The following is a 72,089-nucleotide window of genomic DNA, read 5'->3' on the forward strand; positions in this document are numbered from 1 at the left end:
TGACTGCAAGATCACCCCCCATCCTATCCAGAAGGGGTGGGTTTGGGTTGATTTCACCCTACAGTATTTTTAGTCAACCAATGAGAAACGTGTACCAAGTTTCATGAAAATCACTCCAGCCGTTTGGAAGTGATGCTGGAACATACATACATACATACACTCACTGACTTTTATATATACAGATAACACCTGCACTTATTTTTCTTGTTTTTGTTAGTGTTCTTGCAGTAAACTGTATATAATGTATATTTGCAAATAGATTTGGTATGTCTGGAGTAAACGAGAAGTTCTGTTTTTGAACAGTTACGTTTTGTCTGTGTCTCAACTCTAGTACCCACCAGTCACTCGATTACAACTCTGGATGTCCAGAGCCTGAAACTGTGTAAAGGTTACATGGGGCATCACAGGGCCATGATACCAATCAACACTCAGCAATATGCGCTTTTGCAGCATGCCATTTGCATGCATTATAAGAAAAATAATGAGGAAATGAAAAATATGCAATATATCTAAGCCACAGAGAAACAGAATGAAGTACAATTTTTTAAAGTTTGCCAAGTTGCTTTTAGTCAGATGATGGTATGAAGAGAATGTCTGATTATGCTATATTTGAATTAGTAAAAGTAATTGATAACTTATCCTATTTCTTTTTGTTGCACCATTATTCAGATCCATTTAATGGTGAGGGAGGACTGAGTTTGGCGATAATACGGCATTGTAATTTGTAGCAACTTTAAATAAACTTTGAATGAACCACCTTTTAATTGTCTTGAAATCATTACCGATTACAGTTCGGTGCTAACCTGCAGCAATCCCTGTGAGACGTGCCCTTCCCGAGATGCTTACTGCTGTCCCTGCTCTGTTGCAATTCAAAAGCACATTCTAGACTTACTTGGACTCACTTGAATTCCAGCATGGACTGGAGAGAACTCATGTTTGGACCTGCTGATTGTGGTGAGATGACAGCATTCCCATTGTTACTCTAATACGGCAAGGTACTGTTGGGGACTGCAAATTATGAGTGAGCAGATTTGTTCTTTCAAGATGAGACATACGAGCTTAACAGAATGAAGATGGAAACTTCTTTGTATCAGGAATGGTGAAGAAAAAATGACAAATTTCTCCTTCTTATTTAAAATCACTTTCATGTTTTTCTTTTATTTTTTGTATGCAATGTTGTATTCTACACTAATTAAGAGACATTTAGGGTGCTGAATTTTTTACCTGTTACAACCAGCCTTGGAACCCTCCAGAGGTTTATCTTCCACAGAAATGCTGTTAGCTGCAGTTTTTGTTGTCTGCTTCTCTGTTGTCAACTTGCCATTTAGTATCTCATTAGTTATGCTGAAAAGAGTTTACATTGGCATGATTTCTATTATTTAACATTGACGGGTGTTTGCATCAAATGTTGATGGGTGGAGTGCTTTGTTAGAACTGTACTCACAACATATTGTGGTGCAGTGGTTAGCACTGTTATCGTACAGACACAGAGATATGAGTTCAAATCCCACAGCCAGTTGTTGTCCATGTAGGGTTTGCTTGTTCTCCCAATGTCTGCATTAATTTTCCCCAGGATATTTCTGATTGCCTTCCACACCCCAAATAAGTGCTGGTTTGGTTAATTGGTGATTGTAAATTGGCCATGTGTGAGTGTTGGTATGTCTGTGTCATGGCATAGACAGGCATTTCGTTTGAGGTCATTTTCATCTTTACACCCAATAATTATAACTAATGCCCCCCACAACCTTGAATTGTATTCCATAGGTTTAGGATATAAGTATGTGTAAGTACTTTGAGTCTGTAATTAGTGAAGAGTGCTATATAAGAAAGAGCAGAACATTCTTTTTTTTACTCAGGAGACTGTGTTTCTTTAATATGGTAGTGGCATCCATTACGTATTCTATGACTGTGATGGCCACGGTGGTGTGCTAGACTGGTAGCATCACTTCAAGAGAAGCCCACTGTAAAGGGCAGCCCTACCACAGACAGGCGTAGCACACAAGTTCAAAGCACACAGAGCTTTTATTTTTTTTTTCTTTTCCCTTGTAGGAAACGTCTTCCCCATCTTCCACAAGCACAGCAACACACAAGCACAATAATCAAACGATTCTTTTCCATTTTCTCCTCCACTCCTCCCGGCAAGCTTTGTCTCCCGACTCTCGCTCCAGGAGTGGTGGCTGCTGGCTCCTTTTAAATCCCACCTGGAAGTGCTCCAGATGTTTGATGACCTATTTCCGGCAGCACTTCCTGTTGTGGTGCAAGAGCTGCTTTTCAGGGCTTGGCAGCAGCTGCAGCACCCCCTGGTGCCGCCCATGGATCCCAACAGGGCAGCACTAAATTCCCATGAAGCCCTGCAGGAGTCCTAGGCACTGCTGCAACCCAGTGGAGCTGCCATCTAGCATTCTGGGGGAGGTACTGTCCTGACCAGGCAAGGACCCCAACCGTCCATGATAGCACCAAATCAACAAGCTGATTAAGGAGAGAAGCTCAAGTATGGGATGCACTCTCATCCTGCTGAAGGTAATAGCAGAGGAGAGAATGACAACAAAACTGGTCACCATTATTATCAATGCTATACATCCTCTCTCTGACACACAAGCATTGAGGACTTTCAGGTACAAATTATTCAACAGAAATACATCAGAAAATGCTACTGGGGCTTCTTCATACCTGCAGTTCATACCTTTATTTTTTTTTGTTCTCAAATACATGTACCCATATTTCTATTACCAACCATAATGCTATTAAATATGCTTCTATAGAGTTCATATCTTTGTAATACTTCACTGGCATAGCTCTTTTTATCATTAACCAATTCAGAAGTTTTCTTTCTTTGGAGTAATTCTGGCTTGCATTTGAGAGGATTTGTAGTTGTTTGCCATTATGTTTATGTATTTATTGAGGTATTGTTAAAAAAGTACTACCTATCTATAAATGCAAGAATACATTGACATTACATACTCACGCTTGGTAATCTGCAAATTGTTTTATGTATGTAAATGCTTCACCAAATGTTCCATTACAAACATAACACAGAAACTCACCTTTAAGCTTCTTATGGTGTGTATGAAATGGGCAACTGGTTAATATATGCACATATACAGTGTGCATTGTAAATGATAAACAAAATAATTTAAAGATAATGCAAATTCATTGAAAAGATAGCAAATGGTTATACATTGAGGTATCAAAGAGAGAAATAAACAGACACATGATAATAATAAAAAGAATACCAATTATACAATTTTTTTATGGATAGAGACAAATAGGCCAAATAATGCATTGTCAAAACAAATGACATAATTAGGCAGCACATAGGTGCGGAGTAGAGCATTGACACCCTTATCTGTTTGGCTCTGTTCTGTGACCGGCCTGGATTCCCAGTGTGTTTTGTTTGTCTGTTTTCTGTGTATGTTAGTGGCTTTCCATTTGGGATTCCAGTTTCTCTCAAGACAATTGTAGAATGTAGTTATCACAGTGTGTTCAATATTTTGTGTGTCTCCTGCCTTGTATCTATTGATGCTGAGATAGGCTTTAAATCATTGTGGCCTATCAATGGATTTCAAAAAGATGGGTTGAAAAATGTAAGCACTTACCATATTCAAATGTATATACTGTTACACATGTGCACATGGGAGGCAGCTAAAGAGCTTGAATGGATGTAATTACATGCCGGACGAAAGGATGGCAGTGTTCACTTAGCCTGAGTACGCCACTTCTGGTCCTGAGCTTACCATCATCACTTCCTCTAGCTCACAGCTATTTTCACTATGTTAATCAGTTCTGTTTTGGACTTCAGTCTATAAATATGTATTTTCTTGCCTAAACTGCATATTTCAAGTATATGGTTTGGCTACCCCAACCCTTTTCTGTTTCTTGTTGACTTATTTCCACAACTTGTAAAACTTGCCTATCCCAATTCACGGATGCAGAGAGTTCAGATCTTATCCTGGGTACATTGTGCACAAAGAAGGAACCATCCCTGGACAGGACCCAGTCAACTGCAGGAGTCGGTCATGTACACGTCCCACATTCACACTAGGTTAGAATTGGAAATAACAGCACATCACAGGTGATCCCTGCAATATAAACAATAGTCTAGATATACTGTATAGTTACTGAGCAAATTATTTGGAACACTACTAATACTTATTAGGTTCTCATTTGCTCTCAAAACAGCCTCATGGCATAGTACCACAAGATTCCTTTTGAGATTCTGCGCTGTGTTGCTATGACTGCATTACTCAGTTTCTGAAGATTTGTCAGAATTACAGAATTAACTTAAAGATGGACACACTACTGGTCATATGGCTTCCAGGCAGGAAATGGTGGGTCCTGGAAGGTGGACAATGGAAGTGATGTCAGAGGTAGAATAACGCTCAGTCTCCAGTTCTGCTGAGGAAGGAAGAGAGAATGCATTAGCAAACATCACCAACCCCTGGTTAACATCAGCAGGGTGTTTAAAGTGTCTCCCAAGTGCATGCACGTGACAATTAAAAGAATCAAATTCAAATGACCAGGTTGGTGCCCCAACATTTATTTTTTTCTGTGCGCACCTTCCTTTGCACAGCAACAGTATTAATGGGCCAAAAGTGTGCCAAGAAAACATTCCCCACATCATTACACCACCACTACCAGCCTGGCCTATTGACACAAGGTAGGCTGGGTGCCAGGATTCATGCTGTTGGTTCCAGATTCTGATTCTATCATCAGTGTACCTCAGCAGAAATGAAGATTCCTCAGATCAGGCTACATTTTTCCAGTCTTTAACCGTCCAGTTTTGGTGAGTCTGTGCCCACTACAGCCTCAGCTTTCTGTTATTGGCTGACAGGAGTGTGGTCCAATGTGGTCTTCTGTTGTCGTAGCCCATCCACTTCAAAGATCGGTGTGTTGTGCGTTCTCAGACACTTTTCTACTCACCACAGCTGTACAGTGTGGTCCGGCTATTTTCCTCTTACCTCTGTCATCAACACTGAATGTTTTTTGCTTTATGCATCATTCTGAGTAAACTCTGGAAGTGATGCAGAGATTCAAGTACCTGGTGGTTCAAAATAACAGCAAACTGGACTGTTCTGTCAACACAAGGTGGGCCAGACCAGATTGTACTTTCTGAGGAGACTCGGGTCTTTCAATGTGTGCAGCAAGCTTCTGGAAATGTTTTACCAGTCTGTAGTAGCCAAAGTATTATTCTACACTATGGTCTCCTGGAGAAGCAACTTGAGTTCAAATAACACAAAATGCCTGAACACACTAATCAGGAAAGCCTGGTTCATCACAGGGATAACCCTGGACACAATGGAAGCTGAGTATGGTGGCAAAACTGGATGCCATCATGAAAAATACCCTCATCCCCTCCAGGAGGTGCTCTGTTTCAGTAGGTCTAGGCACAGGCTCATTCCTCCACATTGTGCTAAGAAGCACTTTTTGAGATCTTTGCAGGCCTTTGCTGCTGTCAGTCAATTCAATGCTTCCTCCTGATGACCCAGACTAAATACTAATAATCCTTAATGGGCTATTTCTGCACAATACTCGTTTACATTCATTACTCATACTCATATCATATCATATCAATACTCAATAAAATACATTTATTTATTATTTATGTATTGGTCGACTGATTGTATCATTTTCATTCCATATCTTGTTTATGATGTTTTTTCTGCTGTATGCATTTCAATTTCCTCTTGAGATTAATAAAATTAACATAATCTAATCCAATTGCATCCATCCATTTTACAAACCCATGTATCCTGAGCAGGGTTGCTGTGAAGCTGGAGCCTGTCCCAGAAAGCATCGGACACATGACATGAGCAATCACTGGACAAAAAGCCAGTCCATCACAGGTTGAACGCACACAGACAACCATTAATTGCTAATAAATAAAGACAGCAACAAGCAAGTTTCTTCAGATGAAGCAAAAGATAGGTTTAAGAAATCAGATATATATACTGTTTATTTATTCATAAATTTTCAAAACTTCTTTCGCTAAAAGATCCTGATGGGGCAGGAGCCTTTCTTAGCAGTATCTGGTACAAGTCAAGAACTGTTCTAGACGAGACACCCATCCATTAAAGGACCCAGAAAAAACATACTCACAATGTCTACAGCATCCAGAAATGGCTCACTGCAATTCAGAGCTGCCGATAGGCTGAGACTATCCTGGAAGCTTTAGGCACAAGCCAGGGTGGGATGCCAGGCCACTACAGAGCAGAGAAGGAAGGAACAAACAAGCAAAAATAAAGTGTTGGTCAGAATAATTGCACACAAGGCTGTAACAAACAAGGTTATGGACTAATCAAGGCATGGGAAAGAAAAATTCATATAGTGTAAGAGGATCAATTGAAGACTACAATTAATAAGGTTAAGAGACAAGTGGGAATAAAGCAAACACCCAATGTATTAGCATAGGACCAGAGTTATTAAGCAGTATAATAAATTAACAGCAAGACAGTTACTTAACACAACATAGCATTTGCAAACCCATGTAATTCAATTTAGAGCTTTGGGAAGACTAGAGCCATATTTTGAAGCATCATTTACAAGACAGTTAATCAGTCCATTGCAGGACCTTATCAAACACACTCAAGCTCACAAAACTCCAATTTATGTTTGCTAGTCAACGTTGCACACTCCTCCTTGGGATAATTAAGGAAAAGTAGAATACCCAGTAAACCCAACTGTAGCAGAAACACAAAAATTTTCCTGTACATGTTTTATTATTTCTCTGTAAACTTGTGTGTGCTTTGGGAGTGCCTGTCCTGTGCAGGTTTCATTTCCTATATAGTTACCAACGGTGAGATAATGACAATTTATACTTTTTATTTTGTCCTTTATTATAATCACTATATGAAAAGTTACTGTTGCCAAAGACTTTAAATCTTTTTAACTATTTTGGGACCTTTAGATATACAGGAGATTCAGGTGTGCCAAAGATTATACCATTTATCTGTATGCTGATTGGTGCAAATTACTTCTTAACTTTTACGCAAACCACTTTTAATTTTATGCATATTAACCTAACCTATTTAAAACCATTGCTTTGATATATTCTCCAGTCCTGTCATAATGAACTGACCTGTGCACACGACAGGGTCTCTTAAACTTGAAATAAAGGATGTCCATCTTCAGGACACTTGTAACGGAGATCACGACTATTATTTAACTTAGATATTGTATTAAAACCAACCCCTTCCCACACAACAGGGGTGGAGTGGTGGCTCTGAGGCTAGGGATTTGCGCTGGCAATCGGAAGGTTGCCGGTTCGAATCCCGTAAATGTCAAAATGTCACACTCTGCTCTGTTGGGCCCTTGAGCAAAGCCCTTAACCTGCTAATCTGCATCCAACCCTGCATATAGGCCCTCCAACCTGTAGAGAAAACCTTGGCATTCCAGCCACCATAAAAAACCTCACACTGTTCTACTGTATCTGAACTAGTGTGGCGCTGAGGTATCACCCATTGCATGGCTGCACTCGGATCCTAATTTGGATCCTGAGTTGATTTGTGGTGGGTGCGGCAATGCACTGTATCAGTATGTGCTCCTAACCTCTCCTCTCTCCTCCCCACACACAGGATGACTTGCAAACTCCACATGGATATCCACAGGGCTCTGAATTTAAGTCACAGATGCTGGATATGTAAGACAGAGAGAAACAGTACATGGTGGAAAATATTTTAGAATGTAAATGAGTAAAATAAATCCCTTTTTTGTTTGAGGTTGTGAATCACCTAAAGTATAACTTACTGCTCTAGTACCACAGCAGTCATCCACAACACTGTAGTAAAATTAATTTCAGAGTGTCAAACTTGTAATTAATGCTTTTACCTTTAATGACTCCAAATACTTCAATGCTGCTGTGTTCCTTTTCAGGAACTATATAAAGTACAGCATGTTTCCACTGCCAACGTGTGGAAGATTTTCTTTCTCTCTAACTTAATTGCTGTTTGGATTTACTCTCACATTTATCCCAATTTCTTTCAGTTATTGTGCATTACTGTGCTTTAATTGAATTACTAGGCTATTGTCTTTAAGCTGTATCTATTACTGTACATTTATCAATTTGTGATTCTAGCGGAAACAAAGGTAATATAACATAGCTGCTGAGTACCTTAAAAGCAGTAGGAATCAAATAAAAAATGAAGTGGAAAAGGGGAGCTGGACTGGGAAGAAATGCTCTGCAGTCTGAACCTTGAGCCACTTTAAGAGAAGTCAAGCTGTTTTTTTTTTTTTTTTGGAGAGAACTCATGTGTCTCTCACAGTGTCCAAGTGTTTCAGTTGCAGTAAGTTGATTACCTGAAAATTTCAAATAAGCTATAGTCCTGTCTGTCACTCAGCAAGCCTGCATTATCATTAGCCAACAATCAACCTGTAAAGGCAAATGCTGTGCTGTCCCTTTGGGACATTGATATTGTAGGCGAGATGTGGTTTTGAAGAATGATGTGGAGGCAGCTCGAGACAATGAGGCTGGCACCTCTTTATTATTAGCTATTTTTTAACAACACAATAACAGACTGCATGAGCAATGCCAACCCTAGCAAATGTACAGTTATACAGATTTACAGATGTAAGTTAGTTAACAGGACTGCACTCGTGTTCACTGGGCTAAAACCTGGTGCCTAATTCTTTTTCAGTAACATGACATGAGAAAGGGGGTGGAAAGGAGATTATGGATTCTATAAAATGTATACCTTCACTAGATAAGACAGGATGGTGTAGTAGTGCAGTGATTAGGGCTGGTGGTTCACAGCGCTAGAGGATGGGGTTTGAGTTTTTCTCCAGTACCCCCAAAGACATGCATATTAGGTAAATTTGTGTCAGAATTAATCCTCATAGAGGCCTAAAGTTGACTGACATCTATTCAGGAGTAGTTCTTGCACATTGCTCAATGCCCCTGAGAATTGCTTCAACTTTCTGAAACTGTAAAGCTGAATTAGGCATGTTCAGTGAATGGAGGGATACATGGACTAAATCAGTTATGGAAGGCTGATTTCAATGGCATTCCAACTCCCTACATCTTTAGAAATTAGATAGACAGATGAACAGGTATGCTACAGTTCAACACAATTATAATGCAGAAGTGCCTTCAATCAGTGTACATTTACCACAATAATTACATCACAAGTAATTATATATGGATAATATTATTGTATTTAGCGTGTGATTTCTTCTAATGTTGCATTGTTGAATTGTTAAATTTGTTGCTGTAGCACAGTATTACTAACGTTGTAATATCATTTGTGAATGTGTATAAAAAAGAAGTGAAGCCTCCAAAACAGAGCCAAACGACAGACCACCTTTATTACTAGACTGCCCAGATAAGGGTCACTCCCAGACAGCCTGACTGCCTACTATAATCGCTGGATTTGCCTTACACTAGGCTAAATGGGTCCTGCCTTAAAAACTTAAAAAAAATATATTTATAAAGTCCAATATATAATCAAATATGTTCCCAAAAGGTAGAGCATTACCGCAAACCCCTAGTGAGATGAGTGACAAAGGAATCTTTATAAAAGGAGATTTATTTGTAAAAATCAGAAAAGAGCAAAGTGTTCAAAGCAGCAAAAAAAGAGTAAATGCAATTCAAAAGCAAACATGCCCCAATACAAAATAATACAATGAAATCCTCAGACAGAAGCAGAAATGTTTAGAAACAAATTCAGACGTGAGCATCTGTAGGCTTTGAATGAATCAAGTTACCCAAACTATTCTATAACTTTTCAGTAATTATTTACTGCTCTGATGCTGATCTTTCAGATCATAAAATAGGTCATTATGATAGCAATTAATGAGAAGAATTCATGATTAATTGCAGAATTACGGTGTTTGAGGGTTCCTCTAGGGTGCTTCTTTCTCTTGCACAATTTGGCTCTAAAACTAATCAGCACATCATCATCTCATAACAGACTTAAGTTTCGAGTTTGATATTTTTCTGTCCAGCCCTTTTAGCGCTACATCATCCTCATAAAACTGTGACACACAAATGCACCAACAGACACACAACCCATCATCGAGATGTAGATGTTTTCCGTATCAGGGATCCTAAAACGTTGAGATCTGTTGAAAACCAGAAATCAAAATTGTTTACGAATCTAAAGCTCTCCGTTCTCCCCCATCGACAATAGGTTATGTGGGGGAGCATGCAAAGCTAAAAACAGAATATGTAATAACAATACTTTTTATTAATGGTGATGGGCAGGAAGCTCCACCTCTTAGGGATCCAGCCACAAAATACAAGGAACATAAATGAACTGCATAACCAACAAAATACTACATATGATTAGACAAATAATACATTAACAGAACAATAGCAGAAAAATAATGGAAAACGATAAGCAATAATACAAAAATACAAAGAAAACAAAAAGAAGTGCATTAATCAGGAATGAGAAGAAGAACCCTGGCTTGACCATAACAATTATTAACATTTACTATTTAGAAGATAAACATTTTAATATTGTGATTGATACACATAATGTGTATTCTATTCAGGGTGTTGCATCTTTAACTTTAGAGGTCTTAAAATTTAAATGTTACACCACATTACAAAAAGGATTTTAGTGATATGACCACCAGTAGGCAGTTCAAGAGTTCAGGAGTTGAACGACACTAACAAGGACCTGATAGTCTCAAGAACCATTAAACAGGGTCAAAAAACTGGGAAAAGAGATGGAACTGACTAAATAAAATCAAAAATGCAAAACAAACACATACTGTAATCAAAGAAGCAGGCAAGGGTGTCTGAACACTACAGACTTCTTGTAAGCATCTTTTAGCTTCCTATGAAGATTGCAGAAAGGGATAGAGCAGAGTAGTGATTAAGGACCAAGAAAGAGGTCAAAAACAATTCAAATGAGTTCACAGTTCAAATGAGCTAGATTGCAGACCGTGACCACTGAGACATAAAGCATGATGGTAGCACCATCAAATTGTGGGAATGCTTCTGCAGCAGGCCCTAGAAGGCATGCGAGGGTAAAATGAATGCAGCAAATTACAAGAAAATCCAGTAGGAAACCCTGATGCAGTCTGCAAGAAACCTGCACCTTGGGAGAAGATTTGTTTTCCAGGAACACAATGACTCCAAGCAAAAAGCCACATCTACACATGGCTTAGAAACAACGTTAACGTCTTTGAGTTGTGGGGTCAGAAGCTAGATCTCAATCCAAATGCAAATTTATGGCTGGACTTGATAAAGATTGTTCTCTCAAAAACTCCATGCAACCTGTCAGAGCTTGAGCAGTTTTATAAACAAGAAGGAGAGAAACTGCAGATGTGCAGAACTGATAGAAAGAGACCTGTGTACACAGACTCAAATGTGGAATGGTTGCCAAAGGTGCATCGCCTAAATACTGACTGAAGTGAGCGAATACTTATGCAATCAATTATTTCATTTCGTATTTGTAATTAATTTAGATGACTTTTACAAAGATCTGGTTTCACTTTGAAATTAAGTAGTCTTTTTCTCTTGATTGGTGCCAAAAAAGTCAATTAAAGTCCATTGTGATTCAATGTTGTATAAATATAAAATGTGAACATTTTCATTTCTTATAACAAACAAACAGGTGCTTTGCAATATGGGGTAGGTGCTGCAAACTCAAAGAAAGTTCAGTACAAAGGAGCCTCCTTTTATGTACTTACGTATAAAACTTCCTTGTGAGAGAAACTGCTCCACCATTAAAAAGACACATTTTATTAGCAAATGGCCCTTTGGTGTAATTCAATGCTCACCGTGCAGGAGGCAATTCATACTTGTGATAGAACAAACCCCACTGCAGGGATTATAAAGGAATAATGAAGCAAATGCACGTTTCAGCAGTTGGACTGAAACCCAACAGAGTGTCCAGAGAAAATCCCAAGTGGACACAAGGAGAATGAGCAAATTCATCACTTAGCTGGGAAACAGCAGGTAAAGTAGACGTCTTGTGGTGTCTGGCGTAACCTAGAAAACTAGACAAAGATTGAAAAATCTGTGGTGACATAATTTGGTTAAAAGCAGTGTCGTTGGTATTCTCAGGATCTCATAATCTGAGAGTACACTCTATTATTTCTAGAATATTTACAGCAAACATTAGAAAAGTGTATTTTAATTTGCTTCTGTCTTTCCAATAATTAAATTATGAAAAGGAAATAATGGCATCCCAAATAAAGGACTGCATTGTTTCTGCTTTGGATTTATGGTCCAGTGCAGGTTATCAGGATTTGAAAATGGATGAATGGATAAATTTGAATTGATCTGACATCACCAGATTTCACCAAAATTGTTTTCCCAGAAACCAATCAGATTGAAAGTGATATACATAAAAAGCAGGGACTGTAGGAATGCACATCTAACTCCACCTTTGGATGGAAAAAAAAGAATAAAGCACTTCCTTCATCAAGAAAATCTGTTGTCATTCAAATTCCTAAGGTAAGCAATTTTTTCAGCAATTATTAAAGCACATGAAATTCTGTGACTTTGTACATATCGTCACTGTTCTGTCTTTAGAATGTGGTTAGAAATGCAGGAAAAAACACACAAGGGCAAACATGCAGAATCCAGACAGATAGTAATGGGACCATTAATTTAATTCAGTGCCTCTCATTACTCCAAGAGGAACCCCATTGACAAAAATAACACATTTCTGAACTCAGGTCTTCGGATATATGAAGCAGCAAGAGAAACCACTGTGCTTCATATCACCTTAAAAGGAATCAGGCTAAATTCTAAATTAGAGGTTTTATTGTAGACTTACAGACTCATTTCAAATGATTCGAGGGGCTGAACCAGCAGTATAACTTTTTAATCTGTTCTAGTATTTGCCCATTAGCCTTCAAATAAGAAAACGGTGGTATTTGGTAAATTTTAATCCTAGTGCAGGAGGCTAAATATTTTAGTCCCCAGGTGTGAATGAACAATTGGTATTTCTTAAACGTACGTATGTGTGTGTATGTGGTTCTTTATTTATTTATTTTGAATAGTAAGCTTCCCCAGTGACCTATCTCTGCACATTTTTTTTTGGACTGAAACCTTGATGTGCACAGCAGGTTCAAAAATCTATGCTCACAGTTCAAATGAGCTAGATTACAGACCATGACCACTGAGACCCTCACATGACAAAGCCTTTCTGTAATTAATATGCACAGTAAAATGCTTCCTGGACTGCTGCTAAAGCGATTTAAATCATGCACATGAAAAATGTAATCGCAAATTTAGCATGGTGGACGCTGCAGTCTCATTGTGCCTGATTGCATAGAAGATTCCAAGTGTGTTTTAAATGTCCTTTAAGATTGAGATTAAGACTTGTACTTACAAGATGCATATTAATCTAAAACTCCACGTTCTTCAGTGTGAGTTCACAGTAGGGGGACATTGTGGCCAATAGAGTTCATTTTAATCCCAGTAGGTAATTACATCTTGAAATAATATGCTCAAATTAAATCATGTTTTTAGTTGATTAATTTAAAAACCAATTGAAAAAGAAACAAAAAAACTAAATGAAAAGCTTTTTGAGGGTGACAGCAAAAGGCATTATTATTTATGAGAAATAATCACAATAAAAAGTTGATTTTTGTGTTTGTTTAGGTAGGTATATTGAATACAAATGCTTATTTGTGCAGTATGTACTTCATCAGATTGCTACACTAGACCTCAGCTCCTCCTTGACTGAGGCAGCAACAGCCAGTCCTTTATTTACTGATAGTCTGTGGGGCTTGCCTCTCCGAAAGACTTGGTTATGGACTCTTAAATAAGGTGAAAGAAGGCCATGTGATGAGGACTGCCTCAAGCAGCAATTTTTTGGACATAGTTTCTTAAATATATATGTACTGCTCATATACTGCTCAAATAAATTAAAGGAACACTTTTTAATCAAGTCAGTGGCTCTTCTGGGCTATTGATCTGGTCAGTTAAGTAGCAGAGGGGGTTGTTAATCAGTTTCAGCTGCTTTGGTGTTAATTAAATTAACAAGAGGTAAACTAGAGGGGCAACAATGAGACGACCCCCAAAACAGGAATGGTTTAACAGGTGGAGGCCACAGACATTTTTCCCTCCTTATCATTTCTGACTGTTGTTTCGCTAGTTTTGCTTTTGGCTACGGTCAATGTCACTGCTGGTAGCATGACCTGTACCTGGACCCTAAAGTGGTTGCACAGATAGTCCAACTTCTCCAGGATGACACATCAATCCCTGCAATTGCCAGAAGGTTTGCTGTGTCTCCCAGCACAGTCTCAAGGACATGGAGGAGATTGCAGCAGACAGGCAGTTACTCAAAGAGAGCTGGACAAGGCTGTAGAAGGTCCTTAACCCATCAGCAGGGCCAGTACCTGCCCCTTTGGGCAAGGAGGAACAGGATGAGCACTGTCAGTGCCCTACAAAATTACCTCTATGTCTCTAACCAAACAATTAGAAACAGACTTCATGAGGGTGGCCTGAGGGCCCGACATCCTCTAGTTAATCCTGTGCTTACTGCTGGCACCATGGAGCTCAACTGGCATTTGCCAAAGAATACCACAATTGGCAGGTCCACCACTGGTGCCCTGTGCTTTTCACAGATGAGAGCAGGTTCACCTTGAGCAAATGTGACAGAAGTGAAAGGGTCTGGAGGAGCCGTGGAGAACGTTATGCTGCTTGTAACATCGTTCAGCATGACTGGTTTGGTGGTGGGTCAGTGATGGTCTGGGAAGGCATATCAATGGAGGGATGCACAGACATCTACAGGCTAGACAATGGCACCTTGGCTGCCATTAGGTATCAGGATGAAATCCTTGGACTCTTTTGTCAGACCCTGTGCTGGTCTAGTGTGTCCTGGATTCCTCCTGGTGCACGACAATGCCCAGCCTCATGTGACGAGAGTATGCAGACAGTTCCTGGAGGATGAAGGAATTGATACCATTGACAATAGAACTCCTCCGGGACATTATGTTTCAGTCCATCCGACACCACCAGGTTGCACCTCAGAATTTCCAGGAGCTCAGTGATGCCCTGGTCCAGATCTAGAAGGACATCCCCAAGGACATCATCCATTGTCTCATTAGGAGCATGACCCAACGTTATCAGGCATACATACAAGAACATGGGGGCCATAGAAACTACTAAGTATGGTTTTGAGTTGCTGCAATTAAATTTCAGCAAAATGGACTAGCCTGCTTTTTCACTTTGATTTTTGGGGTATCTTTGAATTCAGCCCTCTGTAGGTTGATACTTTTTATTTCCATCAAACGATGTGGCATCCTTTCATTCCTAACACATTACCCAGTCCATATCAGTATAGATATCCATCAGTATTGTTTTTCCCATTGAGAGAATTTAAAGAAGCAGACTGAGATGTAGTTAGGGCCAGAATACCACAAAATAAGGAGAAATACTGATGGTCAATACAAAAATGCACAAGATCAAGATTCACAACTGCAAAACACAACAAAATCTCTGTTCACATAGACATGTTTAATTACGTTTGACTGTTGTAAAGAAAGATATCACTTGTTAAACAAGGAAATCTAAAACTAGGCACTCGCATCTTAATTGGCTGTGTCTAATGACTTATAAATCCTTCCTGTACTGATTGCATGGAGTGGTGACAGATTTGAGTAGAATAAGAATCAAGATATTTAACCAAATCAAAAATTTCATGCCAAGGGTCAGAACCAGAAAGACAAGGTACACAAACAGAACTCCAGACCTGTATCAAGACTCATTGTAACCATAAATAACCAAAGGCAACCATAACAAGAGGCAAATGATCAGTTGCAAATCATAGCCACATAGAAGGATGAAAATATTTGTAATGACAACCATGAATGCTAAGGTCATTTGGGAGAATCCACAATCTTGGAGAACAGGGTGATGTTCATCTGTATGTACAGTATATGAACTTATGTGTATTTTAAGTTTTAGTGTTGTTTCTGTTTGTTTTACATTATTATTTTTCATGTGTTTATGTCATTTTTGCTGGTTTCATAAGTGATGATGAACACTCCTTAATGTGTGTATGTTCCATGTTCTTCGTGGATGGAACCCCAAGAGGCAGGGCCACCTGTCCATCTCTGTTTAGGAACTGCCCCTAGCTCTACAAAAAGCAATCCATCTATTCATTCCCGTTCTTGTACATATGAGCTCATCACCATACATCCTTACTTGACTATCTTGAAAGTCCTAATAATTTAAAAAATTGCCTGAAATCAATATCTTTGAGTAATTACTTTAATTATCTATTCATCTGTCCTTTTATTATTAATCTTATCCTAGGGTTATGGGAGGAATGTATTTTAATTAAAGATCATTTACCTTGGAGATATTTGATTTTGTTATTTCTTTTCAAATCATATTTTAAAAATTACATTTGTTATATTAATGTTACATAATTTATTTTACCTTAGACCACATGCCGCTCTGCAACACACTTGCTTACAAGTGTCTTCTTTCCATTGAATTATAAAATGCAGTAGCAGAGGGATACGTGAAAACTCTTTTAAACCAAGAAAACATAAGATATGAGCAGCAGGACTTTACCATTTGATATCCCAAATCTGTAAATCTTGTTCTCCATATTGATTTGATAGCACTTGTGTGGTAGTGTAGACACAGAAACCAGCATGTTAATCATTATATTAAAAGATGCTTGGGGGAATCTCACTTAAATAAAATAAAAAAATATATACGATACTGCTAGTGGTCATATTTCAGTAAATATACAGCAAATGTCAATTTAAAAGAGAAACCAAAAGAAAAATTGAGAAAAACAGTTTGAAGTATGAGCAGAAGCACAACATTGTGTTTTTTATTGAGGACTCTAAATACAATTCCCTGAACTATGGCTGTTAAAACTAATTGATTTATTGGTTCTTTGTGCAGGTCACTATTATCTTTGCCCTCTAGGGATATGAGAAACTCACTAGAAAGGACTAAATTCTGTCACACAGCCATGACAACTAAACGGTTTTCACTCAAGTAGGGGTTTCCCTTAGCAAAGTAAGTTTCTTTCAGGGAGCAACAGAACATAATTGCACCCAGAGGATCCACGGTGATGTATTTCATAGATTTCCTTAGGTCTAAGCTGCCAGTTTAACACTCCAGCCCTTATATCACGGATATGAATGATGTGACAGGTGTACATAATGCTAAAATTCAGTGCAAACTGATTAGTGATATAACATTTCATTCCTACTGTTTCAGATACAGAATCTTACAGAAATGTTGTTGTTACAAGGAGCAATAAATGCTCTATCAGTATTTGAAAAGTCTACATTTTTAAGATGATTAAGTGGAAATCATTTGAGAACGTCGCTTTTCAGTTTATTTTCTAGGCCATTGGACCCGGAATGCTAAATTATTACCTTAACTCCAGATTATAAATTAATCAAGCTTTATGAAACAATTATATTTCTGTTTCTCTCTTAACTGTATTGTTCTCGTAATTCTGTCCCTACTCCTCCATGATCCAGTGCACTCGGTAAAGCTTACATAACTGATTATTTCAACACCTTTTGTTTCCTCCCTAAATACAGACTGTAAAACTCCTCATATTAGACACGCATAGATGTGCTACCCACAACCTAATAAACTGAAACCTTATTGCGCAAAGGTTCATATAACCTGCTAATACACAAACCCCCTACTGTATCTCGTTGAGAGGGTCCAGTTTGTTCTGAGGTTGCTACATACACTGCAAAAAATGAAATCTAAGAAAGTGAAAACTACTTATATCATGACATTAAATGTTGTTTTCCGTATTGTAAGAATTATCGACTTATCAAAAAAAATTATATTTACAATTATTTAGGTAACCTTAAGATATCTTGTCAAGTAAACTTTGCTTATGGCATGGCAAATTTGTTTGCTAAATAAAAGCAAAACAACACCCATTTAAAGTTTTTTGTCTAGTTTCTGCGTATGCATTTTTTGCAGTTTACAGCTTATTCTTTGTTTATCTTGTACAATAAAATGAAAATATTTCTGTCAACCTGAACGTGACGGACTAGCTGACACTTGTCTTTTTTTCTGTTGCATCTGAAATAGGTTAGGACTCGTTGAAACCCCCAATTTAATTAAACAGGTTAGGAAACTAATGGATAATTGTAGAAATGCAAAAACATGTAATATTCATAAGATTACCTGAAGCTACAGTATTTTTAATGGACAGTGTTCAGTGTGTACTTGACTTGACTTTTTCCCTTATTGCTTTTGTTGCACTCAATTGTTTGGATGTTGATAACAATCTTATTCTGTATTCATATTAAAATTCATATAACTAAGGAAGAACTTTCCATTGTCCATAATGTAATGCTCCCAACATGATGCAGTATGAATTGCACCTTCAGGATTCACTACTTTATTTTTATAGCTTTTTCCACAATTAAAGCAGCAGTAACTAAATTCACAAAGAGGCTCTAAAGTGCAAAACCAAAAAATAATAATAATATAAACACAAACAAAATCTAAAAACAATGAAACAAATGATGAAAGCACAAACAAAAATTTAAAACATGAAAAAAAAAATTCTACAAAAAACAAAGCAAAATGACACTTTTTATTGACTAACTAGAAAGATTTAATATGCAAGCTTTCGAGGCAACTCAGGCCCCTTCTTCAGGCAAGAAGGCAAAGTTTGCATAATGTAATCTTTTTAGTTAGCCAATAAAAGGTGTCACTTTGCTTAACTACAAAAAGCAAATAACTCAAAAGAGCTGGAAAAAGCTAAAAAAAAAAAGAAAACATAAAAACATAAGGGAATTATTAGAAATCAAAACACAATGAAAATGTAAAGAAGAAATTTTAAACACAGTTAAAACTAAATTAAAATGCAGATGGTTAAAGTAGAAAAACATGTTGGCTGAACTGAAAGAAAACAGACAATCTGAGATAGACAAGACAATGTCATGCATGCTGTATTCTAAATCTTGTAAAAATGTGACTAAGTGTATTCGTTTCAATGAGTATATGTTATTCTTCTTGTGATTAGATGTTTATAGTCAGTGGATCTTAATTTTCATGTCTGATTGTTAGCTGGAAATTAAGACTTGTCAAGAAACTATTTCACCATCGATACTATATGATATGCAGTTTTCTGATTAAGAAAACCCCAAATTAGACTGTTTCTTTTTTAAGTATAATATCAATTGATTTGATGCTGAAAAACATTATTTATAATGTCAAAGAATGTAAACTGTAATATATAACACATTCAGGGATTAAACAATACATTTTATGATATTTAAAAATATTGTAAACTCTCTTTTCCTAATTATTGATAGATCATGCTATTCTTTTAAATAGCATTAGACAGGTTACTGTGTTTTCTTAATTCGATTTATAAAATGACTTTGATTTTTGTTTAGTTCTTAAAAATTTTGTATTGTCTGTGAATCTGCCAAAAGGATTAATAAAAACATGTCCTTCTTACTTTAGTGGTTATGCATATGTAATACTGCAGATGAACTGCATTTAAAAATACCATTAGATGTGTTCTTCAGACTATAACATCACTTCCTTAACCCGCAGCAGCCCAGTTAGTATTTCTCGTGTTTTTTTTCTTTGTTTTTTTCACAAGGTTTTAGGAACTATAAGCATAAATGAAGGTAGTGGTTAAAAAGTACATAAGGTAAGTGGATGTGTGTTTTTAATATGAAATAAAAATTAGAATGCCAAACAAAATGAAGGTATATGGTGTCTTAATACATTCTTTTTTGTCATTTTGCCAGAGAGTGGAAACGTGTTACATGCTGGTCAGAAACGAGGGTGAAAATGTCACTGTCCTCTGTACTAGTGACATAACTGCTACTACTACTGAAACAATATATATTGAAAAAGTAAATAATTTGTCACAAACGTTCTCAAAAAAAAAAAATGTTGTAACATGTGTTTGCATTGGACACAGCTTAAGGGCTCATGTGATGGTAATTCTCCTCCAATCCAGGGGATGGCACTGTGTGATAATGTCCTCTCCATTCCTCCCTCTGAAGACTGAAGATTGACATCTCTACTCCAACAACATCATTTTCAATGTCTTTCCCCTTGGAACCACATCTTCATAATCGGCTGCCATAGGTCCACAATACCCGCCATCTTGGGTAGTCCACTTCAAGAGACTCATGTCTGAAAAGACTCTTTGCGTTTTACACTCATTTTCTTTGTTTTTTGCATTTCTTCAATTATATAGATTTGCTTAAGAGTGCACCAACACTCCTAATGATTACTGCCTTGTTCTTACAGTGTTTAACCATTAATTTTATTATAGTGAATTAGTATGTAATTATGATAAATGATTAATCGCATTTGAGTTTAAAATGGGACTTCTTTAAAAGGAGCAATTTATGTGCATAATTGGCATTTATCATCTACAAGGCTATGTGTTTGTTAAATAAAACTAAGCTCTAGAAATCACTCTAACTGCATCACACTGTGTTTAAAGAGCCACTTGGTGATACTCAGTGTGAACTACGATTTTTTAATTGACACAGATGGAAACTGAGAAATGTTCCTCACATTGCCTACTTGTACTATAAATAGGAGTCTTCTTTTCCATTGTGGAATAAAACACTGTGGAATTCACACTTTAAGTCAGAGGTCTCAAACTCCAGTCCTGGAGGGCTGCAGTGGCTGCAGGTTTTCATTCTAACCCTTTTCTTAATTAGTGATCTATTTTTGCTGCTAATTAATTCCTTTTCCTTTCATTTTATTTGACTTGTTTTTTTTAAGATTTCTTCCCCCAAATTTCTTCATTGTTCCTCTCAGTTGCTTAATTTCTTTCCTTAATTGGCACCCAAACAGAAATGAAATGTAAAGTGAAGAAGCCAACAGAAGACCAACTAAGTCAGGGCCTCAAACTCATTTCATTCATTCCAACCAGTTAATTAGGCACCGATTCTTGTCGTTAATCAAACCTGTTCTTTAATTGCATGGCTTATTGCTGCTCTCGTTGTGCTATAGCAGACATTTCCAAAATTGTTAATTTTTCTCTTTTCTAAGAGCTCTGTTAAAATGTTTTGTGGACCTGAGCAGATTAACATTCCTGAGACCTTCACCTTTCTTTATTTTCAGATACTGCATGATTGACACAGTTCGCTGGTCATCTTTTGGTTCATTTTGTATCTTATTAGCTAATTAAGGAACAAGACACAATTAAGGGGTCTGAGTCTTCAAAAGGAATTAAATTAAAATTAATGCAAAAGAAGATAATTAGCAGCAAAAAGGGACACTAATTTAGGAAAGGGTTAGAATGAAAACCTGCAGCCACTGCAGCCCACCGGGACAGGATTTTGAGATCACTGCTTTAAATGAATAATGATGGTGGTGAATAACCTCAGTTATGCAAAGGTTGGTTGAGTGAACATGAGAGGCTTGAGAGTTTTGCCCAGAGACTAAAACGACTTATTTACTCACCAGAGCAACCTCCTGACTTATAGTATCTGCTGCTGGAATTTATAGCTCAAGCTTAGAGAAATGTATTCATTAATAGCTTCATATTTTTCCTTTTCATTTGTTTCAAAATAATGTCAGTCATACTAAACACTATATTACAAAAAACATTTAGCAGCCAGTCACCACTATGATGGCTGCATTTCTTTTGGCTGACTTTCATTGGAGATTCCCCATTGTGTCTTGTGAGGGTGAGGGTGTTATCCATATCAAGTGCCACACATTGTAAGATTAATTGATTGAGTGAGCGTGTTACAACTAGTTAAAGAGTCACTGGTCTAAAGGGTCAGAGTTGTACGGGACAATTGGATAAATGCTATATATTTCCCATCATCCATCTCATCTGACATTCATGTACTAAGGTTTTCAATATATTTATTTAAAATTGTGTTGGACAGATTAGCGAACATTTTATGCTCCTTCTACCAATTCACTCTGCCATCTTATGCCTAGAATTTTTAAAATGCGTGTACTAAAGCAGTACAGATTTAAATAAAATATTATAAAACATAGAAATAGACCTGCTCTTTATTAAAGTGTAATTCTTAACAAGTCAAAAATATTCAGTGTGTCAGGTGTACCATTTACTAGAGATCAAATAAACATTTTGTCAAGTAATGCTTATTGACCAAACTGTGATAAAACACGTTGATCCTGGGGTGATACGCTGTGCTTGTGGGATAGGTACCGGCTCCCCACAATCCTGAACTAATAAACAGATTAGAAAAACTCTCAGTTAGAGGATCTGTACACAACTTTTTCAAAACCTGGCAGGATCTAATCAATAATATTTTACAATAAGAAGGAGTAATTCTCTCCGCATTTCTTTTTCTTCTCCATTCATCTCTATTGCGCTATTTAACTCATCAATTTAGGTATGCTTATAAGCTTTAAGTATTACTCCGTTGGCCATGCTCTCTTTCTCAGGGGTGGGGTTCGATTTGTTTTCAGTCCTATTTTTTGTAAAAATTGATTTACTTGTATGGAATGATTACAATAAAATCAATAAAATTTAAAAAAAAAAAATGACAGACGGATGGATGGTGTCTTGCTTGTGAGCTTAGAAAGTGTTTTACAAACTTGTTGGGTGACAACAGGGAAAGAAAAGAGTGTGACACCGCCACACACACACATCTTTTATCATGTTTGTGTCCCTAGACTGGGGGAAGAGAAACTGATGGAGATCACTTCCTGTCTCCACAAAGTCCCAACCACATTTAACAGAAGTCTCCACTAGAAGTCAAGGTTCATAATCAGACCAACTTTGAAGTCAGTCAGAGCTTTGCGTCTGGGAATTTTTTTGTGACGATTTGCTGATGTATAATAAGCATGTGAATTTTTTTTTTCTTCAGAAAATATAATTAAACAGAGCATGCTTTGACACCCCAACACTTACTTCTCATTTTGTTTCTTCCTCTTTATAATGGATAGAAATGTAAAACTGTATTTGCTAAAGCTGCTGCTTATACATATCTGCACTGCAGAAGTATATGTTAAAAATTGTCTTCTTTCTATACTATGGAAAATACTTTATATCCAATCATGCAATTACAAGCATATTTGTTTTCTTTGAAATTTTATAGTAAATGTAAGTCAGTTAAAAAAATGGCAATCTCATTATTTACATTTCAATAGTTAGATCTATACGAATGTGCAACCATAAATTCAATCCTCACTACCAGCTGAAAAAAAAAAGTTGAATAACTTGCCTGACATGGAAAAATAATGAATTGCATTAGTTGTTTTGTCAGGCTTCCAGCTGACAGCTACAGACATTGCACACAGATTGCTCACTGACCATGAAACCCCTTGAACACTGCAGATGAGCTTGTGAGCATGCTACTGTAGGTGTGAGGAGGCAACTTCGTTTTGATCTAGTAAAAATCCAACATGACAGAAGGATGGAAAGATGTTACATATCACTTAACTGCTTTCACATAAAAGCTCAATCGCAGGCCTAGTGGCGCTGTTTTAAGGTTGCATGTTATTCAGTCAGAACCCTTAAAATGCAATCTCAGGTATGTGTATTCTGTTATCAGGTTTACAGTAAACCGATCTTTTAGGAAAAATGGGTAATCACTTAAGACACACATTCAATTTTATATCTAAACCAAATTTGAATGAAGGTTTAAATACTTGTTTTGAAACTGTAAAGAAGTCATTGTGATGTTAATTAAATTAAATGTGTACAATTTATTCCTTGAATGTGTGTAATGTCTGTATCTTTATATTTACATGTTTACTTAGTATACAGGCATCCCCTATTGTTTCAATTTGTGACATTTTTATACATTCATAAAAAAGGCGACAACCTTCCATCCCTAAATCTAGAATAATGACAGAGGAGCAAAGTGCCAAGCAAAAGGGATTTCTTTAAGAAAATGAATTATGGGAATCAATCAAAAGGGGGGTAAATCATATACAAATAATAAGAAGACAAGCAATAAACACATGTAATGCCTTTCTGGGCCATTCTAGCACAGGGTCACCTTTTCCTTTATTTTCTCCCTTTCTCTACCTCTGACTCTTCCTTGCCACCAGTGCTTACCATAAACTCTGCTTTCTACTCTAAACTCCGCTAGCCTCTGTCCATTTAAAGTTTTAAAATCACCTTTGGGTCTTCTTTATCAAGGACACCAGCCCAGTGGCTTCTAATGTCTCTGCATACTGGGATTCCTTTAAACTTTAAAAGACCAGAACGCAACTTGTTAATCCAGCAAGTGTCTTAGATGCAATTTAAAAGAGTTAGGGGGAAGTCCCTGTGGAGTTTTGTGCGCTGTATAAAAATAAACATGACATCAAAGAGTAAGGTATTTTTTATTAAATTCCAAGACCCAATAAATTCCAATTGCATAAATCAAGATGCAATTTTAAAACTGGGACGGTCCAAGTAACAAACGTAACATCTGGGGCCTCATGCATAACGCCGGGCGTAGAATTCGCACTATAACATGACGCAAGCACAAAAGGCGAAATGTGCTCACGCACAGAAAAATCCAGATGCAGGACTCTGTGCGTACTCCAACTTCCGCGTTCTTCCGCTCCATAAATCCCGGTCAGTGTGAAAAGTAACGCACGTGCACGCGCCTTCTGTCCCGTCCCTCCTCCTCCCAAAATTACACCTCTTTGAATATGCAAATCAATATAAATAGCCCTTAAGCTCAGCGTTCTGTGAAAAGACAATGGGAAAAGCACGGGGGAAAATATAAGAATTTCAGCGAATACCAAGTAGAGGCAAAGGAAAAATATACTATTTGTTTAATTAAACCGTGGTATAATCAACAAAAGGAAGTTGATCGAGTGACATACTGTAGCGTGTTGGAGAAACTTGAAAGCTCAAGTTCACAAAGTCACACAGTGGCAAAATAAAAAAGAAGTCACATATCAAAGTCGCCGTGAAATGGCGAGTTGTAGCCCACAGTCTGTGCTTATGAGGGTACAGACAAAAAAAAAATAGGCACACAGTGGGAAAAAAGCACGAAATGTCAACTTTAATCTTGAAATTTGTACTTTAATCATGTAGTTTATTTTGTCATTAAAGTAGAACATCATAAACTTCATCTTAAATTCATTTAATTTACTAGTTTCTCAAATACCCTTCATAACTAAAGTAGCACATTAAATGCTTTGTTTTGTATTTGATCTTCTATGTGTTCTATGTGTGTGAATCACTACATGCTTTCGTTCTTTCTCTTTCTCCGACAGGACACAGAATCCATTACATTCGTGATATTACAGCTCTCTGAATAATTAAAATACTGAGATGTATACGTGATATCATTTTCATGATGATTGGAATGAAAGCATGTTATTAAACATGGGAACACGAGGCGCAGTGATTGTTCATGTCTCACACAAGATGCTGCTGCGACCTTCGATGAAATTATTTATTGTAGCAGTACTGTCTCTTTCAAACGTACTAACCTGCAATTGATGTCCTTACTTTTCTTTCCCCAAATACCCAATCGCCACACAATCAGCTCTGTAATAGACGTTAAGCCATCTGTAAGCTTACAACGACGATTCTTCAAAACTTTTAAGGAACATTGAAATATCTTCATAGTACGTGTTTAATTATTCTCTCCGTCTATCCTTCCAGTTTTTCACCAACCTCAGCAAATATACAGTGCGCAAGGCAGGAACTATACATGAACTTGCTATCGCTGCGGCACCATGTCCTCACATGTTTAATTATTAACAATACAGATTTATTTAAAAGTTTTACCTGTATAATAAACATATTTTGCTGCATTTTATCTTAAAAATGCTCTTTATTTTAGGGGTGGGGATCGATGTGTTCTTTACTCAAATTTTCTTTATGTAAAACTTGATTGATTTGTATGGAATTCAATAAAATTAATAAAAATAAATTCCTCAGTTCTCAAAAAAAAAAAATGATATCATCATATGTAAATACGCGCTGTGGTCCCGGCCGGGACGCCCAGGAGGACCAGAGGAGGGCTTGAGCCTCCTCCAGACCGTGAGGGGGCGTCCGTCCTGGTTATGTTGGGGGCCTCGGGTACAGGGCTTGGAAGCCCAGCCCTGTAGGGGCCCGTGGCCACCGCCAGGCGGCCCCCAGGTGCCTGAGGAACCCTGGAGCCCAGCACTTCCACCACACCAGGAAGTGCTGGGGGGAAGACGACAGGGGACACCCGGACGGCTTCGGGTGCGCGCCGCACGTCCGCCACACTGGGGTGTGGCTAGGACTGATTGCCGGGAAGCAGCTGGAGCCCATCCGGGTTCCTATAAAAGGGGCCGCCTCCCTCCAGTCATTAGCGGAAGTCGGGTGGAAGAAGGACGGAGCTGAAGAGAGGACTGGAGGCGGCCAGAAAGGCATTGTTTGACTGTAAGGCCTGGACTTTGGGGGATCGGTGCTGGAGGCACTGGGGATTGGAGTGCACGGTAAATTTGTATATAGTGTAAATAAACTGTGTTGGGTGAATTATGTTGTCCGTCTGTCTGTGTCCGGGTCCCAGTTCACAGCGCTTTATAGAGTGGTGCAGGTTGTGTGTAAACTGTAGTGCAAGTTTACAGTGGGATAATTGTACTTATAAGTACAAACAGTTCTACAAGGAGCACTTGATTGAGTGTGTTTATAGTTCTTGGGATGAATCTGTTCCTGAACCGCAAGGTCCGTACAGGAAAGGTTTTGAAAAGTTTTGCTGTGGCTTTGGCAGCATGTGCCTGATGCTATATACCAATAATTCTGTTTCCAATCAGCTGCTGCTGTGATTCCCCACTCAGATACAGTGATATAAATACCCCGAGAGGTGCAGTGACAGTAATATGGAAAAAGATGATCCGCTGTGATAACCCTTAAAGCGAGCAGCTGAAAGAAGAAAAAGAAGAAGATGGTGCAGTGAGAGTAACAACGCTAAAGCAGTTATGGTGTATGGAAATTTCCTGGGCCATTATATTGTAACAGGCAATCTACAATCAGATACATTACACTAATAAACAATATGCAGTTAGTTTCAGTGTATTTATAAAGCCGCATTAGAAATGTGGTTCTAAGAAATAAAGGGTAACCATACAGGAACAGTAGCACTGCTTTGATGTTGGGTGCCGCCAGTCTGCAAAACCGAGAACTTGCGTACGACAGGGTATGATGTACCGTGGAAAAGTGCATGGATTTACGCCAAGTGTAGGTTTTATACATTGTGATTTGAACGTTGAAGCGTTCTAATGCAACATTTATGTGCATATGCACCGTTTATGCATGAGGCCCCTGGTCAGCCTGTCAATCTCCTGGTTTCATATTCTCTAGCAGCAGGAGGAATTGATGCCCCCTACAGTACAGTATTTCCACACCCTGTATTAGACTTGTTAAGAGTTTGAGGTTTTGAGGGGTGGCACTGAGTTATTCTTTCTCTGGCATTAAACAGGAGTACTAACCTCTCTTTATTCATCTGCCAGGTAGAAATTCCTATCTAGCATCTATCAGGTGCCATACCTACAGTACTAGATATAAGGGAAATGAAGTAACGTGACCTCGCCTGTTCACGCTGCTTTTCATCTCTTCAGCTGCTCATCTACAACAATATATATTTCCTCTTATTAACTATATTTATCTTGTACATTTTATGTATATGTCTGTATGTACTGATTGGGGATGAGTGAACCCCACAAAGTTTGCTATATTGTAAGTTCAGCAAAATTCTGGAAATGTTCCGGAACTTTACTGTAGACCAAGAAATGCATTGAAGACAATAGAAAAGGAAAAACTGAACTAGTTTTGAGAGGATTATAATGGTGCAATAAGGGCAAGAGAGTGTCAGACAACTAAGCTGGGCTTATTATTGTGGCCAAAAATGTGATAACAAATGACACCAAATTAATAAAAAGTAAAAAAATATATATACATATAAATATATTTGATTGTGCTCCCATGGTTCAGGGCACACATTAACAATGGGACTGGCTTGCTCTAATTTCTGAAGTCAAAGCTAACCGGGAACAGCTGAAAGGTCTTTTTTTGCTTGTGATCTATCTATGCAGAAATAGTAATAGATAGATAGATAGATAGATAGATAGATAGATAGATAGATAGATAGATAGATAGATAGATAGATAGATACTTTATTAATCCCAAGGGCAAATTCACGTAATCTAGCAGCAGTATACTGATACAAAAAACAACATTAAATTAAATAGTAATAAATCTTTTGTTATTATAATTTTACACTGTCTTATGTATTTTCTTCCTTGGGGAGGTGACGGGCTATTGTAAGTCTTATTTAGACTCATAGCTGTGGCATGTGGCTAACTATGCATACATTCAACCAGCGTACAAAAAACACTTCAGACACGTGGGATGCAAATCTGTCTGGAGCACAAATCAGGGACCACACATGGAGAAAAAGAACATCAGACAGCAAATCATAATGTAAAGAGGAGTATGCATACAGTATGCATGAATGAAAGCTCTGAGCATGGCTACTGTAGGTCTGTAATGTCATGATGATCTCGTAAAGCAATGTGGGGTGCTGAGAAAATGTTTGTCTAAGCCTGGTGAACTGCAAACATCCAGGAAAATATCTGGCATACAAGGTTACTGGTGAACACAGCATATTTGCTGCAAAAAACACTTCAACAAATTTTGCTGATCAACACTAGTGCTGATGTACCAGTGACTGAAAGGAATATTCCTGTCATATTAAAAATATGGATAATACAAAGTATCTGGGACTGCAAATTTTAAAAAAGCTAAAAATAAATAAATCATCAACAGTAAATAACCTCTACCTTAGCTTGTCATATTTGTTAGACATTATATATACACAATACTTTAAAATAATTTTAGAGGTCAGCACAGATTGGAAAAAATCTCATGGACTGTAATTCTGCTGGAATTATAACTTTATATAAAAAAAGGTCACTGACGTTTTGTCAGGGAAACAAGCTTCACCCTTCGGCAGGAGAAACAAAAACCTTTATTGCCGCAAAACACAGAATATGAATAAAACACCAGCTACAATCAATGAACTTTTATTATCCTATTTTACAGCTATGGTATGTATTGAATCTGAAAATTAAATGCCAGGAGTTGTAATCAGTCACTAAACTTTGTAATGATCATATATTTTCAGAATTATAAAAATAATGCTTAGTTTTGTGATTAATTTATTATTTTTATCTTAATTTATCAATGTCATTTGATTGCTTTTTTTAATGAATGCTGCCATTTTTGTCAAGTCAAGTTGGGGAGCATGCACTGGTACAGTGTGTTGCCGCACCCATTACATGGCGAAACAACTCTGGATCCCGGTTTACAACCCCCCACACAGACACGAGGTCCAGTCCCACCCTCCAGAAATGACCATCTATCTGCCGCAGCCAGGTGTTATGTGGGCAACCTCTTGGCCTGGTCCAGCCACTCACATCCCCAACAATGAGGATCTTACGAGCTGGATCACCCTCTGGGAAATGCACCACATGGCCGTAGTGCCGTAACTGACACTCCCTCACGATGCAGGTAATGTGCCTCATTCGGGACTCCATGAGCAACACAAAGTCAAACCAACGGTACCCAAGGATTTTCCGGAGAGACACAGTACCAATGCAGTCCAGTCTTCATCTCAGGTCACTGGATGGCATCCATGTCTCACAACCATATTGGAAGACAGGAAGCACCAGGACTCTAGATATTTCACTTTCCAGCGACCTCATGACCCCCCATGCTCTCCTAATCCATCTACTGACTTCACAGGAAGAGTCACCAGGGACATGAATGTCACTGCCAAGGTAAGTAAACCTCTCAACAAGGTCAACACTCTCAGCCTTACCACCAACCTGGAGAAGTTCACCCCAGATATCACAGATCCCTGTAGCTTTCACCCCCCTCAGCTGGTTCACCACCTGTGCAATCTCAGTGAGATTGGGTGGTTCACAGCTAATTGGAGGATCAGCCTCAAGAACCGTGGATGCAGAGATATCCAAAATCCTAGCCGGAGGACCAGCTTTGAACAACTGTTCAAAGTAGCCAGCACAGCGGGTCACAACTGCAGTGTCATCCATAAAGACCGTTCCATCAGCTGCCCTGACTGTGACTCTCCGAGGAACAGATTCAGATGTGCGTAATGCTTCGATTCCTCTGTAAGCAGGATGTGGGTTGCTAGACCACAGATGGTATGTCACTTTCTCACAGATTCCTCTAACGAACACCTCTTTATCTGCCTTCAAAGCCTTCGCAGCTGTTCTTCTCAGTTCCTGGTACAGACCAGAGTTGCCATTGAGCCATGTGCCACAGCTCCTCTCAATGATATCCAGGGCTGCCTGCGAGATGAAACACCTCCTTCTTGGAACACCATTAACACCAACACAACCCTTAGCAACCTTCAGAGTCTTGTTGCAGAAGGTCACCCACATCACATTAGGATCGGCAGTCGTACCCAAATCTGAAAGTTCCTCACACAAACTGCATAAAAACTCCAAGTTCAGGCTGATTTTTCTAGTAGGTGGTAACCTACTGGACCTAAGCTGGATCCTAAGAGTAGCAACAACAAGTCTGTGGTCAAAATTCACAAACTGGGCACTTCTGTAGACCCTGCAGTTTTGCAAGAGCCTCCAGCATCTGCCCATGAGGATGTGATTGATCTCCTTCACCGCACCACCACTATTGGAGTACCAAGTCCAACGATGAGGTTCAGGGTGCTGGAACCAGGATCCAGCGATTTGCAGCGTTTGACCTTTTGCAAAGTTAAGGAACATGGAGCCACTTTCATCATGGCCACCAGACCCATGGGGACCGAGACAATCCTCAAAGCCAGCCCTGTCAGTGCCAGTGGTTGAACTGAAGTCACCCATGACCAGAGGAGTGTCACCTCGTGGGCACCCATCAACCACCGAGTGAAGCTGCGAATAAAATGTCTCCCTCACCGAGACATCACTCACGTGGTCAGAGCATACACTGAGACAACAGACAAGGCACCCATGGAGTTCCGTAATCTGTCCCATAACTACGCTCGTTGAAAGGAGTGACATCGGACACCATCGGAAGAAGACAATCCGCTACAGCAACAGCTGCATTTTTTTTGTGAATGCTGCTAATATAAGGTCAGCTCCAATGTGCCTGAGATAGTACCATTCTATCAGCAGATCCAGACCAGACTACATAGACAAGTGCTTCCCTAGTGAACAGTGGAACAAGATAAGTCTCAAATGTAACTAATCTGCAACTAGTCTTGTTTTGGCCTTATGTTTCTCCTAAGTTTGCTCAGCTGGCTGTCTGAATACCTGTTAATGGAGGTGTGCCAAGAATTAACAACCCCTCTTAATGGTGGTGTGCCAAGAATTAACAGCTTCTCTCAATTAACGATGTGTCACTACACATTCCACTCAATTTAAAGAGACAGAGCACAGGGAAAGTGCATTCCCATGTAAACTTATTAAACAATAACTACAATTACTAAGCTACATTAGATAAGCTGTCATTATTGTAAACAGTATTTATTTTGAGCGTACTGTATCAATGCATTCCTACTTGGAAAGTAATTACAGCGAGAGGTGCACATTAGTAAAATCGTATCTGTAGCATAATTGTCTTTCAATAAGTCATGAGCCTCTATTATCAAAGTGACCATGATAGTGCACGCTCTGAGACATCTATGGGCCTTGACATATGCAAAACAAAAGGTAATGCCAGCATTTTTATAGTTCTACTTTTATCTCACGCTCTTTGAGTTATATATACTTTATTTAGTATTATGCTACTCTATTATGGTTTCTATATTTTTAAATGACATAGTTGTTCTTTTTCATGCCCAAAACAGTCTGTCCGATGCATAAGGAATTCATTCTGTACCATTACCTAAATTAATAAGTATGATAAACCTGCTCATGTGGTGGTCTATGTTAGTGCAAACATTTGTTCCCCTTCTCCAATTCCAAGAATTGCACTGCAACTGCACTTAGTTTTAGTCTTGGTCTGCTGCTAGGCCATAGCTCTGCAACAGCACTAAACCCAAAATGTAATCCTGTTACCATACGTACTAAGACCAGACCAGCATGGGATCATCCCCAGCTCATAGCACACTACAACAGACCCTATAGTGTTCTGTGAGGACAGAAATGGCAGCTTTCCAAACAAAAGACAACAAAGTGATAAAAAACATGTATTCAAAATTATCAAAAGTCAGAACCAGAAAAATCTAAAATCAAAATACTGAAACTCAAAATGCAAAATAAATTAAGTCAAAGTGAAGCCTCCAAAAAAATCAGTATGAAATTGTCCATATAGTTCTTCCGTGTAACTTACACTTCAGTGTTACTGCAGGAAATCACTCAATAGATGATTTACAATGCAATACAACAGATTCTACTATGCAGTAATATCAAGTGCATTCATGTATATACTATTTACTATGTACATTAATAAATGAAGAGTAAAACAGACAGGAATTTGAATCAAGTTAATAACTTCAAAAATATTGGATTTGAAACTAAACACATTGAGTCAAATTAAGTAAACAAGCTGTATAGAGATAGATAGGTTGGTGCCTCTGCACATCAAGGTTTACAGATAGATTAGATTAGATTAGATTAGATTAGATTAGATTAGATTGGATTGAATTAGATAAACTTTATTAATCCCTTGGGGAAATTCTGATGCATACAAAAGCAGAAACATCACAAAACAAGGATACAGAGTCACAGGACAGCTAATACATACAATCAATCAATCAATAAACTTAACAAGTACACAGGGTGGAAGCATTGAATTTTACGATAGCAGTGAGCAAAAAAGACCCCCAGAAACACTATTTAGCACATTGTGGTGGAATGAGCCTGAAGGGGATGGAGGGGATTTTTCATGATGGCATCCAATTTTGCCATCATCCTCATTTTCAAGAACAGCTTCCTGTGTGTCCAGGGTTCACCCTACGATGGAGCAGACTTTCCTGATATGTTTGTTCAGGCATTGTGCTTCTTCTAATCTCTGTTTATTTCCCCAGGAGACACTAGAGTGTGTGTATTTGTGTGTATTTATTTCTTTCTGTTCATTATCCAGCATATGCTCTAGTACAGAATACAAGCTGTCAGCCATCTTCACTTATAAATGTCTTTATATGTGTGTGTTTGTGTATATGTATATGTAAATAAATTATATATCTCAAAAACTGTTTGTGCAAAAATTTTACAAATCAGTAGACCTGGCCCCATGGTTAAACAGAGAAGACTGCAAAAATCCCAGGTAAATTAATTAATTAGTTACTCTGGCAGTTATCGTCAGACATACAGTAAGTCAAACTGTTCTGAAAGAATATGGTGAGAAGTACTGGACCAAACTGAACCAAACAGGAATAGTCCCAGAGCCTATAACAAAGCAAATACGATGCAACTTCTTTGAAGAAAACAGGTCCATTTTTTATAAAGTTATCGTTGTTGATCTTATAGTTTAGGGCGGATATCTCAGAAACTGCTTATTCTAAATTTTTGTATTTTCGCTAGGATGTAGCCATCCAGTTTTCTCTGACAAAACTTTTGATTTTGAGACATGAAAATCAATGAACAGAAACACACACATACAGACACTGTGCTAAAATGTACTATTATCAATGTTTTGAATATCATAGAATGAAAAAATACAAACTTAGCCCAACAGTAAATTTTTGACCCCATCACCAAACTTCCATTTACCTGGAAGTAGAACGAGCATGGAGAAATGGCAGTCGGCATGTTTTATACTCTAAATGCATGCACTGATTTCTTGGGAACCACTTGGTGGCAACCATGATCCTGTTGCTAACAAAGAAAGATACAAAATTGAGCTGCTCACATTTAATAAAATGATAACTTAGTGGCAGTGAAAAAATAAAACAATAAAAAATATTAATGTAATGAAAATTATAATAGATCAAAAAGAATATACGCAGCATTAAATCTAGCCATGACAAACCTCTTTTTATGACACATGGTGGCCATGTTATAAAGGATGGCCGTACGCATTAAAAGGTTTTTGGATCTTTTTGCAAAATTAAGGAACAACTTAGCAAGAATATTTTGATTATGAATTTGGTTTTGTTACAGATATTGCATTACACAACCCTCCATTAAATTTGATGATTGATTTACTGAATTTTGTTATTTTCAATTTGGGTACATCTGACTTCCTTTCTGTAATGTCTCTAAATATCTCTGTCACTCAATTAAAATTTGGTTTATCTTTAACCAATTATTTGTTCCTGGACATTATGTTTTTGCAATCATTAAGTGCCAGACCTGTCCAGGGTTAACTATAGTTCATAACCTTTATATAATTATTGCTCTTCAGTTTATACAGTCTTAGTGGATGGTGATGTTGCTGAGGAGCACAACAGAGTCGTTGAGTTTGAGGAGGACTCATAGATACTTGACACAAGCACATGTATATCAAAAAATAATCTACTAAGCATTTGTTATAACTTGTATCTCTGGAAATCTAAGTGAAGTGATTATAAAAAGGGGTTATGGAAAGACCTCTACATGCAAAACATAAGTAGTGTGATCTTCTTAATGCTTTCAACATGAGATACGAGTTAAGTCATGTATCATTGAGCTTATCGAGTGACATACGATGTAACTCTCAGTATATAGCCGGCATAGACACCGCCAGCTTGCTAGAGAGGTTTGTGGCTGTGTCTCAGTTATCTACTGTAGTGCTGTCATCTAGTGGATAGCCATAGATTTTTTTTTTAAACACTAGAATTACCAGAGCCTACGAAAAAACTCATAGATCCATCCCACCTTAAATCACTTCGCACATCTCCATCAGCGTCTTTTGTCCTTTAAATGTGTTGATCAGCACCAAGCAACAAGCAGCCACCTATGTGTTCTGTGTCTACAACAATCTATGTACGGTAAACACATCGTTAAAACAGAAACGTTGTTCATGTTTTAGTAATAATTGACAAAATGTAGACATGAAGTGTATAATGTGTTAAGCCTGATTTCCAAATATCAAATAAACACTTTCACAAAAGGTACAAATATAACAGAACAAGTGTGCTTCTATTCAAGAATATAACTGCAGAAAAAGAACCTGCATTAGGGTGCGACATTAACACTCATTTACTATGACTGCTTCAGTGGTGCAACAGTATTCACTGTTGATTGGTAATGAAAACTTCACGGGTTCAATCCCGTACAAGAAAAGTGAACTGCTCTTATTCTTATTATTTTAGGATAAAAACATACATTTGATTTCAGTCTGTAACAGCCGGTGTAAATGTATGATATTCGTAAAGGTTAGCTTTTTTTTATTATTCAGTTTTATTCTCTCAGTCGCGTTCACGATCATTTGTACTTTGTATATGAGAGCCAGTTCAAATGTAATTTACTTATTTACCTTGGTTTATTTACTTACTTCCTACAGCATAAAGAGTGCAGAGCTATAGAGCGTCTTTATGTGAAAACAGCTGTGTCAGATGGGGGGAGGGTAGGATCGTGAACGCGACTGAGAGAATAAAACTGAATAAAAATAAAAAAAAAAGCCTAACCTTTACGAATATCATACATTTACACCGGCTGTTACAGACTGAAATCAAATGTATGTTTTTATTCTAAAATAGTAAGAATAAGAGCAGTTCACTTCTTAAAATGGACTCGTTCAGGATCGAACCCGTGAAGTTTTAATTATCAGTCAACAGTGAATACCGTTGTGCTACTGAAGCAGTCATAGTAAATTCGTGTCAATGTCGCACCCTAACACAGGTTCTTTTTCTGCAGTTGTATTCTTGAATAGAAGTGCACGTGTTCTGTTATATTTTTACCTTTTGTGAAAGTGTTTATTTGATATTTGGAAATTAGGCTTAATACATTATACACTTCATGTCTACATTTTGTCACTTATTACTAAAACATGAAAAACGTTTCTCGTTTAACAATGTGTTTACTGTACATAGATTGTTGTAGACGCGGAACACACATGAAATGCATGTGTTCCAAATAATGATGTAGTATTTATAAAAGGTGTGATTTTGCTTGACTTCTCACTGTTTACAACTCCAAGCAACTGACACGCATATAAACAGACTTGAGCTGAGAAAACTGTGCGCCGGTGGGGGATGTGATAGCAGGTTGCTTGCTGCTTATCTACACATTTAAAGGACAAAAGACACTGATGGAGAGGTGCAAAGCGATTTAAGGTGGGATAGATCTACGAGTTTTTTTGTAGGCTCTGGTAATTCTAGTGTTAAACGCAACAGCTTTTGAGTAATATAATAGTAATAGTAATATAAATACACAGTCCATAGTTATGTTGTTGCGAAAAAGGTTATAGTCTAGTTGTTTTTAGGTTTGTTGCAAGATGAATATTTTGATGATAATGACAGTGTTTGAGGTAGTGACTGTAAGAGCCAAATCCTTTAAGTTAATGTTAATGGTGAATTTTCCTTAATCTTCTTAGCTCAACATAGATAATGGAAGATTCATTTTAATCCCCTATAGGTTATAGAAAAGGGAGCATGCAATATATGACACAAATTTGACCAGCAACATAATCGGTTAGGTCACCTACACGCTGGTTCTACAGTCACCATTTGTGTCACACAGTTGGAAATAGAGCGGTTATTTATATGAATACTTGCATCTACTTAATTTCTTTTTTGACCGGGAGAACATTAGCATATATGGATATACATGTTTGTTGCTGTGTATAACTCAATAAAGTGTATTTAAATAAAAAAGTCTTTATAATTATTGTATTTTATTCAAGAACACTGTAATAGCCGAATATAAGGCATTCAAAATTGAAAAAAAGTAAACTAATGGGTAATTTATTCTCACTCCTTAAAAAATATAAAATGAACTGAACATTAACTAGTTCAAAATTGAAATGGTGAACGATGAACTTGAATTTATTCATTTTAAACATATTATACAAAACCCAGACATCCTAGATTTAATTTAATTGAGTGGTAGAGAGTTCAGGGGCAATGCAGATGCTTGGATGGTCATTGCTAAGGTCAGTTGCACTAGAGACTAAGATCTAAAACTAAACTAAACCAAAGTTAAAACAAGAAATTAATTACTCAAGAATTAAAGGCTTTCACAAAGTCTTCTTCAAAGTTTCTGAACAGAGTCTGGACACCTTTCTAATGTCATATGTCACATAGCACATGTTCCTAGCAGCACAGCAGTATGCTAGAGACCAGCTTCTTGAAAATGTTGGTTAATTTTAAAAGTAGATATAGAAAATAGCTCAAAGCAAGACATTAACAAAATCAAGATAATATAAAAACTGAGCTTAAAACTGGTGTAATAACAAAGCAAAGACAGTGAGAAGTGTTGGGGAAGCCCCTTATGATGCAGTCAAAAACAAAGCAATAAAATGCAGGTAAGGGATTAAGTTGTGTCTTTCAGATGGGAGTCTGGATACAACTACCAAAGATGGAGGTTCTTCTGGTTAATACCGTTTCTGACAGGAAGAGGTGGGTCCTGGTGGATGGATACCAGAAGTGACGTTAGCAGTAGAAAAGCCATTAGTGTTCCAGTCTGCCGAAGGAGAGAAAGAGAAGGTGTTATCATAGAGTGCCAACCCCTGGAGTGACGGAGAATCGCCATCACCAGAGCTCTTAAACTATGACACTGGATAATGGACACATGGGTTTTGCAGCACGAGTGATATGAGATTTTTTTCCTTATTACCATGGACATTTTCCCCAGTGTTTGCCACTGTACAGCTTTGGTAACCATTAGGTTCTGTTATTATCAGATTATTATTATTATTACTATTTTGTTTTTTGTTTTGCATTAAAACAAGAGATTACACATTCTTCTCAACAATCACTACAAACTACACAGGGTAAGTAACATATAAAAATATATCATTTTTAGATGAAGTATCACTTTAAAAATCTTGAAGTGTTGCTGGGTATGTATTTTTTTAACACAAATTCGCAAGAAAAATAATTAAAGACAAAATTAATTATTTACGAGCAGAAGTAAAGGGAAAACCTGAGATCTGCTACTTACGTAGGGCTTCTTGTGCTCTGTGCTCCGCTAGACGTAATTTCTGTAATGAGGATGCAGTTTTTTCACCAATGGCCTTCTCCCTCCCTGTCTACCATTATAATCAGTGGTGTGTGTTGTGGATAAATATTTTAATCTGTTTAGATACCATTGGTCTTACATTGAATAGCTTTAAAAGAAACAGTATAAAACATATGAAAGAAGCCAGCAACTTTTGGACTTTTGCAGGACCTAAACCCTTCATTAAGACATAAGATACTGTGTATTTATGTGTGTGTGTGCTGGTGCCTGCGATTGATAAATACATGTATTTAATCAGCAGTTTCCCCACATATGATTTTAAAATAGCTGTTTCACAGGGGATGGAGACTAAAGATTTGATGAAAAAATGATATTTACATGCTTGCTAATTAATTTGGGATAGATATTTAAGTGAAAGCATAACACAATAGAAACAAAGTTTAACCCCGGTTGCCAGAAATGCTCCCAGTCAGCCTCTTGGATTTTACACTCTTGTGAAGTGCAGAATAAACAGATTTATGCTCAGCAAAATGTTGCTTAATTACTCGTGCACCATCGTTTTCTTGTATTCTGAGCACTCTCTACCACCCACAGGCAGGCGTTAAACACACGCTAAAAGCTAGCTTTAGTGTAGCCTGTTTGAAATTAGCACACTTGAGCTTTGAAAAAACTTTGCAGGCAATTTCCATATGCATAGAGACTGATATTTATACTCATCATGTGATGTGTCCCTCAAGAGGTTTCCTTATTGCCTCTGTCCTCGGGTCTTAGCTTAGAGACTATAAATCTAGTAGGTGATTAATTCGGTACCCTTGAGAAACCAGCAATTAGCACTTACATTCAGAGAGAGAGAAAAAAATGCTATTGAAACCCACATTCATTGTGGCCATGTTTGTGTGATCTCATTTTTGGTTCTTCTGGCTGAGTAATATTACTTTACTGTAGAATACCTTAAAGCAACCCCCCCGCCAAATCACACAGCTGCACATAGTGAAACAGAGAAAAATATATGAATGACATCTCTTTTCAGTTAAATTGGTAATATGTCGCAAGCTTAGACAGTGTACGCTTGTTTCATGTGTCACAACATTAATTCAAATAGAGAATGTGTGGGATTTACCTGTCCAGTGGCTCCTCTTATCTCCAGCAGATGAAATTACTACATTTTCAAATGTTCCTGGGTATTATTGAGGTCTTCTGCTGTAGATTCTGGGAAAGCAATGATAAGAGCTGTGTTTCTTTGTGGCAGCCACAACACTGAGATCAAAGTCAGGAAAGTGGAGTGCTTAGAATCTGCTCACTTTCCAGACCGATTGGAGGATTTTTAACACTGTGGGACACTGGCTGTCAAAATTAACCTGGTTGTCAGGGGACTGGTCCAGATGAACAGTGCTTTCATTTATAATTACATTAACGTTTCTGTTGTTTTGTGCATTCATTTTAAAGCCTAATATTGTGCCATGAAGAGGAATTTGTTTCTGGCAAATGTCTTTCCTAGTATTTCAAGTAACTGATTGCTCTCAGAATGCGGACAATTATCTTTCTGTCATTGTTTTTTATTTTTTTCTGTTTTCCAGTTTGTAAATATAATTTAAAAGTAATTACTTTGTTTTGGACATGAATGAATAAAATATATATATTTTTTTTTTTACCAAACCTTTTGTATTCATTTAAAGAGCATAAAAAAGTTTCCTTTTAAATTTCTTCATAAAGTATATTTTTGATTAGGAGAAAGAAACATCCTATTAATAAGAAAAAGAGAAAAATCATATTTTTATTGCAAAGAATTGTATTACCTTTTGAAAAGCATCACTAATGAAAGTCAGTGGTTCTCTCTGCTCTCCTCTCCACGCACACGCTCATTAAAATGTCTGGAGAGGGCCTCTGCACTTACCTTCCCTTAATTACATCATCAGATCCTAATATTGTTACAGTCACTTGCAGTGTACTTGTATGCAACTAAATCCTTGCTTCTAATTACTATTTTAGTCTCTTTTTCCTTGTGACATGTTGGTGATAGATCATTATTTTTCCAGCAATTTGTTCGCATTTATATGCAATATAATTGGATCTGATTAATTATTATGATTAATGACTGCAGAGTTTCCATGCAAAGCTATTAATACTGGTGGTATCAAATAGAAGACATGGACAAATTAAAGGCACTGGAGTAGTCTTGCTTAAACTAGTACCGCCTCAAATTTAATAACCATTTGCTGCATTAAGTCAAACACCGATCGTGTAAATTATTTTCCTGCTTTTCAGAAAACAGCAGTGGAAATCCTTGACACAAGCATTTAGTAGTACATATCAATATGTTTTACAATATTGTGGTCCAGTTATCTCTGCACATATTTTCTTTTATAAGCAACAGCACAGCCTTTAAACGAACATTACTTTTCTATTAAGATAAAATCATTCAGAGCAGCAGGATTTAACATTGACTACACAATATCATGTTATATTTAAAAAGATATTTTTGTTGAAAGTTATGGGAACTGACTTTAAAAATCTATATTAATATTTTCCTGAGCAATGGTGCATATACCTAAAATCTATATTAAAACCGTCAAAGCATATCATAAAATCTAACCTGGTAACCGAATAACATTTTCAGGTTCAAGTCATTAATAAAATGCAACAGAACACTGTTTTGAAGACTCTTATAAACATATTTTTGTAGCAGACAGTTTATAGAAATGAACAAATGGAACAAGGGTTCAACATGCATATGTTCTAAAAAAAATCATTTAAACCCATCCATGCATTTCTGGATGTACTTAATTCTTTGTAATATTGAGACAAATACAATAGTACAAAAAATCCATTTTAAAAACATTCTGTGAACAATATACTGCTACTGTATGTCCCTTGAATGTCATACCAGTTATTTGTTATTTCAAGTTAAAGCAATTTCTTCTAGGTTTTTGATATGGTTTTCTGCCATGAACTTGCATTAACCTATTATCTTATTACTGTTGTTCTGCAAGGTTGTTAATGGTTATGAGACATAAATTAAGTTTTGTTTTCCCTTTACAGCGTTACTAGATAGACAGATTTATGTAGCTGTCTAACATGCTGAAAAAAACATATATAGAGACAACATAATGAAATGTAATGTATACACCATAGATAGATAGATAGATACATACTGAAGATGTTCTGCTAAACAGATTGATATGGATGGTGATCCATTAAATAAAAAATACAAAAAGCGCTATTTAAAATACAAAGTTAAACTTGAGACAGGCTGATAGATAGATAGATAGATAGATAGATAGATAGATAGATAGATAGATAGATAGATAGATAGATAGATAGATAGATAGATAGGCAAAAGGCACTATATAAAACATAGATACTGAATATGTTCCGTGAAACAGATAATATTGAATGCATTATATAAAATAAATACATAAAGTGCTAAATGAAGTAGATAAACTTGAGACAGATATATAGATAAAGAGACAGATATGCTCTGTGTAAAATAGACAGTACTGAAAGGTACAAAAATGCAGTGGGAATGACTGATACATATGAAAGACACTATATAATAAATGCCCTTAATTTAATATACTGTATGACCTATATAAGCTTATGAATGCAAATTCAGTTACTGATCCCATAAAGGCCACCTGCTTTACAAAACCTCGATTGCGTTCTGTGTTTCTTCGGCTTATTTTTGTAATGCTTCTTTCCATTTTAGGCCCTTATTAACTGGATGCGGTTTTTTGTCTGGTCTTGTTTGATTAGATGGCTTGTTTTCTTTCTGTCTCTGGATCATATACACAGATTTTTAAAAGCAGTAGTTTTTTATTCATCTTGGTATTTTCTTGGGGTTGGAAAATGACTGACTGACATTTCATTCTTTTATTTCATATAACATATTTTATACAGCAGATCAGCCTGGCCTGTTATGTCTTTATACATTTTTAAGTTGTGTAGAATGTGTTGCCAATCTTGAGCTGTTTTTACTATTTGCATGTGTGTTTACTCATTGTTAATTGAAACAACTAAACAACAACATTTTAATGATCTAAAAAATTACATTGAGTTAAAAATGTAAAGACAGAAAAAAGATTCCACATGTTACAAAAATATACTTTGCTATAATGTACTGTATTCATACAGACGTCCTTCACTGCATTATATTTCTAATACTTTATTATAGAAATAAGACTGCATTACTTTAAAGAATGTGTGCAATTAAAACAGTACTAATTAAGGAGATGTCAAAATAAGAAATTACTAAAAAAGAAAGGCAGCAAACACAGTTGTCCCCCAGGACTGAGACTGAGAATCATTGCAGTGACAGTGTGCAGTGCTTTCTTCTTGTTCAATTATTTCAAAAGAAAAAAATATATTTATATATGGATCTGTAGGGGACTGGAAACTGGAAGCCCTGGAAACAGCGCCTCATCCAGCCTTTAGACCTTTTGCTTTTAGAGGTATCAGCACTTGTTGCAGCAGCATCTGTGATATGATCATCAGGAGCCCACACTGACACCAGGAATACTAACCCTGTCTGCTACTCAACTTTTTAGGAGCCCAAGTGGAAATTCTTTTTTGCAAAACTTTAATCATTGTCCTTGTTTTAGGCAAAGTTAAATACAGTATTCACTGTCATGTACAGAAAAGTGCCCTTGTGAAGCATTCCACATGTGTGCTGCAACATTACATTATCTGTATAAAATAACTAGGTGTTTGTACATGCATGTTTAGATAAAACAGACTGATTAATTTACTGATTTCTTCAGATGTCTCTGACCACTAGAAATTAATGTGAAAAGCACAATATAACATATGGTATGCATGAAAGACACAATGTAACATATTGTAGATGTGATGGCAGTGTAAACTACAGTAGATAGAAAAAACACTGTATAATAGATAGATAGATATACTGTATAGAGAAAGGCGCTATATGATAGATAGATAGATAGATATTAATGGCACTATATAATAGATAGATAGATAGATAGATATTAATGGCACTATCTATCTATCTATCTATTATGTAGTGCCATTAATATCTATCTATCTAATAAATAGATAGATAGATAGATAGATAGATAGATAGATAGATAGATAGATAGATAAGTTACTGTGTAATAGATAGCGTATTTTAGGAGGTTGTGTTTTTCTGTATTTGACCAAGGTAAGCTGCTGTTGCTTGGCATATGAGACGTATTCAGAGTGGGCATATTTATGTGGGCATATGTGCTAGTGTTTGCGAAAATGACTCACTCACCAAAAGACAATGTGTTCTAAAATGTCAAATATAATTTTTCAGTATTAATTGTCAAAACTATTTATTGATCAATTACTTTTAAGATATTATTTATTGTACATAAACATGGCTCATAATTGATTAAATGACAGGACAGTGCAGTATGGTGCTAACTGATACTGTCAATTATGTTGTAAAAGTCTTTTTGAGTATATTTTCAGTGTATCGACTAATTAAAAGAGAAAAGAAATAAATGTATAATGTCCATCTCTTTATTTCAGTCCACTTTACAAATCATTCACAGTTGAACTGGAGTCGACTCACTGTGGATCACAGATCTACTGTTCAGCTTTTTCATTCTCATTATATTCCGATAAAAACAGAGTTTTATTACCCATTTTTTCATTGTCAACATTGTAGTTTTGGTTTACGTAACAACATCTTTATTGCTCTAATAATAATGTACTCTCTGAGGAAAATTATTAACTGACTGTCGCAGTATGCAAATCTGCAGAATTTCTGAAAAAATTACCCAGATGTGTGTGAATGTCATGGCTGAAATCTGCTAACTAAGATGACCAATTCTAGCAATATTACATTACCTCTCCCCCTTCTCTCTCCTGCTCTCTCTCTCTGTCCATATCATTCCTGTTCTCTTTCTAAAATGTAGAATTAAAAATGTCAGATATTATTTATCCTGTATTTAAATATGGCCAATTTATCCCTTCCCCAAAAAATACAAGCAGAAGACTGGAGTTAGACAGTAGTCAATTCATTTTGCATAGGAATGGCTCATTAAAAAAATGCTGTGCATTTGTATAAAGCCCTGATTGGACAGTGCACAAAATGAATTTATGGTGTCACTCAGAGCTGAAGGACTAATGAGAGAGGAAGAGAGAGTATTGTGGTGCAGATCATGCTAAAGTACATTCATCCCTTCAGTTGGCTTCGCTCAGGGATTGGAGGTGTCCCTCATTATGTATGTGTCTCAGGAGCGTTCTTTAATATTTTAATAAATAATAACATCAGCCCAACAATAAATTAATGAATAGTATCATTAATAATGAGCTAAAGCCTTGTAGTGATAGGACAGATATTAAATTGAACCACTGTGGAGCTCTCTCTTGAGACCTGGGATTTTTCCAGAAGCAAACAAGGCCACTGAATGAGGCAGCCATCGCTCTGTGCCAACAGCTTTTACAACAGGTTGAAAGTAATAAAAGAGGATTTTCTGTGCGATAAAGTTAAGCCCTAGAAAATCTGCTGGTGTAGATCGGTGTGAAAAGTACTGCCAAATGTGATCCTTAATTAAACTTTAATCAAGATAATGCTGTTTGCAGTAGAAGTAGCTAAACAGAGGTGCCTGCCGCTGTGCTGCAAATGTGTGCCTAATAGTTTTATATTATTTAGTGCCAATGCTAGAAGGGGATTTCCTTAAAATGCTCTTATACCTTTTGCTCTTTAAGGAATACACAGAGAATACACCTTATTGCTCCAACAGTACACAAATGGATATTTATATATAATGCACATACACACACATACACACACATGCCCTACATGTGGTGTAAAAGCAACTTTGTATTTTATTACAAGCTCATGTTACACAAGCAGCTTGTCTAAACAATTAGAATTAAACCAGAACATTCAAAGTCAAAAAACATCTAATAATCCCAGTATTTCATCTTTTTAAACATCTCTTACTTCTTTTTTTTTTTTTTTGCCAGAAAGGGTTAAATCACATTTTAATATTCTTGTCTAAATGATTTCCTTAGGCTTGCTGTTCGTAAAATATGCTCAAAACATTGTCAGTTTCTTTTAAAATGTGGAAAAGGAGTTACACTTCATCCAAATAATGAATTTGTGTTAATGTTTTTGGCGTGGTTGTGTTTCCCCCACCCCCACTGTGGAAACTGGTGTGTGGGGTTGTTGCTGCTGAAGCTTCCAAGCTCCTCTTTACAATATAATATTTATTCGTTCCCTTCTGTATCTGGAAACACAGGCAATTTCTTCATAATAAAAAGTGGATTAGCAAGTATCTCATGGAAGCACCACCAGCTGTCACTTAGAAATTGGACCAACCTGCCCAGTGCATCTAACGATAATACGCAAATTAATAAATTAATAGCTTAGTTCTCGTGTTTTTATTAAACAACTAATGCTTCTAGATCTCCTATAAATATAGTCATATGAAATATGCATTTTGAAATCTCATTTTTAATGAGAAAAATGCCTGCAATACAAATGGCTGAATCCAAAGCGTGGTCATTTTAAAAAAAAATTTATTTAGTTTAATGTGCACCTGTTGCCCCACCATACAATGACCTGGACAGCCAATTATGCCCAGAGTCAAGTTTCCTTTTGTGCAGCGCCTGCAGTGCTTTAATTCAATTGATATGGGCAGCTAAAATGTTCTTTTGTTTGGCACGTTTCCGTGTTAATTAAATAACAAGGTAAGACTATTTTAAAGTAATGTGGAAGGGGCCAATGTTTGCTTTGAAAACACGGAGTGTGCTATCACAAATGAACATATCAACTGTACCTAATATATTATATACAACACACACACTGAGAGTAATATTAATAACTAAGGCTAAAATATAAATATTTATGTATTTGTGTATGTGTGCTTTATATAAAAAGCCCATCATACAACTGAATAAGCAGGCTAGAAAATGGATGGGGAATAAATACATTGTAAGAAAAACAGACAACCACAAATAAAGAGTTGGGGTACTAGCCTGGTCACCCCATATAACTGGCTTAGGAAAAATCATCAAAATACACACATTTATACTGGAGACACAACTTTAGAACAGAACTGTTTTCAAAATGGCTTACAGCAGGCAGAGGCGGGTTCAGGTGGATGGACACTGAAAGTGAAGTCAGGGGTGATTTAGCCATCAATCATTTGGATATAGAGGGAGGAAGAGAGAAAGGCATTAAGACAAACCGCCAACTTCTGGAATGGCCGTAGAATTACTGTCACTAGACCCCTTCAGCTGTTCCCTATGTGCATGCATGAGCATGACAACATATATTTTTTTTTTTCAAAATGTCACTGTAAATTTTACTTTACAATCGCCAGAGCAAGAAAAATTAAATACAGTTGCCCATGAGAGATTCATTTTGGCTGAGATGTCCACCTGTGAAACAGACTCAGAGGCAACTACAGTTGTTTCAAATGGAAGGAGTAATATGACATGAGGAATCTGAAATATAAATACAGATCCTCCTTGATCACATCCCGTATATTTCGTAGACACACGTTCCTCCTCTGAGGCACCTCAGTCAGACTAAAAGTTACATTTGACAAGAAGGATAGACGTAATTCTTAAGAACAGAAACTTGACAATACCAGATACACCAAGCCCCCAGTAATACTGCATCAGGACTCCATGTAGCCTCTCTTCTAAGCTGGACTATATTCAAGTTATCCTCCACTTTATACAAAAATATGTACAACCATTACTGAGTAATTCTGAAACAGACATACAAGCATACATGCTATATATTGTCACGCATGTGCACTCATAAGGGAGCGCTTAATGTCTCTGGTAACTGCAATTCCTCGCTGCTCCACGGTTGGCACTGTGTCCTAATTCCTTCCTCCCTCTGCAGACCGGAAGATTGACAGCTACAACATCACTGACATCACCTAGACCCGCCTTTTCCTGCTGGAAGGACTTAAGACCAATAGATTTGCCGCCTTGAAGCAGTTCATATGAGAACTCACATCTATTAAGATATCTCCATAATTATTGCATGTTTTTTTTGTTTTGTTTTTTCAAACTTCTATTATACAGGGTCACCAGGGTGGTGTCCCAACTCTTTACTGTGGTCGGTCTGATCCCTTACAACATATAAACAGATGCCAAGTAAGTTTTATCTACAGTTACGTTTCCTGGAATTGCCAGGGTAATTTCAATTCATTGTGAGATCTGACTCTGGTCTAGGGTAGTGACTACTGATTAGAGTACAACTTCAGATACAACAGAGAAACAGTCGGGCAGGCAATGGTAGTGCAATAGAAAGAGATTATGTTTGTAAATACAACTTTCAATAAATGACTTTAGAGACAAATTATGGCTTTGCTTGGTGCAATGAGGAAAGTGCTTAATTAAAAAATGTTAAAGATAGTGGACAGCACTAGAATCCAAATTTCCTGTTTGAGAGGCAAGCATGCTAATTTATTGATTGCATGGTAGTATTTCATGTATCTCTTTCTAAAGCTACCCTTAGTGTCCCTTGGATGATGAGGTCTTAATTATATGGCTGAAACCTGAATTACAGTGAGAAGTGCCTTTATGCCAAATTTCATGCCTGTTGCTTGAAATATATATAGTTACACGAAATTGCGTAATGAGCATCTAAACGGCTCGACTGAAACAGGTACATCAACTGCATGGCAATGGTGTACGCAATCACTAACCACCACTTCTCTCTTTCTCACAGAACAAAGAAAAGGATCATGGTTTGAGCCATAACACCACTTCTGGCTACCTTCCCAAGGAACTGGTCCTTCCACCATGGGAGCCAGTTAAACCACCGCACATCTATTTTGGACCTCATTCATGTAGAGAGTAGAATTCTGCAACAGAAAAAGGTCTGAACAAAGAGTGTATGAAAAACCCAAGACAACTTACTTTTCTGATTATTTTGTTTTACTACTTTTATATTTTTTATATTTACATACTAGCTGATTACCCAGTGGCTTTGCTCACTGAGTGCAAGGGAAAAAAATGTACTATTTATAAAATAAGTTATTAAGTAGTAAAACATTTTGATAAAAGTATTTGAATGATATATAAGAAGTGTATAAATTATTAAACAGTAAAACATTAACATTTAAGAAGTAAAGATACATTGAGTACTACTGCAGTGGTTTCGGGTAAACTACCTGCTTGACAACCTTGCACTACGTGCCTGTGATTTAAGAGAAAAATTATTCTGAGAAATGTGGATGCTGCCCTTCCATGCTTAACGGGCAGAAGGTCCAAACAATTCCCAAGTCCAATACTTTACATGAAGAGGTCGGTACATCTTCTTAGATGTAAACCCTCCATCTTCTTAAAAGAATTCATCACTAAAGCAACCTTGAATGTTCTTGGGGTTTAGTGACCCAAACTCACCTTAAAGGACAGTAAGTAGCCGTGCACTGCAATTTACCAAGAGAGTCACACTTCGATGGTGCCGATTATACTCAGTCGCAAAGATTTCCACTGTCCAAGGAGCCGATGGGGCACTTGAAGTGTCACAAACAGTGCGGGAGCAGAGGACGCTGCCCAAAACTGCGAAGCCGTTCACCCGGCGGAGCAGCCCAACATTCTGCGTCTCCCAGCATCAACTTTGTTGTCACGACCCCTCGCTGCTGAAGGCGGTCTCGTCTTCACATTGTTTATAGCTCAGTGCAGTTAAAAAGTAGAAAGACACAAAGCTGTTTTCTTCATCTCTTCTACTATCAAGTACTGTCAATTAAAAAAAAAGTTACAATGTGGCAGTTTCCGCGACAGTCACTTGGATGAATAAATAAAAATTCTCTGTCAGAATGCGTCTGGCGACGGACGGCTCAGCACTGGAGTCCAGAGAGGAGGACGGGGCGCACTTCTATGGGAGAGATCGGCATGTTTGTATTTACTTCTTTTTAATATCAGTAAAATAACTCAACCAAATAATAACTATTCGTAAAGATGATATAAAAGTTTTGTGTACAAATAAAGTGATTAGTTCGTGTATTATAATATCTTCTGTTGAAAAACGTAATTTCCGTTTCGAGTGGTCATACGTAATTTCTATTTCAAACACGAAAAGAATTTTATATATATAGATAATGCTAAATTTTCCTATTGGGGCAAATAAATTGATACCTATCTAACTATACTGCAATGGACAAAAAATGAATGGTAAACTGAAGCCGTTGTCCAAGGATTTAATTCTTGTTTCACTACAATGTGCGATGCAATATTTTGTGTGATGCAATACCTGTAAAACTGCTACCTCTGCACTAAATCATTATCTAAAAATCACCTCTGCTGTCACTCATGAACAAGACCGCAAGGTGCTCGAACGTCTATTTGGAGCAGCTTCTTTACCTAAAGAGAAAAAGCTATTCTTTTTAAGGACTGTTGATCTCAGTTTTGGAACTTCTAATATTTGCCCCAACTACATCACACTCAGCTAGAAGCCATTCTATTGCACAGATCACTGTAGAGGGATTGTATTTCTTAACTTGCTTAAGGCCATCTCTAGGAGGAGCAGGAGGAACCTGTTAGGAGTAGAGTGGTCTAAATGACACAGTTTTTTGTGTAATGTCACTGTGACACTAACGAGGAGAATAACAGTGAGGTGATGATGACATACTGAATTGAAGTGTTCAGAGCCTTGTTTATGCCTCGCACCCTAAACCAACACAATACTGAATTATTTAAAAGAAGGTACAGGTAATAGATGGAAGTAAGTAAGGATATACTTACAGTATACTGTATACATATTACTATATAAATGAAAAAATATTTTTAAATGGCCTGCTGGAATTAAACCGTGATTATATTTCTTTTCTACATGTATAGGGTGGTCCAGATCTAATTATGCAATTTTCATTACACTATAACTTATTAAGTTTATTACATAGAGAGTTCACAAAAAAATTATTTTTGTTGCTGATAGATGGCAGCACCTGCCCTGCATTCCAAAATGGCAGGGAGACGGTTGTCAGTCAAACAGTGGGTGCGATGTGTTTGCCTTTTCATAATTGTATAATTAGATCTGGACCATCCTGTATTTATTAACTTATTTTTCTATACTTTTCAGTATATATGTATATATCTCCTATACACAGTCACAGCAAATGGGTTAGTGGCCAAGTTTTACTGTTCCCTGCATTTATAATGTTCCTTGCATCACCTATTGGTGACAGGCGCGTATATTGTGATCTCGATTGGCTCGTAGTTGTTTCCACAGCTCTATGCTGCTGCGCTGCGAACCTGTGGTTACCTCTACAACAGACAAGCAGTCCTTCACAGATGCAGCAGTCACACTTCAGCATGCTGTCTTGTTGGGTGGCGGGGTTTTAAAAGAGTTCAGAAACCTCACTATATATTTATATGTTTATATATATATGTGTATATATATATATACTAGCAAAATACCCGCACTTCGCAGCGGAAAAGTAGTGTGTTAAAGAAGTAATGAAAAAGAAAAGGAAACATTTTAAAAATAACGTAACATGATTGTCAATGTAATTGTTTTGTCACTGAGTGTTGCTGTATATACATATATATATATATACATACTGTGGACGCTGGCCCGGCCACAGATAGGCAGACACGTTGGTTTCACCACACACACGTTTATTATACATTCTATTTACAAAATCCAGTGCCACACAAACCCCACAAGTCCCCAAAGTCCTGGCCTCTTCACAATGCCTTACTTTCTTCAGGCCGCCTCCTTGCCTCCTCCACCAAGCTCTGTCCTTCTCCTCACTCGACTCCAGCCCTAAATGAAGGGAGACGGCCCAGTGCTCCAGGTGTTTCCCGGCAATCTCCCACCGACATGCCCTAGTCTGGCAGAAGTGCCAGCTGTATCCCAGGAAGCACTCTGGATGTCCCTGCTCCTCTTCCCCCCAGCACTTCCGGGTGTGGCGGAAATGCTGAGGTCAAGGGTCTCCTACGGAACTGGGGCGCCCCCTGGCGGTGACCACAGGCCCCTACAGGGTTGAGCTTCAAAGCTCTGTACCCATGGTCCCCATAGCAACCAGGGTGGCTGCCCACACATGGTCTGAGGTGGGCGTACGCCCTCTTCTGGTCCTCCAAGGTGTCCCGGCCGGGTCGTCGCTCCAAGCATCTGCCACAATACATATATACACACATGCACACACACACACACACACTTACATTTGTCCATTTTTGTAAGTTTCTTTTTCTATTACAGGGTCATTAGTGGACAGATTCTTTTCCAAAGCTTCTGACACAAGTTTGTACATGACAGTCATACCCACACTGAGCTAAGAATGGGTAATTATTTTTAAGATGTAGCAAAACAGAATCTGCACGCAAGGATCAGATCACAACAATCAGGAGCTGTAGACTAACAATGCTCACCACTGTGCCACCTTGCTAGACTTTGATGGTTTACAATTGTTTTTTAAACTCCTTTGATGAACTTTTGACTTAGTATACATTTTTTTATATAACTTATTTTATGGGGAATATAATCTGGAAACATTTCATATATTTTCCTTTAGTGGCTGCCAAGTTCCTAACAGTGGAGTGGGGTTGGTATTTGAAACTGTGACCTGGTGGTTTTAAGTCCAACTCCACACCCACTAGACCACACTGCCTGTACAATCCTTTTTTTATTATTCTCATTTATCTTACTTTGTTTACTTTTTTAGAACTTGTTTGTCACACATTGAATCCACTGATGGCATACTCAAGGACCCCTGTCCCTATTTAGTTAATAACTGACAGCATGATGGATATTGTTTTCAATCTAAGCAAACACAGATACACTCCACCCTCATTAAAATCTACATGCATTTGGTGAGTTTATATATTGTAGCTTTGCATATTATAATGAATGTGTTATAAGAGCGTACAAATCTGTTGGAATTCAGAAAAGTTGGCAAATAAAAGTAAATCAAGATGCAGGATTTTAATTATTGTGTTTGCAAAAAGACATTGTTAAAGAACTGTTGGAAAAAGACAGCTTGCTCTGGTGCTGACACTTACTGTAATTTGAATTTTATCAGAGAAACTCTGACATGTAATCTCCTGTGTTGTTTTTAACTGGGAATGCATGCTTTGGTTAGAATACATGCTTAATATCAATCTCGGTCTTTATTGGATATAGCTCTCAAAAGAGCTGTCACTGAAACCAAAATAATAATTAGAAGGAAAAATGCCAAAATAAAGTCCTTTATTATATGGGGATATAGAATAAGCATAATTCTAAGACAAATGAACTGGAAACAGAACTTTAAGCAAAAAGAAAAATAACAGTTATGGTGGTGACAAAGATTACATCCCTAGCTCTAGTGTCTTTTCTTGTTATTTATTTATTGTATTGTCCAGTGTGTATTCTTTTGAAATGTATTACTGTAAAATGTTTAGACTTCTTCAATTTTATATTTTTTACATTCATTTGTATTTGTTTATTTGTTCTCATATTTATTTTTCGTGTTCATTGTATGCTGAGCCTAAGAGAACAGGGCTCCCTAATGCTGTAACTGATGAACTGCCCTCAGCCTTATGAAAGAGTTCAGAAGGTTCACTTCTGTGCTGAGGCATTAGTGTTGTGTTGCCTATTTATTGTTTGGATGTCTTAGATTTCAACTTTTGTAAGTGCTTGTTTTTTTTTTTTTTAATTCTGCCTGGGTTTTTTTTTCATGATCATGTCTTTGGCTCTGTAATTGGGTTACAGACTTGATTGTGTTTGCTTCAGGTACAGTATATGTGCTTTTCCTTCTTTTTTATGTCCTTTTCTTTTCTTCTTGTTTTTGTTTATTCATATTTTGTCCATTAAATTTTTAAATTGTAAAAAATATGTTTTTGTCTAAAGGGCCAGGGGTTTAAATGGCCTCCCTGTTCCTTGTGATTTTATAGCCTTGGCTCTTTATGGCTTATGGCTTTTTGTAGGCCTAAAATAATCTGTGCGGCTGTTATGAACCTTGAGAATTCCCAAGCACAAAGTCCTGAAATATCCCAAAAATGTATACTAAATGGGAAAAAACATCAAAAAATGATGGGTAGTAACACAAAGGGCTATGCATAATCTTCATGAATAAAAAAATGCTCTGTAGCATGTAATCAACTCTGAGGAGCACAAAAGCAAAAGGAGCTGCCTAAACAAAAAGGCAATCTGACCAAGTCCAATAAAGCAATGCACTGGCTAAGTCAAAAACAGAGCAAACGGTTAAAAAATCCAGTAAACCACAAAGCACAACAGCGCAGTACTCCCAAGCACACAAATAAACTGCCAGGAATTGTGGGAAACTCTGAGACTTTATTGAGTCCCTGGTGGTAATGAGGAGGTGGCCGTGCCTCTTGTGGAACCACCCAACAAACACAAAGCAGATAACAAAGACTTAGAAGCAAAGTTAAAAACAAAGAATAACGCCAGTAATTAACAAAAGTAACATTAACATAACTACAAAAATTAAAACAGACTTAAAACAAGAATTTGAACTCCAGCCAATGGGGAATCCTGGCTGAAATATAACAGTGGCCTACCTTTTAAAATGAAGTCTTATTTGAGTTTTGCGAATGCTACAATTTATAATTTTTAAGCCTAGCTAAGTAGTAAACCCTGTTAATCCAAAGTTGTGACTGCACATCCTCTCCATTTAGTATTACTTCCATCATACCACTTTCTATTCACTTCTTGGCCTCTGTTTCTCTTGACAGCAGAGCTCTTCCTCTACCTTACATATTAGTTTAAGTCTGGCAAGAAGGGGCTTTAAGGTGCCAGCCAGGGATCACTCATACAGTAAATCTATTAACAGTTCCAGACTTTGAATCAGCTCTAAAAGGCTTGAGACCATCGTCCAAGAACGTCTTGTAGCAGCCTGAGTGTTCCTGCAAACCCGACTCCCAGGTTTCATTTAAAGAACCAGACAACCCCTAGGCAGGTATGTACTCTACTGTTGTGGTTGTGTTATGTTTTTAATTTTTTTTTCTGATATTGAAATGTGTTTTTGTGAAAGACTGCACGCCTTTTATTATTTTCTAGGATACTGAATCCATTTCCGGCATTATTTTTTTGTTTTGTTTCATTTTCAGGTAGCTAAAATGTTTCTTCTTCAGGACAAATTTAATTTCAAATAGGGATGAGAATACGAAACGGGAGTCAGTGATCAATCCAAGTTCATAACCAGAGAATCGAGTAGATGGTTCACCTAAAAACAAAACCCTAAATCCTACTCAAAGTTGAAAGTCAATGATTCTGTTTACCAAGAAATACAAAAATAAAACACACTTGCAATGCTCACAGTCTCGAAGTAATCTCAGATAAACTGAAAGCACAAGAATATTGCTGCTGAAGGAGATGACTTCATGCCACAAATGTCCAGATATTTTCCCTTAGCAACACGGTAGCTACCATGCTGAAAAATGGAGGCACCTGCAAATAACAAGTGTAAGAAAAATCAAATAAATGTTAACTACCTGAAAATTAAACCAAAAGAAAAATGTAACATCAGGAATGGATTCAGCAGCTTAAAGAAAACAACTAAAAGCCTAATAAAATTAAAGCCTCCTAAACATTAGGAGTTTTCAAGTGTAATTTGGAAGACAACCCTTACTGCCTTCTGGTAATCTGGCAAAGTGCTATTAAATTAGCAGTTCTAAATGCCCGTCCACTTAATTTGAACTAATGCCCTTAAGTATGTGATTCGCCATTAATTTTAAAGAATAAACTTTATCCATGCCTTTAAAGATTTTGAAAACCTGGATTGTGTCCCAATGCAGTCTTCTCTGCTTGAGACTAAACATGTTTAATTTTCTGACAATGTCAGAGTAGGACATATCATTCAGCCCATGTTATTCATTTATTTATGTCATTCTTACCATGTTATTCAATACTCTTCTCTTCACAGCTTCAAATGCTGCTATGTCTCATGTTATGGTGACCAGAACCACATACAATACTCTACATGTGGTCACACTAGTGCATTATATAGTAGAGCATAACATCCACCAAATTATATTAAATAGTTTTTATGATATAACCTAACATTTTATTTGCCTTTTTAATCGCTCCTGCACATTGCTTAGATGATGAAAATGTTTTATCACTCGTAAATCCTTTTCAGGGGTTGGTTCCTGTAGGACAGTGTCTCCCATCTTCTATTTATTATTGTCATTCCTTTTGCAAACGCGTAGCACTTTGAGCTTTTCCACATAAAACTGTGTTTTCATCTTGGCTTTTTTGCATAGATTTCCCTGATCTTTCTGATTTTGCCCACTTGCCTGTTTTTGTATGTCCCTCTCCTGGTCTCATATACCAGCTGCTTTGTAGTTTTATTAATGAAGAAGGAAATGAAGGCAAATAAATGTTAAGTTACATTGTAAAAAAGAATTCAAGGGGCATTAGGCTCAGATGGGTGAATTATCAGTGCTAAAAACGACATAGCAGCACTAGAAGTTGTCCAGACAAGATCAACCAAGTGCTTCTCAGGACCGAAGTGCTTGTCCTACTCTGACAAGTTCAAGGAATTAAGCCTCTTTAGTCTTAGTCCAAATCACTGTTTTCAGAATTCTCAAGCATTGATGAAGTTGATTCAGCCAAGTTCTTTCCATTAATCATATATTCAAGGACACTGATTTAGGCCATAAAGCAGTAATGGGAATCTAAAGCAAACTATAAAGTCATGTAGTTGAAGAGAAAAACTTACAAAGAATCAAGATAAGATCATGGAAAATTTTGCTATTAGCTAACAAAATTGTAATGCTAATAAAGCAACTAAAGATGCATAAGTCAAACTGGGAGAGATACCCAATAACAGAAAAAGGGCAAAACAGAGAGAACAAAAAGAACCATATCAACATAACCAAAGCGCTGGACAAAAATTGAGGTCAGAAGTCGAAGCGAAAGTCAGAAACAGAAAATAACAGTACAGAGCAAGGAATTCTTAAGCTATGTTTTCTAACATCCTTTGTTATCCACAGCTCAGATAAAGACATGGTGAAATGGGTGACCTTATAAATTCATCGCTGAAATTACCCACAGGTCATGACCTTGGAAGATACGTCCCCTAACAAAGGGAAAAGGCAATGAGAGCAAATCTGCTGCGCTTCCAAAAGCATACCATATAACCGCCAGAACTAAATAAAATCCAAAAATTAGAACACAAATGTGTTTGATGAGCTGAATGGTTTCCTCTTGTTTGAGCAACTACATGCGAGTGATAATATTTAAACAGAAGAGAACATTAAAAGAATAATAAACTGATTCTGGATTTAGATCCCAGTTCAGGCAGTCCATGTATAAGAATATATGTTCTCTGAGTTCTGGGTACAGTGTCTCCAGCAACATTTCAAATATATTTGCTTAATTGGCAACTATGTATGATGAAATGGTATCTCAACCAATTCTGGGCTTTTCCTTTCACCTGTTGATGCTTGGACAACATCTTGCAGTTCTATAACGAACTATGAGAATTGACAAAATTGTTTTTTTTTTTCTTTTTGCTACTTTTATTTTCATAAATTTGATTCCGCAAACTGATTTTGCTGCCTAACGCTCATATGTGGTAATCTTCTTAATTTAATGTTATCCCGCTATTTAATGAGCTTGTTTGTCTCATTTCTGTCAATAGGGTGATGCAGTGGTTTGCATTCCTTCCTTACAGTAGCAGCAGCTTGGGCCTATCTCTAAAATATTTTGGGGGGGGTTTCATCAGCCTCTTGTGTGTCCACTGGCACATTTTGAATGTCTTAAACAAACCTAATTAAAACAGTGGCAGTGCAATAATTTCTGGTTCTTATTTACGCAGCTGTAAGCAGCTCCCATTACACATGAACTTGTTGCAGATCTTTGTCTGTTTCTCCAATAGCCAGAAACAGATCCACTCTTGTGGGCATAACAGCTTTTCTTAGTCAACTCACCACTGCTCACTGTGCATTTCTTTGTAAAAGTATCTTCTTTTATCTGTGAAACTGGACAAGAGATTTACACTCAAAACATCAATTACTGGACAAAGTGGGATGAAGTGGGTTGAGGTTTAAAAACTGTTGAAATGCAATTGAGGTCTCAACTGGAAACTGAAAAATGATATTGATTTGTCACTAATCCCATTATAGTCACACAAGCATCAGATATGAAAATAACAGGACTATGGCATACAGTAAATTATATAAATAAAAAGATATGCCTGGGATATAATGTCATTTTGCATAAGTAGAAATTGCTCGGCATGTCATATTTAGCAAAAATGTGCTGACTTTCTAGCAGCTTGCCCCATTTTCTGACAGCCAACAGTGTACTACTGCCTGACAGCGCAGGTGCTGTACAAAGGGTTTACAGGTAGACAAGTGCAGAAACAGACTTGCCCTCTTTTTTTCTTTTTTACATTCTGCCGTGGAACATAAAACAAAAGACATCAGACGGACAAGCTTCTCTTCTTTATGTGAGGTCCAAAACACCTGTGTCCCTTCTTCCTCATCACTGCATTATATGCGTTGTACTTCCGGATGGGAATTTATTGGTTATAAGCTCTCATGTACACAGAGCCCACCTCTACAACTAAAGACAAGTCACACACTAGTTAGAGTGAGCATTCACTGGAGTGCGCCATTGACTTCTATAGACACGTTTATGCCTTTCTAATCATGTCCACTCAACTGAATTGACCAAAGATGTACTCCAAGCAAAACATTTCAATGATGATCAGTAGAATGAGCCAAATATCAAATACCATAGCAAAGGGTCTGAATACTAGTGTTAATTTGATATTTTAGTTTTGTACTTTCAATAAATTTGCAAAGATGTTTAAAATCCTGTTTTTGTTGTGTCATTCTAGTGTAGTGATTGTTGCTCGATGTAGGACAAAAGTAATTTAAACAGCTTTAGTGTAAGGCTGAACTTAGCAAAATGTTAAAACAGTGAAGGGGTCGGAATACTTTTTGAAAGCACTGTATGTAGCCCTTGTGCTTCTCAAGGCCAATGCATTCCACTCTAATATCTTATTAAGTATTGCAGTGCAGGTTCTTAAAAAAAGACATTAATAAAGAAGTGTGATTAGGAAAAATATCTAGCATCTATCCTTCTGTTTTCTATATCAGATTTATCTGAGCTTGGGTCATAAAGAATGAATCCACCTTGGATGGCTCATAATTTCATTGTAGTTTAGGAAAATAATACAGTAAGTTCGTCCATTCTTTCTTTTTCTGAACCTAAATATTTCTGCAAGTGCATATCCTGTCAGATGCAAAAAATCAATGATTAACAGGAAAGCAATTAGAGAGTAAGTTATTCTTTTTATTTTTATCAATGCATGAGTGTACTGTAAGTTGATCATCCTTGTTTGTTTGATGATTTCATTTTAATACCTCACATGCAAATCAATGTCATGGCTGTACCGTTTACTGTAGCAATAAATAAATTATGATTAGGTCATTTGAAAAGTGTGATGATTAAATTAGAAAGTTTTTAGTAGAAAGATATAAGGACAGTAAAAGCAGTTCAGAAAAGACTCTTAGTTAACCAAGCTCTGTAAACGTTCTCTCTTCAATCACAGCGATGTTCTCTATTAATGCAGGCACATTGAAAGTAAAAACCCTAATCACAGATGCCTCTCCGAACGTTTGTTCTCCCTGTGCTGCTTAAATGACCTAAATATAGTTAAAAATAAGAGAACTTATAACCTAATGTAACACTCTTAAATCTTTTTAATTCAATTAATAATAATAATGGAAGTAATTCCTTATATTTATATAGCGCTTTTCTCACTCCCCAAAGTGCTTTTCATAGTGAGTGGGGGGCCACTTCAACTGCCACTAATGTGCAACATCCACCTGGAAGATGCGATGGCAGCCATTTTTGCATCAGTTATGCTCACCGCACATTACCTATTAGTTGGGGAAGGGCTGAGAGAAATAGCCAGTTAGAGATAAGGGATAATTAGGGGCCCAGAATGACATGGAGGGCAATTCAGCCTGGACATCGGGATTCACATTGACCACAAATAGTCAGGATATCGGTTTTATGTCTTATTCACCACTTTTATAGCACAGTGTCCCCATCACTGCAGTGGGCCATTGGGATCCACAATCAGACCACAGGGTAAGTGCCCCCACTGGAACATCTTTCTAAAGAAAACAGAAAGGCGAGTTTCATAGGTTTTTTTATTGCAAATGAGGAATTGGAGACATTAAACAGGCAGGGGTCAAATATTAAGAAGAGTATGAAACTTTCCCCGTGTCTGTGTTGTTTTCCTCCAGGTGCTTCTGTTACCTCCCACTGTCCAAAGACATGCAGGTTAGGTGAATTGACATCACTCAATTGGCCTTAGTCTGTGTTTAGTTTATGGGTGTTTGAATGTGTTCACCTTGCGATGGACTGGCACCCTGTACAGTGTTTATTCCTACCTTGTGCCCTATGCTAGTTGAGATGAGCTCCAGCACCCCACATGGCCTTGGTCTGGGTTAAATGCGCAAGAAAATGAGCTCTTCAGAAATTGTGTGAGATTTGTTTTATTTGACAATTTGTCATTCAATCATTAGGTAGTACCACACTGCAGATAAACTCACAATTGCTGTTGCGCGCTACACTTCACAGTAAAGGTAAGCCTATACCTCAGGAGATCTGGATTATATGTTCTTTTAACATTTCCTGTTTGGTTACGTTATTGGGAAAAATCTTGTGAGACTGATAGAGAATTAGAGGAATCTGAGGAACTTGTCCATATTTGTGCACTGTAAGGTCGTCAGGGCCCTCCTCACTCACGTGCCAGCCTCAGGGCGTGTACCTTACCTCCGCTTACCTAGCGAATGAGAGAACTACTTAACAGATTTAGATCGGGCTTTTTTCTATAATTTGCTTGAATATTCTGGTTGATTTTGCAACTTGCAGGAGCGCTATATTTGCACTAATGTGAGGCAGAGGCTGTGTGCCGAGGGGAGGGGGAAGCATAACGTCAGGAGTGGGGAGCTGAGCAGGGCCCTCCTGACTGTCCTATTTCACTACTATGCGGGCGGAGCTGTGGGGGATGGCTAGTAAACTATAAACTGCTATTCAAACTGGAGGCTTCTATTTGAAATGACATCAGAAACGAATGCAGTGTTTTGTGGCAGAGATTAAATGGCTCAGCTAGGAATGTTTAAATGAAAAATGCAGACAGAGCACCCATAGTGAGCTGAGTGCTTCTTTCAGGGGTCTGATATTATTAATGTCCTATTATTGAAGTCCTTCATACAAAAGAAAAGGTTTAACATTGGACATTGTTTCTTCACTGTCAGTTTGAGTTTATTGTAAAGTAACCCCCGCTAAAATAAACTATTCTCATATTCGGGCACCAAGAACTCACATAAATAAGGCATTGTATTTAGGGTTCTTAGACCTCACTGAACTGGCCCTAACATTTGTCTGTAACAAGATTTATCACAAGTGAATAAGGGAGTCTGCAAAACAGATGTAAAATTATTAAAAATAATAAATACAAACAATGACAATATTAGTTTTTATAAGTTTATGTGGAGAGCAAATAGGTTTAAAGTGTGTCTTACTAAAAGGTCAAGTGCTGGGCTGATTCAATTTTCCTGTAACAAGGATTGATTTACAGCATTGAGTATTTATTGCTTGTTCTCTATTCAGATGACTCTTTGGACATATCGCTCACATTGAAATTTTTTATTAATTTAAACTACAATTAATATCTAAAATGTGGTGCATGATATGCAGTATATTTTAACAGAAATATAACATGAAATTTAAACATTTTTAGAAATCATGACATTTAGAGATTTCAGTACAGTACACTGAGTATCTTGGATTCCTTTCTTTTGTCTGCTGACTTACAGCAAGTTTGCTTTCTCTTTATTAAGCATGGCTTATCCTATTGGAAACTGTTGTACAATCCCACACACAAAGCAATTTGTATGCATTATAATATTAAATAGAACTGATTTTTATTAAAACATTCATACAATTTTATTATATGTAGATGCACATTAAAACTGCTCTGCATTGGATCAGCTTCAGTTCCTACCACCTTAAAGTGGACTCCAAACCTGGATGAAAAGATGTAATTTTATAATAAACTGACAAATAAATTACCACATTTCATAATTTATTACATATTTTAGCAGAATTTGTCATTTTGTTAGAAGAGGAACATTTTATGGTAATAAATATTAATCAAGGTGTGTTTTATATAACTGACATTACAGCAAAACCTCATCTTGCCAGACCTTATGTACACTAAAGAATAAGTGATAATTTAAATTAATACAACTTATTCCTTTATTTGTACAGACATAAATTTTTGCATAAATAAATAAATATATGTTTTGTTGTCATTATTTCAATGCCATAAATGAAAGGTTTATACTAAGGTTGCAATGTGTACATCATAGCATCAAAAACATTTTCTTTTAGGATTGAAGCATTTATTGCATCAATATAAAATAAATGTAGTTCAATTGACTCATGTTCTTAAAACAATATTAAAAAAATACACAAAAGGAAAAAGGCAGAAACATCGGAAATGTTAGGTAGTTTGACAGCATATTAGAATCATTATAAAATGACAAGCTTATTGATCTCTCAAAAACAAATGGCCATTTTTTTGTTTGCTCAAATAACCTATTGATCACTTTAATGAAGGTGTGCGTCCTTAGACTCAAAGTGCAGAAATGCTTTGCTTTTTATGCACACATTTATTTCATAATGTTGCATAAAGAAATATTAGACTTCTTTTCTGTTTTACCTTACTTTTTTTCTTTATAAAGAAACACACACACACAGAGTGCTGTGAAAAAGTATGTGCTTCCACTACTATTTTTAATTTTTGACACTGAACGTTTTCAGGTCTTTAACTAAAACGTAATATTAGATAAAAAGCACCTTAGTGAGCAACTAACAGTTTTTTGTTTTGACTTACATCACTTATCTAACAAAGTCACTTAATATCTGCGGAAAAGACATTGCTCCTTACTCCAATTAAAGGGATAGTTAGATTACACCCAGCCATGCTCAGTAAAAACCTCAATTATTTGGACCCTCACAATTTGAGTCAAGTTGTCAGCACAATGACTCAACAGGCACATAATGTCTCAATCAAAACAAATTTTCTACAATTGAACAACGATCTGTTTATTAGTCTGAAAACAGCTACAAAGCCATTTGTAAGCCTCTGGGATGGCAATAAACCAATGACAGCCATACTTTCTAAAATCGCTTCAAGGGTGATGAGTAAAATTATCCAGAAAGTCACAAAGGACTCTAAAGATATATCCAAAGAACACCACCCTTCTGTTGCTTCTGCAAAGCTTAGTACTCATTACTGTAGAATCAGAAAATCATTGAACAGAAATGACTTCACTGGAGATTAGCAAGACAGAAACCACTGCTAACCAAGACTAGCACTAATGCTCAGATGTCAGGAAGCTCCTGAGTTATCCCAAGTCTTTTGGGAGAATATTTGGAAAGCTGAGACAAAGTTGAAAACCTTTGAAAAACCAATGTCCCAGTATGTCTGGTGTAAAGCAAACAGAGCTTTCCACAGTATGAACATCATTTCAGAAGACAAACATGTTGTGGTAGTGTAATGATGTAGGGATGCTTTGTTGAATTCTGCTTTGTGTATGAAAATTCTTATGAACATTGTTTGCCCTTCTCTCTGTGACCTGAAGCTGAAGAGCAGTTGGTTTATGCAGTCAAGACAATGACCCAAAACACAAATGCAAGTCTAAATAAGATAAACTAAAGTGAATCTTGGACTATCCTAGTCAGACCCAAGCACAACAGAGATTTCATGACACAACCTAGAACAAGCAGCTCATGGTTGAAACCTACAACTGTTTCCAAATGGCAAGAAGTCAGCTAAAAGTCCATCACAGTGATGTAAAAGACTGATGCTGAATTATACAAGGAATTTTGTCATAGCAGCTAAGGGTGGTGCCACTAGTTATTTAATGTAAGTGGGGCAGTTACTTTTTGACACAATGGCAGTTGATGTTACATATTGTCATAATCATGACGAAAGAGCCACAAAAACATTTGGAGCAGCCACCCGTATATTATTCCTGGCTGCAAAATGGATATTATCAATGTACAGATGTGTACAGACTGGAGTCCACAACAGAACTGATTTGATAGCACAAAGATGGCGGCTTTAAGGGAGAGTGGAGGAAGTGACGTCATCAGTAAAGCCTGAACCAGAAGTGTCGTCATTGGGCTTGGAACCGGAAGTTACATCATCAGGGCCAGTCAGGATTTCCTGTAACTGGTCTGCACAGAAGTGAGAGAAAGAGTTAGTGCACTTCGCCACCCACTGGTCTGGCATGGAATTACTCTCATTCAGGCCCTTTAGCTGCCTCCCATGTGCACACGTGTGACAATAGCTTTGTTCATTCAATAAATTAAATGCAAAAATGTGCTATTTCCTCAACTCGTTGTGCTTTATCTAATTTTAGACTTTACTTTTAATTAGAACAAATTAAGGAAGAGTTATGCTTTAAAATAGTAGTCATAGTAGCTGATGCCAGTGTCTTCAGTAAAAGGTAAGAAAACAGCCACATAAGGGTCAATGGCTCCATGAAGTGTCTGTTGGTCAAATGGGGTTGGTATCTTGCATCACAAGGTTCTTATTGTTCCTAACAAGAAGTGAAGTGGCTGGATGCATAGCGGAAGTGATGCCTGTCCTCTACTATAAACTGCATAATTCATTATTCCACTTGTCGATTATCTGCCCGGCCTAGACCTGCATTAGTGCTCTTAATAGGGTCATCGAGCTTCCATATTTAACAACATAAACAGTACATATACAAATTCCAGCCTTACAAATTCCACGACATAGATTCCTGTTTTTAAGCTAAAAGTGAGCAGATTCCCTCTCTTACTAAAGAAATCAGTATTAAATGAAACACATCAGTCCACCTCATGCCAGTGCAGACACTGAAAAACACAAATGATGTTATTCAAACCACCATAATGAACGGAATCACGTTTTCCTACATCAGCACAGAGTAATAAATGCCCATCAAATGAAATGCGTTCATTTTTTCTGTTAACCCCTATTGTTAGCCCTTTCCCATGGATCTTAAAATGTTATTGCAAAGTTTATGGATGAAATAATCAAATTCCTTTGCACTTCATTAATGTCCTGAACATGCCGACTGCTATTCATGATAAATATTTCTTCTTCCAATTCATCTGTATTGTTTGAACATCAATATTTATATAATGGAACCTTACATTCAAAACTGAGCTAAACAATCCATCTAAATAATTATTTTACTAACATTTAAATGTTTTTAGTGCTGAAATCAATTTTGTGAGCTAATTTGATGAGCAATAATAGAATGCCAATGTGCTTTAAAATAAAAAGACTATTTGTAGTGAATGATGCATCCTCCTTAAATCACTGCCATACAAAATACTACTTGTATTTTTGTAATGTAAAAAAAAAAAGAATTAAAAGATCAATAAGTGCAACATATTTTTATGCTGAAATGTGTGTCACTGTGATGGGATTCTGTGATTTAATCTCAGTTGTTTGAGATATTCTTTACAAAGTATTGTTTGAGAACATCTAATTAAAGTATACCTTGAGAACTTTTCAAGTGTTTTGCATATGTGATTTTGCCATGGATTTAAAAGCAGTGCATTCTTTTTATATTAGTTTTGTTTTTTTATCTTTTAACTGTTATTTTTAGCCTTTTAAGAAATCAGGCATTTGTATTTTTCCCATACTTAATTATCTGCATATTGCTTTTTTTTTTAACCTGCCTAATCTGAACTGAATCCTGGATGGAGACCATTGCAGTGTGAGCCACACACCAGTACACCCACAGAGTAAGTCATATCAGGTCGACATTGAGCTACCATGACATCCTAGAAATGTAGGAGAAAAACCCCACACTGACAGAGGAAACATATGTACAAATCACAGACCGACAGTAACATGAACGTCATGTTAATCACAACACCAATGTGTCACTCATTGTAAAAATGCAATTTCACAAAGTGTGTTATAAATCAGTACACAACATAATAGGTTAAATATCCAGTGAATTATTTTTTTTCTATTTCAGCAGTACAAAAGCATAAGATTCAAGATAAGCTAAAGAAAGCTTATGTTTCAAATAAGTAAAGAACCAAAAGATATCATTGTGTAAGTTAGAATGAACAAGGGCATTAGGCAAAATGCTGTTCACATGCCAAATACAGTAATTGAAAGAGCACGTCAATACACACTGGAACAAAGACACACAGTATATACACCCGTGTGTGTGTGTAGCCAAAGTCATTGGCACTTTAGTACTTTTAATCATATTGTTTTAAACATACAGAAACAGAACAAATGACGTCCTTCTCATGATTATGAACATAACACCAACAATAATGTAAAGAAAAAAATGCAAAATTCAGCATCTCTGTGTTTCCAAGTGACTCTATTAAACCTCTCTTATACTAGCCATGAGCCAACTATCAAACATTCCTCCTGACTCCAAACTCAAATTCCATAAAAACATAAAGTCAGTTTTGGTGACAACAAGCCATTAAATCCAAAAATACCTATCAATCTCAATATACGTAATATTTAAACATGTATCAGTTAGTTTTTGTGCTCTTTTGCGTTTTAATGATGGTTATCCCTAAATTGGTGATCATATATTTTTAATGCTAATCTTGATAGTAGTCAGCTTCACCAAGTGTGGACCAGAACCTCTTTTTCAGTACCACAAATCTTTCACAAATCGTTGATCTGGTTATGGATGTGTTGAGTCATGGAATAAAAGACCAATGCTCCAGGAGCAGACTGTTTGCTGATGACATTGTGTTGTGTAGCACCAGAAAAGAGGAAGTAGACAGGAAGTTGGAAAGAAGGAAAAGAGCTTTGAAAGACAGAGGGTTGGAGATAAATAGAAAGAAGACAAAATATATGAGGTTTAAAGATGAGCAGGAATCAGAAGTTAGCCTGCAAGGAGAGTTCCTGAAAAGTGTGGATAAATGTAAATATCTAGGATCAGTGGTTGCCTAAGACGGAGAATTTGATGCAGAGATAACTCATAGAGAGCAGTATGATTGGAACAATTAGAAGATTTCAGGAATATATTAAGGCGACGGTTAAAGGTAAGGTTTTTAAGACAGTTGTAAGACCAGCAATGATGTATGGAGCTGAGACATGGCCAGTAAAAGGGGTGCTGGAGAATAAGTTAGACGTTGAAAAAATAGTAATGTTGAGGTGAATGTGTGGAGTTAGTAAAAAGGATAGAATAAGAAATTAAACAATGAAAGGTACAATAAAAGAAATAAGAAGAAATATCTGAGAAAGCATAGAAAACTAGGTTGAAGTGGTATGGACCTGTGATGGGGAAAGAGAACATAAATATGTGGACAAAACAGTGATGGGAAGAGAAATACAAGAGAAGGGAAAACAAAGGAGGCCAAAGCAGATGTGGATGGATAAAGTAAAAGATGATCTTAAGTAAAAGGGCTTGACCGGCAAAGAGGTACAGGTCTGAGCTGTATGGAGAAGGTTGATCAGACATAACAACCCCATGTAGAAGTGTGAAAATATGGAGGAAGAAGAAATCTTCCACAGCCTGAGAATCTGCAGCTGACATTGAAAGAAGACATATAAAAATGTATGCATGAAATAAAATAAGACAATGCATAGCCTCGATAACACAGTTATAGCATAAGAAACAAAAAAAGGTTTTAAAATCTGTTAGAACTCTTAACAAGATAATCTGCTCTTCTGTCTTCAAAAGAAAAATTAGTTTTAATTCAACAATCTTCCACTTTTTATGTTTTTCTTGTTGTTGTTTTTTATAAATAACCATTAGCCTTAAAGGGAAACTCTGCATTCAGCTGTTTGGGCAGCTCTAGCAAAATGTTTAACTGTCACCTTGAGCACTTTCTCTTTTCTTTTCTAATAGAATGACATACTGTATATAAAAAGAATATATTTTACATTGTGATTACTTTTTAATTACATTTTTGTAGTTCTTACTATTTCTGGTTACAATCAGCAAAAGATCTCAACCTTATTATTTAACTACTTTAAAATTATGCGTATTCCTTATATTAAAATACAGTATATGATTTAAAAATTGCATAATGTATGAGAATAGTGAAGGGATATAATACGTCTGAAGCAGAAAGGCTACATAATACAAATTAGAAAAGAATGCAAGCCACAAACGAAGATCGGTACCCTGGTGGATTTAGAGACTTTTTCATGGCCAGCTCTCAAAAATTTTTCAAAGACATGGCTCAGCTGATACTCCCATAATTTTAAACTTTATTATCTGATTTATATTTTTTTATGTAATTTTCCTATTTTCATGGACCACTTGTTATGTTTAAGCCAGGGTTCCTCCCCTAGCTTCTTTTTTTATCTTTTTTATTCATTTGCATTCAGCACTGTTCATTTGTTACAATAGTTTCAGTTAATATTGCTTTTGCCCAGTTGTTATTTAGAAAATATGTTTAATGATGTATTACTTCTGCTATTCTTAACAATTTTTAAGTACCATATTTTTACATGTATGAGATGCTTAAGTTGAACAACAGTCATGTACTGAAGGTAGACTGGTCAATGAGGACATATAACAACAAGAATTGGTGCAACACGGTGAACTGTGAAATTCAATCACCAAATGAAATAATCCAAAACAAAGTCCATCATGTGCAAAAATCCACAACAGTTTAATTAAATTAAATAATTCCATAAAAATGTGTACTTCCATGAAGAATAAAATTCAAATAAATGAAGTTCCTATATCTGTTCTTATGTATTGATTATTGCTTGGATTTATTCTTTTGTTTTACTATATGTTAGTGTTTATTTGTTATCTGCCCTGTCTGCTGTATGTAGAGCCTAAGGAGGTGAGGACATCTAATAATGCAGGTGGGGATCTGGCCCCCAAACTCTAATGATGCAAAGTGTTACCCACTGGACACTGTTTATGAAAGTAAAAGGGTGCATTCTCTGTATAGATAGATAGATAGATAGATAGATAGATAGATAGATAGATAGATAGATAGATAGATAGATAGATAGATAGCACTTTATTTGTCCACATGGGAAAATGTGGCTTTTTACAGAAGCTCTTTAATTACATAAACAGATAATAAGTAAGTACAGTGAAACCTCGGGTCACCCGAAGTAATCTCCCCCATAGGATTGTAAGTAAATACAATTAATCCGTTCCAGACCATACGAACTGTATGTAAATATATATTTTTTAAAGATTTTTAAGCACAAAAATAGCTAGTTATACCATAGAATGCACGGTATAATAGTAAACTAAATGTAAAAACATTGAATAACACTGAGAAAACCTGAGAAAAACTAACATTGCAAGAGTTCACGCTAAAGCTTTACGAACCGCTCGCTGTAAACACTTTTTTTTCATGAGTTTTAAGCGCAGGGAAAAAAAATGAACATTTGAAAAGTGAGTAATTTGTACAAAACTAACCATAAACAACCTAGAAAAGTAATATTGCAGGAGTTCACACATGGCCTTACAAACTGCTTGCTGTAAACACTTTTTTTAATGAGTTTTAAGCACAAGGAAAAAAAAAGAACATTTGAAAAACCCTTAACTTATACAACAACTAACCATAAACAACCAAGAAAACTAACCTTGCATGAGTCGAGTTCTGGCATGAAGGAAGTGAGGAGGAACTGTGTGGAGAGACGATTACAGTTTTGAGGTAAAGTCTGTGACGATGCAGGTTCACTGCATGCTTCCATTTCGCTTCCGGGAGCCCTTAAACCCTTCACAGTAATGTTACCGATGAGCACGACAGTGAGGCACTACTGTACAATGGAGTAATGGGATGGTGCAAAAAGTGCCAAGTACTTTTATTAAAATCAACAAAACAACAATCAAAAAAAAAGTCCAAATGAAATGAAGTGCAGTGCTTTTAGAATCCTTCAATAAATAAATAATCCCATAAAAACAGAAGTAAAGAGAAGGTTAAAATCCAACAGAAAAAAGTCTTCATTAAATACAACAAGGTTAAAACAATGCTGGAAGCAGTCTCTTTAAAAACAAGCCTGGTGCATTCTTTAACTGCCTTACGCGGCCAACCGTCCTTCTTCTGGTCACTCCAGCTCGTTGATCGCTCTGCTGGAGCAACCGCTTCCTTCTGTCTCATGAACCGGAAGGGAAACTGGCTTGTTTGTCACCCGAGTGTGTGGTCATGAACAGATGCAAAAGTTTGGCGAACTTTTTGGTCGTAACCCAATTTGTACGTGGTCTGAGACATTCGTGACCCAAGGTTCCACTGTAAGTAAATACATAAATATACAAACAGACTTTGGTCTGAACACAGACTGGAATGACTACAAAGAAAGAAACTTGAAAAGAAGGAAAAGTACTGACTTGGCAGTCCCAGTCCCAGTGAGGCATTATAAAGGTGTATTGCTATTGGTATAAAGGAGTCCCAGTAGCATTTCTTTCATTTTCAGCTGAATAATTTGTTGGCTGAATGTCCTCAGAGTTAGTGTGTCAGACAGAGGATGTGCAGCATTTTTCATAATGACACTGACTTTTGTTTTAATTTTCTCCTTCGCTACGACCTCCAGGGCATCCAGAGTATGCCATATAATTGAACCTACCCTTTTAATTAGCTTGTTGATATGGTGGGCCTCTCTTGAAGTGATATTACCAACCCTGCATACTACAGCATAGAGATCACAGTGGCCATCACAGAGTTGTAGAAGATATGAAGAATGTCACTTCTCACATTAAAGGAATGCAGTTTCCTAAGAAAGAAGAGCCTGCTCTGCCCCTTCTTATATACAGTAGTTCCTCTGTGTTCTGAGATCAGTCCAACCTGTCATTAATGTAGCAGTAGACCACATCTACATTCATTTCTTAAATAGCTTCTTGAATACTATGGGGCACACACTCTCCTTAAACTCCACAGTATATCACAAAAGGCATTGTTTGTGCCAAAACACGCTCCAGACTCCGAGGAGAACCCTACTTTCCCCGTTCATCAAACTATGATTATACTGAATGGGTGCCATTACGCATTGGGTGCTGTTTATGAAAGTAAAAGCATGCATACTCCATATACCAAGGGGTGTGCACTCCTTAGTCTGTAGTATACACACAAAGGGGAACTGCTTGTGCTATGGAAGGGGCACACACTGTTGACACTGAGGGAGACTGAGTCTATTACTGATGACTACCCACTATGGACAATGAGGGGCAATGTCCATCCACCCCACCTAGGGCTTCAAATAGGCTTTGGCACTGGGTGCACTAGATTTTAGTTAAATTGAAAAAGATACACCCATTTTTATAAGGGATAAATTCTTTTTGCAGTTTCTGTCTCTCCCATCTTGGTGTTTGGTACAATTTGCACACATTTGCATCACTGGTAGGGATGGGGCGTCCTACAGGAGGGAGGTGGACAGTCTGCCGTCATGGTGTGAGGACAACAACCTCACCCTTAACACAGGCAAGACGAATGAGATGATAGTGGACATGAGGAAGGAGAGGAGACCTCACCAGCCACTGTTCATCTGAGGGTTGGAAGTGGAGAAGGTGAGCATCATTAAATACCTGGGTGCCTACATCAGTGAGGACCTCACTTGGACACAACACCACACAGCTAGTCAAGAGGGTACAACAGCGGCTGTACTTTCTGAGGAGGCTGAGGAAGTTTGGTATGTCAACTAAGATCCTCTGCAACTTTTACAGCTGCATTGTTGAGAGCATCTTGACCAGCTGCATCACCATGTGGTACGGCAACACTACTGCTATGGACTGCAAACGCCTGCAGAGAGTGGTATAGACTACTGAGAAGATCACTAGGACCCCACTGCCCTCTGAAGGAGACCTGCCTCGATGCTCAGGGAACCCTACCCACCCCAACACGAACTGTTCACACTTCTACCCTCAGGCAGAAGGTATAGAAGTATGAAATGCAGGACTTCCAGGCTAAAGAACTCTTTCTTTACCAAGGCCATTAGACTCCTAAATAACTGACTGGAGTTTATAACCGCGGTCCACCTCATTCTGACTACCTGACACAACTGTATTTGACTTGTCCGTCACACACCTGCCTGCACAATTACACTTTATACTTCTATTCTGTTTTTATACTTTATGCTACCTCTGTTACTTATTATCTATCTGCTACTTATTATTTATGTTTATCTTTATACGTTGGTTTTTTAATTTGGTGTGGACAGCAGAAAAAAAAATCATTGTACAGGGAAACGTCTTCCCTTACTGTGCACATGACAATGAACTTTGAACTTGAACTTGAATTTATTAGACAAACAAGCTTCAGTTAAGGTTTTATTTCTTACACGCAGACAAAGTTAATAGTCTGTATAACTTGACCATCTCTGTAAATATTGTGCTGAAACTTTTGATCACTTACAAAAGCATTCATGAGCTTTATGCATGCAAATTTGGTGGAAATTATTTAATACCTTAATTATTTTGTAATTTTCATTTTCTCCAGCGCAAATTTGTTTTATTCTCCAGTCACTTTACTCTTACATCATATCTAATCATATTACATCTTATGTAAGGGAATTTTGTTATTTTGTTCTATAAATAAAGATATAAATAAAAACACACAATTGCTAAAAAAAAGAAACAGGTTTTGTTTCAAGATAATGAGTGAGGAGGACAATCCATCAGCAATAAAATGGGACATCATTGCCTGTGAGACAGCACAAGAACTCCAAAGCAGTTTTCAGAAAGTTAATTCTGGTCATTGCACATGGGTATACTGTACACCGCTTTGTTTTGTGCATCCCTAGAATTAACAAAACAGAATCTGGCAGTGTGGGAGTCTCTGAATCACTTTGATGGAGTTACAAATGTGGCAAAGTGAGAGGCTAACATATTTTTGGAGGCCTAAGGGGGATTAGGATTTGGTGTTTATTTTAAAACAACTTGGAGTGCAAGAAAATAAAATAAAATGTATGCACCGCCAAGGGATCATTGGGGGGAGTGTGAGCACAAAAAAGATGTCCAATTGCTTGATTTATTTTTTCATACCAGTTTTTGCAGTAATAATATTGTGTGGGGATAAGCTTGCTAAAATGGGAATCCTCTTTTGGTTTGATAATAAAACGGTTGTGCAGATTATGAATTGTCCTGCAGCTCATTGCGGTGATGAAATGCAACTGCTAGGATCCTTTGTTTCGGCATTTTTCTGATGCAGTTTATGGTATTATGTCATTTGTGTCCTGGGCAAAAACTGACCAGTTAATGTTATTGAAAGTGATATTAAAATTCTGCCTTGAAGGTCATTTATGTTTTCAAATTCCTGTTTATTTTACTCGATTAT

The sequence above is a fragment of the Polypterus senegalus genome, chromosome 6 (assembly GCF_016835505.1).
Source record: "Polypterus senegalus isolate Bchr_013 chromosome 6, ASM1683550v1, whole genome shotgun sequence".
NCBI classification, from domain to species: domain Eukaryota; kingdom Metazoa; phylum Chordata; class Cladistia; order Polypteriformes; family Polypteridae; genus Polypterus; species Polypterus senegalus.